The 60,948-nt window shown below is 41.9% G+C and overlaps 1 protein-coding gene across 4 annotated transcripts; it reads left to right on the top strand.

Annotated features, from left to right (window-relative positions):
* Nucleotides 1–38,662: 38,662 nt before the first annotated feature.
* On the top strand, nt 38,663–60,521 carry LOC309718029 (uncharacterized protein). Of its 4 annotated transcripts, XM_082552972.1 has the most exons (8): nt 38,663–39,932; nt 40,420–40,595; nt 40,931–41,041; nt 46,097–46,164; nt 46,324–46,428; nt 49,020–49,124; nt 56,045–56,111; nt 59,710–60,521. In XM_082552972.1, exons 1-8 carry the CDS (start codon nt 39,813–39,815, stop codon nt 59,909–59,911), a joined length of 954 nt encoding a protein of 317 aa, XP_082409098.1. In that variant the 5' UTR covers nt 38,663–39,812; the 3' UTR covers nt 59,912–60,521. The 4 variants fall into 4 exon arrangements, with proteins under 4 accessions (XP_082409098.1, XP_082409099.1, XP_082409100.1 ...); XM_082552973.1 differs by lacking the exon at nt 56,045–56,111; XM_082552974.1 differs by lacking the exons at nt 56,045–56,111; nt 59,710–60,521 and adding an exon at nt 51,976–52,279.
* The last annotated feature ends 427 nt before the right edge of the window (nt 60,522–60,948 follow it).

Consider the following 60,948-nt stretch of genomic DNA (forward strand, 5'->3'; position numbering starts at 1 on the left):
ATCGAGGCAGTGAAAGGAATAAAGAAAGAAACCAAGGACAGGGGTGAGCAGCATAAAACCAAGAGGGGGAAAGAGAGGAGGGGAAAAAAAAAATAAAATAAAAAAATAAAAAATAAACGAGAAGAAAAAAAAAACAGAAACAAAACGTGTGGACAGTGTGCCTACAAAAACCACTCTACTGTGGTTAACACACCGTGCTGCTAATGTGGATGCACACAGAAGCACACACTGGAATATAAATTTTGATCATTTTAGTGGTCGTTTCAGTGGTTATTTGGTCATTAAATGGCCTTTCTGGCCACTAACACACCATGTGTGATTTTCTTTTTGAAAATAATAGAAAATAAAATAAAGTAAAAAAAATAATTAATTGTTACTGTTACTGGTACTGATCTGCAATGATGATTAAAAAAATATTAGGTTTCATCATTCATATGCTGAAAAAATGTGATCTTTATTGCTGTTTCCCCCCAAAACGTAGTAATAATACGTAATCTGAGTGATATTCAATCAATCAATCAATCAAGGCTTTATTCGCCACGTGCAGGTTGCCCTGCAGTGAAATAGGACCTCTACTCATGCTGGGCTCCTGGGAGGACAGCATGAGAACAGGAAACAAAAAAATGGGTATAATTTCTGAATGTGAATTATATTTTGGTTTTTATGACTTGGCTAATTTAAAAAATCAAGTCAATGAAAGAAAAATGTTTTAATATATATTAATTTTATAGCACTTTGTAAACATAGACAGGAGGTGGCCATTTTGGGCCACGAACAAGCTGAGAGGGAGTTTTTTTGTTTTTCTATCACTGCACAAAAAACAATGATGCACAAAAATCATTAATACTGTTAATTATTGCTATGCATCTAACCTCCACCATGCTTAGAAAATGAATCTGTTTATTTTCTAACCATGTATTATTTAGAAAATAAATTGGGATTTTATGCTTTTATCCCTATGTAAATCATTACAATTATGTGGGCTTAGGGCGTCGGGGGGTTCCCCGGAGGCATCTTCCTTGGGGGGCTCAACCTGGGGTAGCGGTCATGTCCGGTTAGGGGCTCTGTTGGCTCTCAGGTGACTGTTTCCTCGCGGCTGCGTGCAGCGGGGCTAGGGGAGGGTCTGTGCTGACGGACGTGGGTTACTGACCTGGTAGCCTGGCTGCCCCTGGGTGGGTCCGGGATGGGCGTGAGGTTCTGGGGGCACTCCGTCTCTGGGCTGGGACCCGGACCGGGCCTCGGGGGCTTGGGTCCTGGTTGGTGTGTTGCCGGGGTTGTGGGCGGGTGGGTGCATGGGGGCCCAGCCCTGGAGCAGGGTGCCGCCGGTGCGTCGAGCCACCTGGGGGGCTCTTCAACTGGTGGGGGAGATTGTCACATCTTGCAGGAACTTTCCTCTCCTCAGGAGCTCCCTCTGCAGGAGGGGGAGATACAGGAGAGGTGGAGGAAGATCTCAGCCTGGGTGTTTATTGTCTTATGTAGTCTGGAAGATGAGTGGATGGTGGGGTGGGTGCAGTTTTCTCTGTGGTGGGGTTGGGTGGACTGTCCCGGGCTCTGTGGGGCCGGGCGGCGCTGCTGCACTGGGCCCGGTCTGGATGGGCCTGGGCCCCCTTTCCCTGGCGGGTCGCGGAGTATGGGGGTGCCTACTGGGGTCAGCGGGGGAGCTGGCCCCAGGGAGGGGTCACTTGCCCCTCCCTTCCTTCCCTCCCCATCTCCAGCTGCCTCCCTCTTCCCGCTCCACCACAACCACCCACACATGCAGGGCCTTGGAGTAGGGGTATGTCACCAGGGTGCAGAGGAGGCTACCCCCCCCTCTGTCCCCTTCTGGCTGCCTCTGCCTCAATTTTATCCCACAACTTAGACATTCACATTACTCACACTCTCATTACACATACATATAGGATCTTGGGGGTGGGCACGATACACGGAGTCCAAAGTACCATCAGGGTGTACACCCCACCCCTGGCATCGTTGCCCACCTCTCAATTTTAAATACACGTAGACATTGAGGGCTAGCAGGAGGGACCATGCGCTTACCTGCTGCTCTCTGGCAGGTAGCTCCATGCCCTCCTGGGTTTTAAATGCACCTTAGAACACACATGCATCAACATTACAATGAGCGGGTGGAGGGAGGTTTGGAGTCTTCTCTCACCCCCGTTCTCTGCGACCTGCTGGAGCAGGGGGGCTAGGAGGAGGAGTTGGCCGTCCGACTGCGGTCTGGAGTGTGGAGCCTTCCTGCTGCTGCGGAGTCGGGGCGGTCTGCCTCCCCCCACCGCAGGGAAAAGGGTAACACCACCTGGGTCTGGGTGCAGTTCCCCCCTCCAGGGGCAAGGGTACCTAGACCCGGTTTGTAGAGTACGCTTGGGGAGTGTGATCGTGTGTACAACGTCTCTTTATGTCTGTCTCCACGTTGGTTGAGTGTGGAGTAAGTGCATATGAGAGCATGAGGGTGGGAATGGATGTTTGTGTCTGTGTGTGCCTGTATGTCTGTGTCTATATGTCAGGTTGGGTGTCAGGCGCCACCTCTCTGGGGACACCTCAGGCCCTCCAAGGTTTGGAGGCCTATCTCCCCCTACCACCACTTCCCCTGCCAGTGGCGGACCCCCTCAGACATCGGTGCGTTGGTGGTTCTTTGTGTCCGGGGATGGGCGTCCAAGTACACACCGGCTCACTCCTTGGCGGCCGCTTATCGGGGCCTGGAGCCTGGGGCTCGCTCGGGCCACTTCGGAGGTGGGGTGCCCCCGGCCTCTCGGCCTGGGGCTCGGTCACTCAGGCGCAGCTGGCTGCCGGCGGAGCTCACGGGCACGTCACTGCAACTCCCCCTGGCTTCTGCTCCGCGGCTGCTGAGTGAGCCCTCATCTGGGACTCTCCTCAGCTCTTTCCGGGACAGTGGCGCAGCTGCCCCTCTGTTGGTCTTCCTTGGTCTCTTGTGTTCTGGGGGCCTCTGGATGTCTGGAGTTTTGATCTCCTCCACACCTGCTTCACGCCCTGGAGGACGGGGCTGTGGCCCCCCCACACCCTCTAGCAGATTATTACATGAAGGAACCTTTTAAAAAACAAAAAACAAGCGCGTCCATGCTCACAGGTGTACACACGGGTGATCACACCCACAAACTACACCCTTTTTGGCTCCTACCTCAAAGCACACTGTGTTCTGTTGATCTTATGTGCTGCACAATAATGTTTAACATTTAGTATTTACTGTCATATTCCCATATATCATTGTGATGTTGTTTATTCTATTACTCTTGTTCTCTTCTGCTTGCTTTCTTTTTTCTTTCTCAGCAGGTGATCCAGGTGATTGATATATGCATTTTTTTTTCTCTGCCCGTTCTGTTGGTTTTTGTTTTTTGCCCTTCTCCCCCGTCCCTCTTCTCAGCTGTTTCTCTTTCCCTCTTTCTTTCTCCCCTTCTTTCCCCCAGTCAAGTCTGTCCCGTATTCAGTAAGTGAAAATAAAATAAACAATAAAAGGTGAATCAAATGGACCATTACGGCAAGGCTGGGATGGTCAGTTTGGTAAAGTAAATCCGTTGGGCATCTTTCTTTGCCTTTAGACAACAATTCTGATGCAAAAGAGCCAAACGGGACAGGCCAAAAAAAAAAAAAAAAAAACAATTATGTGATCCAACTGGTATTTAAAGGGTTAAAATTCTGAATTTGAATTAAATTTGAATTTGATTTACATGAACAGCACTGACGCCAATTTAAAAAATCAAGTCAATGAAAGTGGAATTTTTCTTTTAATATATATAAATTTTATAGCATTTTCTAAACGTAAACAAGGTGTGGCCATTTTTGGCCAAGAACAAGCCTAGAGGGAGTTTTTATGTTTTTGCTCTCCCTGCACAAAAATAACAATGCATTATAATCAGTGTTGATGTGAAGCAATTACATCTCCCAGACTCTACTATTAATAATACAAGAAATTCCAGTAGCAATGTAAATATACAAAATTGTGAGATTTGAGGTTGTCTTCCAGCCAGTGCAGTGGACAAACAAACTGGTGTTTAAAGGGTTAGAAATGTAAAAAGTAATAACTATTTTATATTTATGAAAAGAACCAAAGTTAGTTAAAAGCTTTATGCAGAAAAAATGGCAAAAAACACAAAGATAATAAAAATTTCAGACCCAATTTGTTGGTGGACACATTTGGCCATGAGCAAGCTGAAAGGGTCGTGATTTTGGACAAACCCAGAGGGTTAAGTTTCCACAATCAAACTCAGTCCAGATACCAGCCACAAAAGGCTACAGTGAACATCTCACAAATGATAATTTGGCTAAAACCTTGACGAAAAGGTCCCTGTTGGGATTTAGCATGGAATAAATAAAATTGAATTGAATTGTAAAAAATAATATAAAGAAGAAGAAAATTAAAAGGGTGTCACATACACACCACAATGATACATAATACATTTACAGAAAGACAAATGTGTATTTGTGCATTTACTCTCTTTGTATCCATGTATGAACACTTGAGGGTATTATTCATACCAAGTTAGGTTACAGGAAGTGTTGCACTGGCTGTTTTTAGTCCTGGATATTAAATATTTAAAGGGACCTATCATAGGGTTTAATTGAATCTGAGGCCCCTCCTTACAGGGTCGACAGGCTCCAATCACAGCTTATTAGGGGAAATGAGCCTGACAGTAATGGATGCTATCTGTTACTCCCCGGAGAGACATAGAAATAGAAACAGGGACACTCACACACACACACACACACACACACACACACATGCGCGCGCGCAGAGAACTAACGGGACAATTCATGTCTGTGTGTGCATACTGTACAGATGTTAACACAAGTTTGTGTACATCTGTGTGTGTGTACAAATGCTCAGAAACAAAGAAGGGGGGCATGCAAATCTACATTAAACTAATTATTCTGTTGGTCCCCTGTGTTTTGTCATTAGAATTCATTGCCAGCGAGGACTGGAGGGAGAGCAAGAGAGAAGACAGCTGAGTTTGAGAGATGGAGATTTAATAATGGGGCTAAAATAAATTGGAAGTAGATAAAAATAAGGAGTCGGGAGATAGCTTGTTAAAACTTCCAGAGTAACACATGACATACAGAATTTCAGTCCTCAATGCCTGGATATAGCATGATGTTTACAGTTAAGCTGTGGTGACTATTTTAGATTTTTATAAACATGACCAGGATGTGTAGTTATATATCTGTACATATGAAAACTTCTGATAACACTGCACATTTGAGCCTAACAACAATATAAACAGAAAGCCACTTGATACATGAATAGAATACATGGTGGGCCATTTATATGGATACACCGTAATAAAGTCCTGTTTGTGGCACATTAGTATATGTGAGGGGCAAACTCCTCAAGATGGGCGGTGACCATGGTGGCCATTTAGAAGTCGGCCATCTTGGATACAACTTTAGTTTTTTCAATAGGAAGAGGGCCATGTGACACATCACACTTATTGTTAATGTCACAAGAACAACAATGGTGTGCTTGGTTTCGACGTAACTTTATTCTTTCATGAGTTATTTACAAGTTTCTGACCACTCATAAAATGTGTTCAATGTGCTGCCCATTGTGTTGGATTGTCAATGCAACCCTCTTCTCCCACTCTTCACACACTGATAGCAACACCGCAAGAGAAATGCCAGCACAGGCATCCAGTATCCGTAGTTTCAGGTGCTGCACATCTCGTAATTTCACACCATAGACAATTGCCTTCAGATGACCCCAAAGATAAAAGTCTAAGGGGGTCAGATCGGGAGACCTTGGGGGCCATTCAACTGGCCCACGACGACCAATCCACTTTCCAGGAAACTGTTCATCTAGGAATGCTCGGACCTGGCACCCATAATGTGGTGGTGCACCATCTTGCTGGAAAAACTCAGGGAACGTGCCAGCTTCAGTGCACAAAGAGGGAAACACATCATCATGTAGCAACTTCAAATATCCAGTGGCCTTGAGGTTTCCAGTGATGAAGAATGGACCCACTATCGTTGTCCCCCATATACCACACCAAACCATCACTTTTGTTGTTCCAACAGTCTTGGAGGGATCCATCCAGTGTGGGTTAGTGTCAGACCAATAGCGGTGGTTTTGTTTGTTAACTTCACCATTCACATAAAAGTTTGCCTCATCGCTGAACAAAATCTTCTGCGTGAACTGAGGGTCCTGTTCCATCCATCCATCCATCCATCTTCATCCGCAGGGGAGCTTTTGCTTTCTTTATGTTTTTGCTGAACCTGCCTGTTCAATAAAACAGCTGGCATCAAACTCTGCTCTTCTTGTGATTTCTGGTTCTCTGAAATTAACGCAACTCTGAGAAAGGAAATCCATAATTTTTCAACCTAGAGATTTTTAGCAAAAAATGTGAGATGCGACACCACAACCTGCTATGTCACCGATCAGTGCTAAAGGGCACTGGGGTCTGTTGTCTCTCAGATACCTTGTGTGAATCTAAGCGATCCCAGCAGGATGTTTGACTATAGGCTGAAAAAAACTTGATTAAGCTCCAAGAAGCAAGAAAAGAAAGGGTATTGTCAGTATCAGTGCTTTCCACTTGTCTTTTATTTACTGAACATGATGTATGGTTGCTCACAGGCATGACTGACTTAGATACATAGTGGAAGCATTGTTAATGATATTTGTTACACTTGTGTATTTTTCATTAATGATGAAGTCCAATCCTGCTTAGTACAGTTCTCATACACTTCTCATGTAAAATAAGTTTACTTAGATATGCTTCCCTCAATCTCACACCTTCAATTTAGCACATGTTCATGGTCGTTTTAGATGCACAGACCTGAAGTAAAAGGGAACCTCTCAAACTAGTGTCATGAAGTCAATCCAGCAGAAGACTCATTCAGCCATGCTTGTTTGTGGCATGATCCTCTATTTTGCTTCACTGATTACATGCTGCATGTAATAAGTGTTTTCCTGAGTTACAGAATCCTAAAAGCAAAATAACTGTTCCAGGCTGCTGCATCTATTTGATGCAGAATTAGCATGTCTCTGAACACTGAATTCTCACTGTGAATGTGCTTGAAGGTGTGTCCACCTTTAAAAGAACAGTCAAGTCAGGGGTATATGTATAGTAGTCATGTATACCATAGCATCACATAAAGTATGAAAGTTAGGCAATTAAAAAAAATGTATCTCACATTGCCCTTTAATCCAGCTGTTCATCCAGCATTCTGTGCCAGGGGAGGTGACAGCATCTGACATTGTTACACACAGACTTACTAATTCTCACTACTAATTCTGGTAAGCTACAATTGACACAACCAAGTGTTATTAGACTTTTTATATGTAGTTTTATGAAATCTACATTTATCGTAAACCAGAAGTTTCCGTGTTTCAGTGGTTTGTTTCAGTGTCCCCTGCTCTGGCTCCTGGAAGACAATTCACTATGTTCGCCAATGTTGTTCCTCACTACATTGGCGAACATATGCAAAGCGGGGAAAACTTTGAAATGTGAAAGGTTGGTACCAGGGTTAGGGTTACACTTCCTCCTCTCATGAGCCAGCTGGCCTTGTTTTCCAGCTGCTTAGGACAATCTGTTGGGGTTGCTAATGCTAACCTAGCAGTTGTTACCATTACATCCACTGGGGCCTGGAGAGCTACAGGATTTACAAGGGTGCATTGCAAGGCCTTTCATCTTCATTGAGTAACAAACAGTCTACATTTATTGCAAGTGCCATTATTACTAAAAGGAGGCTGAGGAATAGTTAAACAGACTTTGCAGAAGGTACAAATAAAGACGCTATACTGCAATACAAGCTAGTAATCAGAGTAACCTGAGAGCAAGCAGAAAGTAAACATTTGAGTCCAGAGCTATAAACTAATATAATACTGACCAGTTGGTTATGAAAGTGGACAGAAACATTCAGGTCTCCAGCATGAAGCACCAGAAGAGTAACGTGCATCAAGTATTCTGTGTTTGAATAATGAATTGTGCTATAAAATATACATTAGTAAATGTATTTACAAATTCATTTTTAATACTTTTATTTATTTAGATGATAATAATAAATAAACGGAAAATGAAAAGAGCAATTATGAAACCCCTTTTTAAATTTTCAAATTCCAAGGTAACAGATTTTCAAAGCTCTTTTAAACCTGACAATTTGAATTTCATAAATAGTTAAACTGATTCAAAAATCAAAGATTTTTTTGACATTCAAAATAGTCAAAGGAGCTTGCAAAGAAAAGCGTCTGGACTTCTTTAAGTTACTTGAAGACGTTTCACCTCTCATCCGAGAAGCTTCTACAGTTCTAAGGTCAAATGGTGGAGAGTCCCAGATATATATATCTGGGACTCTCCACCATTTGACTGAGACTGAGAACCTTCACAGAGACATTCAAAATACAAATTCCACTCCTCAAATCCATTTCCTCACTACATTTCCCTTTCCTGTTAGATAATTAATTAGTTCTTACAGTATATTATTGTACTATTCTTAGTTAGCGTATTGTCTGTCTTGTCTTAATGTTGGTTTAAAATGGAGCACTGTAACAAAAAATAATTTCCCCCAGGGATCAATAAAGTATTCTGATTCTGATTCTGATATTAGCACATGTATTAGCTTTGGTATTAACTACGGGATTTGCTATAGGATTAGCTAACAGATTGGCTATCCTGTTTAGCATTTCCATGAGTCTTTTGGTCTGTGGAGAGAAAAATACAAATTAGCCATGCTGTTCAATGTAAGGAGCTCTGCTGCGAAATAAAGAGTTGAACCTCTGAGTGTACTTAAACTATAAGGACCAGCATTTATATGCAGTGTATTAGAGCAATGGCTTCAACCTGCAGCCTATAAAATCATGATTAAAATGCTGTCTGTAAACAAAGTCCTGTGTTTTGATGCAAATCATATAATAATCTCAAGTAGAGTCCAAGGCAAGGTCAAATGAAATTAAATATATATGCAATCTAAAGTAAGGCATAAAAAAATGTATGTTTCCTCTGTCTTCTTGGAGGCTTTAATAGAGTTGGGATTTTATCTCCTGGATGAGGTGTGTGTCCATATTTATGACTTTTTGTTCATGTACATTTTTATTGGCTTGTGAAAAAGGTATTGCTTCTATGTAAAATTGGACAGCTGCTGTCAGCTACAAAGTTTGCTGTGATCAGGTGCTTTCATGGAGGACTCTCAAAATCAGAATACTTTAATAATCCCTAAGGAAATTACAGTTGCTCCAAGACAATAACAGTAACAGACTAAACTAATTAAATAATACAGTACATTACAAAGTTTACAAATATAAGAAATAGCACTGTTGCCTCACAGCAAGAAGGTCCTGAGTTCAATTCCACCATCAGGCCAGGGTCTTTCTGTGTGGAGTTTGCATGTTCTCCCCGTGTTTACTCCGGCTTCCTCCCACAGTCCAAAGACATACACTTTGTTGGGATAGGTTAATTAAAAAATCTAAATTGCCCATAGGTGTGAATGCGGGACTGAATGTGAGTGATAATGGTTGTCTGTCCCTGTGTGTTAGCCCTGTGACAGACTGGCGACCTGTTCAGGGTGTACCCCGCCTCTTGCCCTATGACTGCTGGGATAGGCTCCAGCGCCCCCCGTGACCCTGAAAAGGATAAGCGGAAGCGAATGGATGGATGGCTGGACTAATATATGGCACTGATCCATGATGGCGCCGGTGTGTCACTCCCAAGCTTGTTTCTCTTTCTAATGTTTCTGACTTGTGTCATTCATGAAACAAAGTCTCTGCAGAGCTTTGATAGCCAGACACTACTGGACCTCCAACCTCTGGTCCATAACTTTGTGTTGTTTGGTGCTGGAGGGCAGCAACCCTTGGCCCCAATTGCATCGGAAATCCCAGGTTACCCATAATGGGTTCTCACGCTACCTTGACATCATCGGTGCCGTGGTAAACAAAGCAGTACGCTGAGGAAGCCAAAGTTTTCAATAAGGATTTTTTTTCTGCTGTTCTCCGACCAGCACATGGATTGTTCCCAAGATTGTGTATGTCTCTGTTTCCTGGATCCTCTTGATGTCTGCTTGGTGCCCATGGTTGGCTTTGATAATGCTCTTTGGCCTCTGCCGAGGAGCATCTGCGACCCCCAACCTACTGCCCCGCATGCAACAGCATAGAGGATGGCACTGGCCACAACAGACTCGCAATAAATACTGAGCATCGTCTGACAGATGTTAAAAGATCTCAGCCATCTCAGGAAATGAGAGACGACTCTGGCCCTTCCTGTAGACATCCTCTAGTTAGCTTTTTCCCAGTAAAGGTTTTAATCATGATTACAGAATAAGGTGGCACTGTTTTGGACACTAGAAACATGCTTTTTCACATGACCTGAGCTCACGATCTCGGTAATAGCTTAGAGCTAAAGTCTGTGTGTGTCAGCAGGCTCCATGTTAAACCTTGCCAGTGTCATCGTCACTGCTGCTGTTGTGTTATCAGTCTTTTTGTTGAACACCTGGATTCTGTGTGGGCTTTAATCTCTTCAGACATTTAATTCATACACTGCTCCTAAATACTTTTTATTGTAGGGCTGCTTTTAGTCACAAATGTGGGTGAGGCACTCGTGTTTACACGGGGACAGCGGCGCGCAACAGGGCTATGCATTAAACGAAGAATCAACATATAACACATGGTTAATTTATTCGCAATGGTATTTTATTTTTATTTTAAGTGTTACTTATATGTTCAGTACTGAGTTTTCCCATGTACTGTTTGGGTTTCCACGGTGGTGGAAACCCAAACAAAATGCGCATTAAGAGTCTCTAATGTCTGTGTCTCAATCTTGCGGCCCATGTCACCTCTATTTGCTGCCCGCAAAATGAAGTGAAGAATTTTTTTTTTTAATTATTCACAAAAGTGATTTAATATGAAGGCAATAGCAGAGTGTTACAGGCATCGCCCTAAAGAATGCAGCCTGATGGGCAGTGTAGTCCGTGCTGCAGGGAGAATGGACTGCCATACCCGTGATGTGTCTGTGAGCGAGGGAGGGAGAGAAAGGAAAAGTACGAGCTGTCACCGAGCAGAAACGGGAGCTGGAAGCATGTAAATATAATAATAACCACTGCAGCCAAGAAGAGAGCCTGACGAGCCCAGCTGTAAGTAAGCTATTAAGACTCGACTGTACACCGTGTTCCTGTTTTCCTCTGAAACAATACAGGGAGTGCAGAATTATTAGGCAAATGAGTATTTTGTCCACATCATCCTCTTCATGCACGTTGTCTTACTCCAAGCTGTATAGGCTCGAAAGCCTACTACCAATTAAGCATATTAGGTGATGTGCATCTCTGTAATGAGAAGGGGTGTGGTCTAATGACATCAACACCCTATATCAGGTGTGCATAATTATTAGGCAACTTCCTTTCCGTTGGCAAAATGGGTCAAAAGAAGGACTTGACAGGCTCAGAAAAGTCAAAAATAGTGAGATATCTTGCAGAGGGATGCAGCAGTCTCAAAATTGCAAAGCTTCTGAAGCGTGATCATCGAACAATCAAGCGTTTCATTCAAAACAGTCAACAGGGTCGCAAGAAGCGTGTGGAAAAACCAAGGCGCAAAATAACTGCCCATGAACTGAGAAAAGTCAAGCGTGCAGCTGCCAAGATGCCACTTGCCACCAGTTTGGCCATATTTCAGAGCTGCAACATCACTGGAGTGCCCAAAAGCACAAGGTGTGCAATACTCAGAGACATGGCCAAGGTAAGAAAGGCTGAAAGACGACCACCACTGAACAAGACACACAAGCTGAAACGTCAAGACTGGGCCAAGAAATATCTCAAGACTGGTTTTTCTAAGGTTTTATGGACTGATGAAATGAGAGTGAGTCTTGATGGGCCAGATGGATGGGCCCGTGGCTGGATTGGTAAAGGGCAGAGAGCTCCAGTCCCACTCAGACGCCAGCAAGGTGGAGGTGGAGTACTGGTTTGGGCTGGTATCATCAAAGATGAGCTTGTGGGGCCTTTTCGGGTTGAGGATGGAGTCAAGCTCAACTCCCAGTCCTACTGCCAGTTTCTGGAAGACACCTTCTTCAAGCAGTGGTACAGGAAGAAGTCTGCATCCTTCAAGAAAAACATGATTTTCATGCAGGACAATGCTCCATCACACGCGTCCAAGTACTCCACAGCGTGGCTGCAAGAAAGGGTATAAAAGAAGAAAAACTAATGACATGGCCTCCTTGTTCACCTGATCTGAACCCCATTGAGAACCTGTGGTCCATCATCAAATGTGAGATTTACAAGGAGGGAAAACAGTACACCTCTCTGAACAGTGTCTGGGAGGCTGTGGTTGCTGCTGCACGCAATGTTGATGGTGAACAGATCAAAACACTGACAGAATCCATGGATGGCAGGCTTTTGAGTGTCCTTGCAAAGAAAGGTGGCTATATTGGTCGCTGATTTGTTTTTGTTTTGTTTTTGAATGTCAGAAATGTATATTTGTGAATGTGGAGATGTTATATTGGTTTCACTGGTAAAAATAAATCATTGAAATGGGTATATATTTGTTTTTTGTTAAGTTGCCTAATAATTATGCACAGTGTTAGATTATAATATTATTTTATGCCATGTTATACCCCTAATTAAAGATTGTGAATTATTATGTAGTTTTAGTTTGCATTATTCTCCTGAATTAGAAGAAGCTGATAACTATTGCATTAGTTAAACTGATTTGCATTACATTAAACTGCTGACTTGTTGTGAATGAATGATATTGTTTTATGATGCATTATACTGCTGAGTTATAAGAAATCTAATTTGTCTGAGTAGAAGAGAACAGAGTGTGCTGGAGTTTTCTGCCCCATTTCAGCAGGAGCAGATAAACAGGGAGCCAAGGTCGTAGCTTAGGCGCTGTGTGAGAGAAAGCATGTGAATGTTTAGGCTTTGTATGATAAGGTGGAGGCACCAGAGGCTATAAAAGTTTGAGCAATGCTCCACCATTTTGAGATTTTGAGGCTGTCTGCATCAGTGTCCATCTCCCACGCGTGTGTTCATTAAAATCATCGTTTGACTCAACCCGGCCGGACCAGTGTTGTTATTGTGGTTTTTCTCTTGTCTCCATCCCCAATATTTTGAACCTTAACAGCTTGGGGGCTCGTCCTGTGGTATTGGGGTGGAATTTAAAGGTTTGGACGGTCCGAGGTTGTCGAACGGACAGGCACAAGCCAGTGGTCTGATGTGAGTGGACATAAGCCGGCTTATCTAAAGGTAAGGCACTACCTGTTGAATTATTTCCAAAGTGTGCCAAATTGGATATGACTAAATTAAAGTCCACTCACTGAAATTACTGGTAGAGTGTCTGTTTTGATTTTGATGAGAATCACCGTGTGTTATGCAGTTAAAGTTGCTTAAGAGTATTTAATGAAGTTGAAGTAAATATGAACGTAATAATGTTGGGTTTGAGTCCCTGGATATTGAGCTGAAGGCTCAGGTAGTTTGGTAGGGAAATTAGGACAGAAACTGTTCCCAGAAGTAACAGAGACTGTTTAATTGGTCGTAAAAAAGTTATCTTTCTTCGGTGAGACCCGTTATGGTAAAATTTCTCAAAATCGGTTAGGTGAAAATTATTATAGGACGGCAGCCCAGAAGTCTGCTAAGAAGCACATAGCCCGGGGGTTACGCCCCCTCCTGGCCGTGGACGCGCGGTCTTGACCTGTCGGCGAACAGGGTTAGTTCAGTTTGGCTTATCTGTGGGGTACAGGGCATCCTGAAATAAGCTAGGAGTTACCGAGTCTCCTCATCGTTTAAAACGGTGTCATGTGCTTGTTTGGACAAAGTTAAATTGAGTTAGGGATTTAGAAGTTAGGTCAGAAACTGTTCCCAGAAGTAACAGATACTGTTTGATTGATTACAAAAAAGTGAGACTTTCTTCGGTGAGACCCGTTATTTTAAATTTGTCGAAATTTGTTAGGTGCTGAATCTGTCAGGCCTGTCAGTGATTGTAAATATAAGACGTCTCGCCTGAAACTGACAAGCCAGTTGTTGCAAGTGGAGCAACAAAATGGCCGTCGAGTTGGATAGACAAGACTGAGTGGCCCTGGCTCTGTGCAGCTTGGCCAACAGATAGTCCATCACCCTCAGGTCCTTGTTAAGACATGCAGCCCTCTCCAGGAAGGAGCCCGAGGTGCCCGAGGTGCGACCAGCGGGCAATCTGCTCCTGGCCATAATAATAATAATAAAAAACTTTATTTATAAAGCACACTTAAAAACCAAGGGTGTGCCAAGGTGCTTAACAAGTAAGATAGAGTATAGGAGGAGGATAATAGAAATAGGACCAAAGCAAGTACTAAATATGCAAGCAGATAGCTGTCACTAATACATAGGAAAGCAACAGGTACAGAGCAAACAAGAATTTAAATGAGCATAAAAGTGCATGATATAAAATCATAAAAGAAATATTAACTAGAGGGAAAGGCAAGATTGAATAAGTGGGTTTTTAATCGTGATTTGAACAGTGCAATGGAATCAGATGCGCGGAGGTCGAGAGGAAGGGTATTCCAGTACCGGGGCAGCCAGAGCAAACGCACGGTCACCCCGGGACTTCAGTCGAGATCTGGGTTGGGTCAGAAGTAGTTGAGTGGCAGATCTGAGTGTTCTAGCAGGAGTATGTGGTTTGAGAAGCCATGCATGGCAGCAAACTGTATGCAGGCAGGGGACCATCGATGCAGAGCACCATTGGCCTCAAACTCCCTGCATACAGGTCCTGAAAATCTGGAAGCAGTGGCTGCAGCAGAGTGACATCATTAAACGTTGAGGTTGCTGTGGCAGGGACCTCAGGGAGGGCCAGCTCCAGTACTCCAGGAAACACTGTGGGGAGGGCCTAGCAAATCAGCAGGCAGGGGAGGAAAGCCCGTCCACGGGCCTGCATGCTCTGCCTTCACTTCAGTGGAAAACACTGACTCTCAGGTAAGCTAACACAGTGTGTTAGGTCTTTGTTTCTTTTTTTACTGGTGTGTGGAGTGCTTAGAAAGTTAGGCAACTTAACTGCTGAGCGAATGAGTGGGGCCCCACTGGCTGTGTAAACCTGCGAACCATGGGCAATATGCCAGACAAGAACCCAGTTAAGTAGGATGGAGAACTCTCACTCACCACAGCGAGGTCCGACTGGCATGTAAGCCGGCAGACACGGGCAATACGCCAGGGGAACACAGCCTACAGGAGCCACTCGAGCACAGCAGCTTTGATTGCCTTAGTTTTTAAAGGGATAGGGGCTCGGGGATAGGCAGCGTCCAGGGAGGCTGCCGAGACAGGCTCCCACGAGCGGACACCACTGCCACACACACACGTAGGTACACAGCAAATCCAGCATGTCCAAATTAACACTGTCGGATTTGATTTCAACACTATTAAAGTGTCTATATGGGTCCACACCAGAGAGTGTTAATTTAACTCTTTTTGGAGAGTTGGTACGTTAACTCTGATTTAGTGTTAAACACCAAATCTGTCTGGAGTTGATAATTTAACACTTGGTGTTAAGAGTTTATATATTAACTCTCAAAGAGTATTTTAGTTTAACTACGTAAGAGTTATCTTCTAATTCATTCTAAAAAGCGGGAATTTTACTGTTCTGAACTTCTAGAAATTTCTTTTGGAAATAAACATTTACTAAAAAGATGCAATGGTTTTTGAAAAACATTTATTCTGAACTGTGCACCACAATTTCAAAACATTTTCTGAAAGATGTAACAGTATACATGTTCTCACTTTCATTAGAATTTTGTTTATCAAAAGGTCTGACATGGTAAATGCAAATAACAGCATCTCATCACTTATTTCTTCAATACAATATGCATGTCCTTCATTCATCCCTTTGTGGAACTTCAACGCACTTCTGCTCTCCCCCATATTCCATCTTCACAAGCATATCCTGTGCGGAGATCGAATAAAAATTAGTTGACACTAATTAATGGCACAAATAATCCAGCAATCAATTGCAGCACAGTAAAAGAAAAAGAAAAAGGAATCCTCTTTGAGCCATTACTTGTGTAAAGTATTTTCCCAAAAGACAAGGACACAGGCAACAGGTAATACTGAACTAAATGTAAAACCTCAACCTTTTTCATTTTTACCTAAACCGTGTGCACAAAACTCTGGAGGGATCTATGCTAACGTAGAATCCAGTCAGGACGCCTGCTACTGCTGTTTGCTCGTTTTTTTTGTTTTTTTTTTATGGGCGATCGTTTTCAGGCTTCAAGTAGCACCATTATACCAACATTTCACATTCTAGACATTGTTTTAGGTGTATTTGACCAAAAGTTTGACTGAAAATTCACATGCAAGCTTTTTTTCAAGGCTGTGGTATTTGCCCGCAAACAATACCTTTCAGCTAGCTAAAACAGAATATTATGCTATCAGCGAGCAACATGGCTAATGCCTTTCACACAGCTTTGTCTCAACTCCAAAGAGCCACAGAAGTAAAAGCTCATAATAATAATTGAAACAATCTTTGAAAAAATGACTTACCAAGCATGGCAAACAACTCAAATATGTAGAGCAAAATGTTCTGAAACGGCTTCACTTCAGCTTCGATTGGAGCCGTGCTGGGGGCGGAGTCTGTGAATTTACTCTGTTGGTGTCATAGCCCCTGTAGGAGTTCAGAGTTAAGAGGTCAAGAGTTAATGTTTCCATTTTAACACCTCCAGATTTGACAGAGAAACACTCATTTTTAACACTCGATTTTAACTACTATCATTTTACACCTCAGAGTTACATTAAAAGAATGTGACTCTGCTTAGAGTAAAATTAACTCTACTTTTGCAAGGAGACTATTAACACCAAAAAATTTAACACTTTTGAATTTGCTGTGTACCACCAGTCAACCACAAACACAAACCTGTGGAGATCAAACAATCACTGGTTTCACATTTGCACAGTAGTTTTATGCGTAAGCTATGGGGTGTGGCCGGGCTAGCCGAGCGTCTTAAAGAAGTATCCACACACCACTACCTGTGGGGTGGGGTCATACCCCGTAATCCGTAGATAAAAATATGTAACGGAGTGTAGAGATAGCCTCGATATGACAGAGAACCTGGTGAGTCTCGTATGTTTGCAAATCGGATTGTGATTCACAGTCTGGCTGAGTATAAAACCAGTCAGGATATGATATTTTGTTAGAAATGTGATTGTAGAAGCTGCTAATGATTTCTTAGCTGTGTTAGCCCTGTAGAAAGCATGCGCTCCCTGGGCTAATGCACCTGTATGTGAGGTTTTAGCTAATACACGATATGAGACACTTTTCATGCTTCATTTTATTTGCACTGAAATGTATTTTTGTTATTGAAATATTTTTATTGACCAATAAGAACTGTATAGATGAGTGATATGTGAAGACAAAAGATAACACTTAGAGAAATTTGATTTTGTACAAATGGGATACAGGAACAATGAGTTGGTAGAAATATGTGCTTTATTTTACAAGTGATTGCACTGAGCATTTGTGTGTGAGCTGTTTTTTTTTTTTCTAGATGGAAGAAATCTGCTGCGAAGGACTGAGCGGTGTCATCTAAGGACTGGACGCCACTCGAGATGTCTACAAAGGACGCTCCCAATCCGAAGGAACAGGATTCACGTTTTTACTGGGCTCTCAGAGCGCCTTATGTTGCTACCTTATTTTTTGGGTCAGGCTTGATACCACCTAACATAAACTGACACATCAGAGGGAAAAACTGTGAACTAACGACAATCCAAATAATGTTGAAATACTTACCAAATAGAGAACAATAAGTGCACTCCACTGATATGGACAGCGTACCTGGTACATTTGTGGACACTTAAAGGGACGGTATTGAACATTTTGAAGGGCGAATTATTGAGTCGAACTAAATGTTTGAAAGGATTTAAATGTTTTTGGTTCATGCCTACATTTTTGGGGCAATTTAAATGTTTCAAATTTTAATACACTCATTTTACTTTTTTTTCCCCTTTAAGTCGTCAGTGTCTCATTTTGAGTGGAGGTTTTTCCTGAAGCTGAGTTTCCACTGCCTGTCTCCTTATGATCCTAATTGAACCAAACAGAGTAGATTTCAGATACTTTTATTTGACCTTAGATGACAGATTACTGTGGATTTGATTATTTCTGACTACTCAATTAGAAAGGGTGACAAAAGCAAATAATTTATTTTTATAATCGAATTATTAGCCACAGTGTTGGCTCAACTATTGGTGATTATAGGACTAAACTGTTGGTACTCATTCAAAATATACTTATATATAAGTGAGAAAGCTCTTGAGTGTGACCCACAACAATGCTTGGATTCACTCACTCATTTCCCAGAATAAATAAAGTATAATATATGGTCAATCTGCGTGCACATAGTCTGTTCTGACACTGTGGCGAGAGGGGTTTTCACCCAAAAATGCTCCTGTGCAGTCCTCCAAGATCCTAACTGAGCATTACTGGAAGCAGATGTACGTATACCGAATGCTGACTGGCTGATAAGATGGTCGAATTAAGGAAGGAGAGTAAAAGCCAAATTCACTGGAAACGGGAGAACCGCCAAACAGCAAATTTTAGACAGCAAATGTCTGTGCTTTGTTACATCTTTTATGCTTTTTATACAATTCATGTTGCAGAAAGCACAGACATTTGCTCCAGTGGGAACTTTTCATTGTTTTTAATACATATTTTGAATTCCAGCTTTTTGTATATTATAATTTTGCTCTTCTCCATGGACTACCAACAGCACAGGCAAAAAGGTCCCACATATCAGTTGTACCACATTCTTTGTACACTGGCTCCATCTAGCAACAGTTCTCTGCAGGAATACAGGCAGCAGATAGCAAACGTGTTACCTCTGCTGGAATATAAATTCCACTTAAGCCACCACAAAGATACTCTTTCCACCTATGTAGTGTAGCTCTCTGACTCTTTCTCTCTGAACCCTCTGGAGGGGTCAGATGAATGTTGCCAAGCAGATGATAGTGAGATGACAGATCAGAAGTTTGAAGGAGGTTTGGAGAGTTAAGAGGTTCGGTGGGAGGACAGCACTTTGGCTAATTGGTTATATTCCCATGGGATTTGGGGGGAGGGGAGGCTGCAGGGGAGAGACATGACATCATAATGTCCAGGGAGAGGTAAAGAAAGAGGGAGAAAAAGGGAAGGGTGGAGGTCAGAGGGTTAACAAGAACACTATCTGCATGATGTCAAAAACTATTTATCATCGAGGATCCTGCTCCAGGCTCTGGCACTTCTATCTGGTTTATTCATCCCCCTTTAAATTTAATCACTCACCCTGAGATTAGGCTTTGTGGGGTTAGGGGAGGGAAAGGGGTAGGGTTGGGTTGCAGCACCTCCCACCCTGCTGTAGAGCCTTGCCAACAGATAACAATCTGTTGACGATTGTGGGGGCACCAAATCTTCTAAATCTTGTCTAACTTGGGTTTAGAATGGCCGTTTGCATCCACTGAGCTCGCCGCGACGTTTCGGGATACATTTGCCTTTTTCAGGCTTGAACTCGTGTGTTTTGGCAGTGTAGTGAGGTCTTGTCCTGCTCCACTGCTGTTTAAATATCCATGCATTTTAAATGACAAGTTTTAGCTTTTAACAAAACAACAGCAGCCCTGGCACTACAGCATCATTCATCATATGCAGGCTTTTACTGCCATCTCCTGGAGGAATGGAAGAAGACGACAGGGATGCAATGCACAGGCCATTCCTGCTCCCATCTTTTGCACCTCTATTTCCCACCTGGTGTCGGCAAGAAGTCACCTGACTTAGTCACCTGATCCCCTTTGATCTCTCCTTTTACCCTGAGGTCAGGGTTTCAGGGATTAGGGGAGGGGGAAGGGTTAGGGTTAGGTATGTTAGAAAGTGTTATTTAGTTTATTTTGAATGAATTCAGGTGCACTTTCCCAGGACTAAGGGGGAAAATTGTGTTCTATTCCTTTTTCATAAACATCTCCCACCAAACCAATCAATAAAAAAAAAAAAGATCTAAAACTTTGACAATGAAGCTGAAATTATATTAAAAAAACAAAATAAACTTGCTTAAATCTGAAATCATAATAACTATAAAATAATGCAAATTTAAGAATCATTCTCAAGGTGCATTTATTTATAACAGATGTTTTGCATTTTTAAATTAAATTCTTTCCTTTATATAAGCAAATTCAGCACACACACATTTTCATATATTAATATACAGTGGGGCAAAAAAGTATTTAGTCAGCCACCGATTGTGCAAGTTCCCCCACTTAAAATGATGACAGAGGTCAGTAATTTGCACCAGAGGTACACTTCAACTGTGAGAGACAGAATGTGAAAAAAAAATCCATGAATCCACATGGTAGGATTTGTAAAGAATTTATTCGTAAATCAGGGTGGAAAATAAGTATTTGGTCACCTCAAACAAGGAAAATCTCTGGCTCTCACAGACCTGTAACGTCTTCTGTAAGAAGCTTTTCTGTCCCCCACTCGTTACCTGTATGAATGGCACCTGTTTGAACTCATCATCTGTATAAAAGACACCTGTCCACAGCCTCAAACAGTCAGACTCCAAACTCCGCCATGGCCAAGACCAAAGAGCTTTCGAAGGACACCAGGAAAAGTATTGTAGACCTGCACCAGACTGGGAAGAGTGAATCTACAATAGGCAAGCAGCTTGGTGTGAAAAAATCAACTGTGGGAGCAATCATCAGAAAATGGAAGACATACAAGACCACTGATAATCTCCCTCGATCTGGGGCTCCACGCAAGATCTCATCCCGTGGGGTCAAAATGATCATGAGAACGGTGAGCAAAGATCCCAGAACCACACGGGGGGACCTGGTGAATGACCTGCAGAGAGCTGGGACCAAAGTAACAAAGGTCACCATCAGTAACACACTACAACGGCAGGGAATCAAATCCCGCAGTGCCAGACGTGTTCCGCTGCTGAAGCCAGTGCATGTCCAGGCCCGTCTGAAGTTTGCCAGAGAGCACATGGATGATACAGCAGAGGATTGGGAGAATGTCATGTGGTCAGATGAAACCAAAGTAGAACTTTTTGGTATAAACTCAACTCGTCGTGTTTGGAGGAAGAAGAATACTGAGTTGCATCCCAAGAACACCATACCTACTGTGAAGCATGGGGGTGGAAACATCATGCTATGGGGCTGTTTTTCTGCCAAGGGGACAGGACGACTGATCCGTGTTAAGGACAGAATGAATGGGGCCATGTATCATGAGATTTTGAGCCAAAACCTCCTTCCATCAGTGAGAACTTTGAAGATGAAATGAGGCTGGGTCTTCCAACATGACAATGATCCAAAACACGCCGCCCGGGCAACAAAGGAGTGGCTCCGTAAGAAGCATTTGAAAGTCCTGGAGTGGCCTAGCCAGTCTCCAGACCTCAACCCCATAGAAAATCTGTGGCGGGAGTTGAAAGTCCGTGTTGCTCGGCGACAGCCTCAAAACATCACTGCTCTCGAGAAGATCTGCATGGAGGAATGGGCCAAAATACCAGCTACTGTGTGTGCAAACCTGGTAAAGACCTATAGTAAACGTTTGACCTCTGTTATTGCCAACAAAGGTTATGTTACAAAGTATTGAGTTGTATTTTTGTTATTGACCAAATACTTATTTTCCACCCTGATTTACGAATAAATTCTTTACAAATCCTACCATGTGGATTCATGGATTTTTTTTTCACATTCTGTCTCTCACAGTTGAAGTGTACCTCTGGTGCAAATTACTGACCTCTGTCATCATTTTAGGTGGGGGAACTTGCACAATCGGTGGCTGACTAAATACTTTTTTGCCCCACTGTATTAATATATCATCATATTAACATTTACTTTAAATCGATAGGTATATTAAGATATACCTATCAATTTAAGAACAATCAACCGTTACACAATCTGTTCAAACCATTGTGTTCATATGTGCCAAGCTTTCCGATCCAAATTCTCCCACAACATCTGCTGCCCTGTGGACCAGCCCAGATTGGTCTCCAGGTCCACAACAATGATTACACATTTCAAAAAGTATGGGCCAAATGATAGCTCGATCCGTGCAATCAGACATCAGACTGGCTTAAACTTTTGTTAACATCATTTTGCCTTCTGATCCCTTTTCAAAAACACTGTGGTATCCAAATAAATGACCTCCAAATGTCTAGTTTCAGATTTCAGCTTAATCGAAACATCATGAGAGTTCATAAACTCTCTAAACCGATCCTCACCATTACCCCAAGCCCATGTATTTTCATCCAAAAATCTCAAAGAGCACCTGCATAAGACAGAGCATTTCTTTGTCCCATGGTCATCTCCTCCACCTGGAAACAATATCTGTTATCGCAGCAAAAAGATATTTCTGGCACAACTTCACGTGCTTCCAAGGTGCATGGAGAGGATGAAATAATTCACAAAGCAGGAACTCCAGCAACACTTGAGGGAAGATGAACAACTTTAATAATTGACCGATGTGTTTCAGCTTGTGGCCTTCATCAGGGTCATGATGGTCAGATGACCCTGATGATGGCCACAAGCCTCACTTAACAAATGTGTAAAAATTAATTTTCAATTGCATATTTTGATATTATATAAGGCACTGACTTAAATACTCAGTGACGAGAGCCATGATGTTTAATTTTACATTACTTTTAATTTTTTTCTGTATTTTAATATTATCACACACGAGTATTAACCTGTGTTGCATTTTGCCTTTGTTTATGCTGATACTGTACTATGTTTACCATTTAGAAGCTAATGTAGTTCGTAGTTGGAGCGGTATAGGATGCAACGCGTGAGTTCACCTTCATTTCATATGCTAATTTATGCTTTAGCTTATCCTGGTTTAGCTCTAGTTGACACATGTACGGTCGCTCGTATGTCATTTCTGTATTATCAGAGCCTCTCTGTATGTTGTATCTGGTGCTTGTGATTGTTTGCTTTATAATACGGAGTTTGTAGCGGACAATTTGTTATGAGGATCGTTAAATGACGATCGTAGTTCGACCGGAAGTATCGCGTTCCCGCTTGCTCTTCACAATAAGAGCATTATGGCGGAGTTATAATAGGGAAGCTTTTATTTTATGCAACTATCGGGAGTACTGTCGATAACTTAACCTCGCAGCAATGCCGTTCACTTGCACAGTTTAGGTAGAAGTTTTGCTACATTGCTCTGATCTTTGTATGGTTATACTATATTGTATTATGTCTATATCTGAATATGTCACTTATCTATTCATCTTATTTATCATTTATTTGTATTGTGTATTTCCTTTGTAGAAAAACCACACACACGCAACTGTTTTTACAGCCACAGGAACTGAGTTGTGACAATAAAGTGCCTCAAACCGAACCTCAAGCTCCTTTTTCCATACTCTGGGACATTTTGGCCTTAGGTGGTGTTCTGGCCGACACACCGGGGTAACCGTAGTGCTAAAGACTGAATCAGTGCCACAATCGTGCCTATCCCTGATCAGTGGCGTGTCCAGCGGGGTGGCCTGGGGGGGCACAGGCCACCCCCCCAACCAGACTGGCCACCCCAGGTGCCACCCCAAAGGCAAAACATGTTACTGATAGTGAACTTTATTTTATTCATAAGGTTAGTAGAGTTGCCAACGGCTCCTTAAAAAAATGGAATGGTCCCTCATTCAGAGAAAATATTACACGTTTCGTATTGAGCTGAGAAGAGACGCAGTTTGTCCCGGACTTTCGCTATAATGAAAAAAAGACACAAAGCTGGAGTTATTCTGTCGTTACGCTGCACAGCTGCCTCTTCTTCTCTCATTCTCTCCTCTCCTGTTGCTACTTCAATCATGAAACTGATCAATGATCAGCTGATCGTCTTTTCTCTCTTGTTTATTTATCGCCCACTTTGCGCCAGGAAGAGGAAACCAGCGGATGTCGCGCTAAACAACAGCAGCACGTTTAAGCTTGATCAGCTGTTGCTAGAATTTATTTAATATTAATTTCTAGTATCAGCTGATGTTTGCTGGAGCCACAGCTGTAAAGCTGATGGTCATGATATGGTTTGGATATCTGGTCAGAGGGAAACATGAGGATGAAACCAGGAGATGTCCTTACTGAATCATCAGAGCTGAACAGGTGATGGAGAAACAGGTTTACCTTTTAGGTGACATGAATGAGTTGAAGTTATGAGCTGTTTCTGAGAGACAAATAACACCAGGATCCTTTTCTACGTAGCTGACAGCTGGTAACTGTGCAGGGGTGGATCTAGGAAAGTTTTGCCAGGGGGCCAGGTAGGGCATTAACAGGGAAAGGGGGGCACAAAGAAATACTTTTCTTTCTTATTCTCATTTAAAATGTCTCGCTTTTATTAAATAATTATCTAAATCTTACAACCAAAGTTTTTATCTGACATAAAATGTATAGAAATCATACATATACCAACAAGACTGTACATCACTGTCACAACAGCATGTTTTCATTCAAAGTCTTTATGGCTTTAATACCTGGTGGGCCGGTCTCTAGTCAAAATGCCCAATTTTCTGTCCCAGTCCAGCCCTGCAGGTTAATACTGGCAGTAGGGATGGGTATCGAAACCCGGTTCTTGTTGAGAACCGGTTCCCACTGTTTCAATTCCTTGGAATCTTTTGCCATTTTTGCAAACGATTCCCTTATCGATTCCAGTCGCCCCGAATGACGTCACCACGTTGCGGAGCGTCATTTAGAATCAGAATCAGAAAGGGTTTTATTGCCAAATGTTGAGCAGGTTTACAACATTAGGAAATTGCTGCGGTGCTTCAGTGCAAACATACTGTCATAAATTGCGCTTAAATAGACATGAAAACAAAAATAAGAATAAGAATTAAAAGTGCTAAGTAGATAGATATATACATGTTACATATACATTTATATTTAAGTACCAGTAATTAATACACATTTTTATTTCACAACTACTGTAATCTTACTATTAGGCAACTCTAATTTTGTTTTCTCACTTTTACTATTGTTACAGAAAGCAGTGCATCATCACAGACAGCCAGTACAGTTGTTTTTGTGCTTTGTGCTGTCATGGGTATAAATCTCATTGTTACTGCTGTCCTCATTTACTTAACCAAAAAAACCAACAACAGTGATCACAAAGGTAATTGAAGTTACTCACAGTTCACTATAAACAAAATAAAAGATTCTTAAATTGATATTAACTTGTTGTCTTTCTGTACTATGATCAAGCTCCTGTCCTGCAGAAAAACCTTAGTGATCAGAAAAGACAACAGGTAAAGTATTAAATGCTACGATTACTCTCACAAATATGAAAATTAAAAATAAATATTAAAGGTTAATAAGCATTTTTACATTTTTGAATAGATTAAGGACACACAGATGTTTTCTGCTGTTGTCTTTGCCGTGATGGAAGCTGATATTTGCAACAAAAAGGATGCAAAGGCAGCAGAGAAGCAGCAGATCTACACCGCCATCAAAGCTTTTGGGCTGGATTAGATCTACTTACTGTTGCTTGGTATGAAACAATCTACAGTTGAGGATTTTTTTCATCTTATAGATAATATGCTTTTATGTGTTTAAATTATGCTCTAGTTCTTTACATATACACTTGCATACACATCTAAGCTGCAAGATTCCTACTGTAGTCTGGTCATGACTGTTTTATTTACAATCTTATGTGCTGTCTTTAATAAAGCCCAAGTTATCAAAGTAATTATGTTAAAAATGGACATTACTGCACCAGGGGTGTGATTACATGGGTGCCCACATAATTCCCCTACTTTCTTTCCTGTCATGCTAACAACCCATTCCTTTTTAATTAACATTTCTGTAAATTACTGCAAGGTTGTTGTAAAGTATTAATGTAAATAATATTTTCAGGGTGATATTCATGTACCAGGAAAAGGTAGCCAGTAGCCTACACAATTTCCTTAGGGATTAATAAAGTATTCTGATTCAAATTTGATTCAAGGGTCACTTAATTCCAGAGCAGCACATTTCTTGGAACCTTTTCTGCTCGACCATCTCTGATTTGCATAAAAAATGTTCATCTTTCGGCACATAACAATTGCTGTGAAATTTCTGAAATCAAACAACTGTGTAAACATAGTTAAAAGAATCAAGAGCAACCTGATTAAATATGTTAAACATGTCAGAATTTGAATATGTAGAAAAAGTATTTTGAGATTGAAACACATTTAGTCTTCCACTGTTTCCACTGAAAAAAACATTAAAATACCTGCATAGAGACTGTAATAATAAACTATTAATGGAATGGTAAAGTTTTTATCATGGTGTTTGTGTGAAAGACCGTCTTTTTGTACTGTAATCAGTGTTTATGTTGAAATAAAAAATTACTGCAAGAAAATCTGTGTTCCACTGCATATCCTTGATCAATGAGACATAAGATTTTCCTTTCTCTTTGTATGCTAAAACCTGTTAACCAAACTTGACTATTCCCTTTTTAACGTCATCCAACACTGCTATCATTTTTAACAGCTTTTCTTTTTTTCTTTTTTTTTTATTAAAAGGTTACAAAGCCCTGCTTGGCTTAACATATTGGTCCTTCATCCCGTCAGTGTTCTGGAAGGTTTTATTGTTAAAAATTGTTGCTCATTGTCTTTTGGTGTCTTTTGGCCAGTTGTGCTTCAGATGGATGTTCAGTTAGTTACCTGTTGTTGTTAAAATTGGGGCGGCAGGGGGAAGGAGGGGGATGCAACACAGTCTCCCTGTAGTGATCACCCAGCAGGGCAAGGATTCGTAGCACTGCATAGTTTGTCTAATCTATTATAAATAATAACATAACTGTCTGCTCCTGTATTTTATTGCATGTTGTAATAATTGTATATATAACATTCAAGAAGTTTTCACAGGTTATCACTTGTTCCACATGTGTCATGTTATAGCCTTATTTCAATGGATTAAATACATTTTTACCTCATATGCTATGACAAAATGAAGAAAGGCTGCTTGAAATTTTTACAAATTTATTAAAGCAATTAAACTAAAATATAACATTCAGTGTAGAAGTTAAAGGTTTTGTGGTGCTACATAGTCTGTCTAATATATTATATACAATAATAATAGACACTGGTGCAAAAGCACAATAACAATCAATACAAATATAAAGGTAACAGTAATGTCTGATAATATGTGGGGTGTAGATATACAGTGTTTTACATGAACAGGCAGACTTTTATACTTTGTGTAGACTTTACAGGTATATACCTATTTTTGTGGCACAGAATATGACATACAACAACTTAATGCATTAACAATATGACACAATGAGTATATGAAAAAAAAAATATGTATCACACAGAGAGTCATATATCTTTCTGTCAGTCTCAGAGTTAGAGCTTGTGAGCTCTGCAAAAAATGTGTCATCCAGAGCATGTGTTATGCTCAGACATGTGGATTATTGATTAATGAAACATGCCAATATTAGAATAAAAGGATATTCTGACAATGACTATTATAACTTCAGTATAACAGGCCTTGATTGAACTTTGGTGCTTTGGTGCTCTAAAGCAAAGAAAAACCTTTGGTGTCTACATGAAATAAGACAATAATAATAATAATAATAATAATAATAATAATAATAATAATAATAATAATAATAATAATAATAATAGGGCAGCAAAGTCTTTCTGTGTGGAGTTTGCATGTTCTCCCCGGGTACTCCAGCTTCCTCCCACCGTAACAAAGACATGCAGTTTGTGGGGATAGGTTAACTGATTATTCTAAATTGCCCATAGGTGTGATTGTGAGTGTGAATGGTCGTCTGTCCCTGTGTGTTAGCCCTGCGACAGACTGGCGACCTGTCCAGGGTGTACCCTGCCTCTCCCACTATGACCCCCAGCGAACCTGAAAAGGGTAAGTGGAAGCGAATGGATGGATTGATGGATAATATTAATAATAATAATAATAATAATAATAATAATAATAATAATAATAATAATAATAATAATAAAGTAAAACTCTGAATACATTTACTGAATACGTTTCACTGATTAGTAATATTTTAAGTCAGTCATAAAATTTTGCAAAAACTTCCTGAAGTAATTGTTTCAGTAATATATCCAAAATTCACTTTATACCAGTAAAATAAGCCAACATCATCCCCAGGGATATTACATGTCCACTTTAGCAGAGCTGAACTGCAGTAAAGTGTTTCATTTCAGTTAAGATTGTAATTATACTGAAAATTGTAATTCAATATATGATGTCAGGATACTGTTTACTCCACTTGGCCTCTTGGTTTTTATCTCTCTTTTGTCCTCACTCGTTTTGTTTAACTGTTTCATAAATTAAATGCATCAAAAAAATTTAAAACCAAATATGTATATTTGGGTCCTCGGAATCAGAGATCCCCTCTTTTTGTTACAGTGTGGTATTCAAACTTTTAAAACTGATCTGAATATTTTCTAAATTGATTTTGGTCAGACAAAGACAAATGTAAATGGCCTGCATTTGTATAGCGCTTTACTTAGTCCCTAAGGACCCCAAAGCGCTTTACACTACATTCAGTCACTCTTCACACACAATGTGAATGTGTGCAGCATTGTAGCCACAGCTGCCCTGGGGCACACTGACAGAGGCGAGGCTACCGGACACTGGTTCCAACGGGCCCTCTGACCACCACCAGTAGGCAACGGGTGAAGTGTCTTGCCCAAGGACACAATGGCCGAGACTGTTGGAACCGGGGCTCAAACCGGCAACCTTCCGATTACAAGACGAACTCCCAACTCTTGAGCCATGATCGCCCCGTGACGTATTCTGAGACACTTCTCTGTTTTCACAGATCATCTTCTTTTGTTGTGAGAGGGCTCATCTAGACTAACAGCAAATTCAGTACTCTTAACAAAATTACAGTTGAGCAAGAAGTGTTAGCAATCCTGTGATATGAGATTTAAAAGGCTGAAATTAGTCTGACAGACTCAAAACATGAATGACAAACAATTGACAGTTTTGGCTTGTTTTCATCTGACGTGACATTGTAGTTCGGTACATGCATTAGAAGAAGCTTTAGCTTATTGTGCAATTTCCTGACAGGTGAGAAATGATGAAAGGAAATGGTATAAGATCCTGCCACACAAGTGGCGTCCTCTTTTACGCTCATCAACTGTAACATTAAAACCACTAACGCTGAAACCAGGCCCTGGCATTTGTGTAAATATTACAGCGATACATATCAGCCAACTAAACACTTTTGTAGCCCAAGCAAACCTCTCGTGGCAAAGTCAGTCACCAATTTCATCACCCTCACCTAGAAGAACAACAGCCCTCTCATGCCACAAAACTTCTCCTGAACAACTCAAGGAATGCAACATTTTGCCCAACCTTCAGACTCAAGCATTCACAGGATGCACTATAACAAGCCACAAATAAACTATTCAATAACCCAGTGGCTGAGGAGAGGGACATCTGGTAGCCTCAATTCAATTCAATTCAATTCAATTCAATTCAATTCAATTCAATTCAATTCAGATTTGTTAATATAATGTCACAACACAACCACAGTTGCCTCAGTGCTCTTTATATTTTAAGGTAAAGACCCTACAATAATACAAAGAAAACAGAGCGCACCATACGTCACATGACCCCCTATGAGCAAGTGCTTTGGTGACAGTGGGAAGGAAAAACTTCCTTTTAACAGCAGGAAACCTCCAGCAGAACCAGATATAAAAACAAGACAAACCGATGATGTGGATGAGAGCCAGAGATTAATAATAAAAAAAAAAATATCTATAACAAATTATAATTAATTATTATAAATTATAATTTAAAAAAATAAATAGTGAATGAAAAGGGTGACTAAAAAATCCTCAAGCAGCCTAGACGCACTGCAGCTTAACTAAGGGAGAGTTCAGGGTCACCTGATTCAGCCCTAACGCTATCCTTAATTTATTTCTTTTCTCGTTTTAAGCCTAATCTTGAAAGTACAGATAGTGTCTGTCACCCGAATCAAAACTGGCAGCTGGTTTGAAGAAGGGTTTGAAAACTGAAGGCTCTGCCTCCCATTCTACGTTTAAATACTGTGATAGGGGTGATATGGTACTATAAGGTCATTGAGGCAAGAAGGGGCCTGATTATTCATGACCTTGTATGTGAGGAACAGGATTTTAAATTTTAAAATTCTGGATTTAACAAACAGCCAATAAAGAGAAGCCAATATAGGAGAAATGTGCTCTCGCTTTCTAATAATAATAATAATAATAATAATAATGGATTGGATTTATATAGCGCTTTTCAAGGCACCCAAAGCGCTTTACAATGCCACTATTCATTCACTCTCACATTCATACACTGGTGGAGGCTACGGTTGTAGCCACAGCTGCCCTGGGGCAGACTGACAGAAGCGAGGCTGCCATATCGCGCCATCGGCCCCTCTGGCCATCACCAGTAGGTAAGTAGGGTAAAGTGTCTTGCCCAAGGACACAACGACCAGGACAGAGAGCCCAGGGATCGAACCGGCGACCTTCCGGTTACAGATGCGATTCCCAACCCCCTGAGCCACGGTCGCCCTTTGTAATCCCTCTTTGTAATCTTGCTGCATCATTTTGAATCAACTGAGATTTTTCGGGATTTTTTAGGACATCCTGATAATAAGGCATTACAGTAGCCCAATAATAAATGCATGAACTGTTTTTCCAGCTGTACTTACACTGCTTCTCCTGTGATCTAAACCTCTATAAGTGGCAGAAAAGGAAAGGATGAATGGATACACTGAGGCAACCAGATAATTTTGATATATAACAGCCTTATTTACAAGCTAAACCAGTAAGTACTTTTTAGAAAGAGGCAGTAACACGTTTTCTGCAGAAACAGAGAAACTTTGACATGACTGCTGCATGTACAGGAACTGTTTACATATGAAAACAAAAATGTTGCACTTAGGAGCACATCAAAAAGCTAACAATGGCCAGTGCACACACAACTGTGCAAAGATAGTTTAACCGAATTGACTTATCCTTTTTCATTTCAAAGTGCAGCGGTATTTGTACGTTAGTGCCTGTGAAAGAACAAGCAAAGCCACATGTGGCAGCTGAACTGTGAGATACAGGCCGCGGCTAGCTACTTCTCTGCAAACCTGTTTACTCCGAACACACAAGTATTTTGTTATCTACAGGATGTGTAGCCTGTTCACAGTGTTACGACTTTGTCTTTCATGTCGACTTGCTGATTGGGTGCAGGCACTACCCACAGCTAGGTTGCGGTTACAAAAAGATCAAATACAATAGTTTAGCGCAAAAGAAGTGGACAGTCCTCTCTCACGTATGCCTTAACAAATGTGTGTCACAGCACACATGCAACATGCCACACATAGCACACAAGGACACTTTGTATGCAACTGACTGCACCAGTAGCTTTCAGAATATGATATTAAATGGCACCCTAGCCTTCCTCTCTCATAGATTCTCAAACCCATTAATTAGGGCAGGCACAATTCAGTTCTGAGTACAAAACAGGAAGCGATGCTTTATATAAATTTAGAGTTTTTGGAAATCCTGATAAGGTTTGCAAACAATAACCCCCATGCACAGACACTAAAAATCAAAGGAGAAAAAAATCCTGTGTGGATTCAAACCAGGCAGCCTCATCACTGCTGAATTTTCCATGCATCATTTGTTTCGCACAGCTTGTGAAACAAAAAGCAAGGAATCAGCCACAAATGACTTTTGTATTAGTTACTTGTTTATGATTTTACCTCATTAACATTAGTCCTGCTTCTACCACAAAAGCTGGTTCTACAATTAAAATGTAATAAAAGTAATGATGAATACTCTTATTTGTCAAATCAAATCAAATCAAATCACTTTTATTGTCACATCACATGTGCAGGTACACTGGTACAGCACACGTGAGTGAAATTCTTGTGTGCGAGCTTCACAAGCAACAGAGTTGTGCAAAATACAATAATGTAAACAAGCAAAATACAAGAATGGCTACATCTGAAACTAATAAATATATGTACAATATATAATAGTATATGCATTTCTGGATGTGTATACTAAATATTTTTCTACGTGTGTGTGTGTGTGTGTGTGTGTGTGTGTGTGTGTGTGTGTGTGTCGCTCCAGTCACTGAGGTTTCAGGAGTCTGATGGCTTGGGTGAAAAAACTGTTCCATAGTCTGGCAGTGAGGGCCCGAATGCTCCGGTACCTCCTTCCAGAAGTCAGCAGGGTGAAGAGGGTGTGTGCGGGGTGTGTGGGGTCCTCCACAATGCTGGTGGCTTTGCGGATGCAGTGGCTGCAATAAGTGTCCGTGATGGAGGGAAGAGAGGCTCCAATGATCTTCTCAGCTGCTCTCACTATCTGTTGTAGGGTATTGCAATCCAGGGCCCTGTTTCAGGAAGCCGGTTTAGAAAACTCAGAGTGAAAAACGATACTCAGGGTTGAGTAACCCCGAACTGTCCAACTCGGAATATTCGGTTTCAGAAAGGCTGATAACAATTAGTTCAATCAACGCGGAGTTGCTTTAACCCCAAGTGAAGTGCGCGGACGAGGATACATAAAGCCCTGATAAGCGGAGCACAGATTAAGCGAGTCACCATGGAGACGGAGGGAAAGAAGGCGCGGTCAATGTATTTTACAGCGCTTGAGGCCGAAATTCTGATGGCAGCATATGCCGATAACATGCAAATTCCGCGGAAAAAAGTAACACAGCCACAGCTGCAAAAGAAAGAGAGCATGCATGGCAAAACATAGCCGACAGAGTCAATGCGTGAGTGTTAATTTAAACATTGATCGAGGGATTTCCACCCATTTAACACGTTATTTTATCATATGTTATTTTATTTGTTATTTTATACATTTTATTTTGTGACGTGATGTGAGCGCAGGTGCAACCCAACAGGCCCCAAACGTTCCTGGCAGCAAGTAAAAATGAAATATAAAAATATAGTCCAAACAGGTGAGGTGTAATTGTATTATGAGCCATAGTGCTTGGTCTGTTTGTCCCATGTAAATCAATTGCAGTTAGAGGCTACATTAATTTTCTTTCTGTAAGCACTTATTGAAATTATCTGAGCACATTACAAGTACATATTTGCTTACTCTGTATGCTCAAATGTGACCCGTTATAGCCAACAGAAAAAAAGCGGAGGCCCGAAAAACAGGTGGGGGTCCTCCACCACCACCACTCACAGAGGCTGAGCAGTTGGCCCTCAGCCAAAACAGTGGGCGCCCTGTGGCCGAAGGCATCTCTGCGGGGACATCCTCTGAGTCAATAACCCCGCAAGACACAAGTGCCTACATAAGGGGTAAATTCAAAATAATACATGATGTGCATACATCCTTTCTTCACAGTCACCTTTGCAGTGCTGCTCATTCATTTGATAAACTCTTTACCATAATGGATTATTTTGTAGTGAAGTTATCTTCCGACTGATTTTGCCTTCCCTCAGTCTTGGTTGTCTTTGAGAGCATAATGACAATGAAGTGTAAGGTGATTGGTATGTTTGTTAATTGCCATTTGGTCCCTTGTAAGTTATAAGTGACCTGTATAAACCTCATATTCTATCAGTTGATGGTGATGGTGTACTGCATCTGGTGCAGCCTCCTGTTGAGCCAGACCAACATGCAGTTGTGAGTAATACTCCACAGATTATATGAGTTTACAGTAGAACAGCAATGTTGTCTATTTCTTTACTACAGGAAAATAATGAAGAAACATTGACAGCTGTTACAGAGGAGGAAGCAACAGAGACACTTTATGAGGTTTACATCTTTTAATACTTTGTGTACAGGAAATACAGGCGACCAATAAAGCCAGTTGAACAAAAAATCTGTTTATTCTTCTTTCAACATGTTGAGGTGATGGGTCAAAAGAAATGATTGTGACATATGGTGTCTCTGACTGCGCTTCCATCTTGTATGTCCGTGGGAGGGTCAGGATGTTCATGGTTTGGATCACTGCTGTTTGGTTCAGAAGGACAGTGTTCTCCTCTAATTGTGGCAATGTTGTGAAGAATCACACATGCCACAATAATGTCACATGCCCTTTCTGGGGTGACCCTGAGTCTTTGCAGGCACTGGAACCGGGCCTTAAGCATTCCGATAGTCATTTCAATTCTGGCTCTTGTCCTGCAATTAGCCAGATTATATCGCTGCTGTGGGCCCGGTTCAGGGTCAGGGTAAGGGGTAAGCAAATAGGGTAAACATGGATACCCCCTATCACCAAGCAAGTAGCCAGTGAACTCTCCTAAGACAGAAGGATACACTTCAGTTCAAATGTCCCTGAAGCAATTGGTCTTTATATATTTTAAAGTATTCTCAACTCACCATGTCCAAATTTTGTGCTCAGTGTACATTCACGGAATATTTGTGAGTCATGGACAGAGCCTGGCCACTTGGCTTCCACATTTGTGATAATGTTGGCAGCATCACATATGATCTTCACAGTGCAGAGAACACACATTAGCATCCATTACTATAATGAAATAATTTGTTAGTTTGAAATGCTACAGGGAACTATGTACCTGTAAATTAATGCTGTGGAAAGACTTCCTGTTCACATAGTCTCCTTCATTTACTGAAGGAGCAATGATTGGAATGTGAGTGCCATCTATACAGCCAATCACGCCTGGGAACCGTGAAAATAAATGTAAAATTTAAGTAGTAGTTCAAGTATCACCACATCATAAATTAAGTTTCGTTCATCCTGATACCTGCAATTTTGTGGCATCCCTCTTTGATAAATCTTGTGGGTCTGTGACCGGGGAACACCACAGACGAGTACAGGAGACGTTTCAGTGCAACTGTAACATTCCTGACTGCCCGACAGACGGTAGCCTTGGAAACGTGCTCAGCGTCACCAATATTATACAGAAAGCTCCCGTTTGCAAAAAACCAAAGTGCAATACAAATAATATGTAATGAACTGAGAGAATGTCCGCGATGTGTCACATGAGCAATATATGGCCTGAGGATGTTATTCAAATCAATTATAGATTGTGCTGAAAAACGGTAACGTTCACACAGAAAATCGTCAGGAAATGATAAAATGTCCAAACGCGCTCTGATCACTCTCTCCCGGCGGAGAGCTCTGCGGAGAATTTGGGCTTCACGATCTACCGGCTCTTCAAGGAAGTGGCACGCCATGTCTGACACTTCCTACTGTCAGGTTTCCGACAAAGGGGCGGAGACAGTCAGGGTTAGTTGTAGTAAACCTGCTAGGGGGCAGGTTAGCTTCACGGCGTGTGTCGTCATAGTGACTCACTCAGGCTTCATCTGAACTCGCTTTCTGAAACCGAAAACCCAGAGTTTTCGTTAACTCAGGGTATACTTACTCAGTTTTTCCACTAAACCGGCTTCCTGAAACAGGGCCCAGGTGCTGAGGAATGATTGTGTTGAATGCTGAACTGAAGTCTATGAACAGCAATCACATATGTGTCCTTTTTGTCCAGGTGGGTGAGGGCAAGGCGTAGGGTGGTGGCGATGGTGTCATCTGTTGATCGGTTGGGGCGATAGGCAAACTGCAGTCTTAGGTCAAACATCTGCAAATCCAAACCCACAATGGTTATGCTTAATTCTATAGTATTCATACATAAATATATTTGTCTGACACCTTTCTCACCCAAAGGAAAACATTTCTTCAGTTTGTGAATAATTTGAAAGTCTGATTCAATAAAAGGACTAGATGTTACAATCCTTGATATTGCATCACTTCTAATGGAGAACTGGAAGCTTTACCAGCAGGACACATCATCAGTTATGTGCCTCAACTTAACAGGGTGTTTTGGCCTTTTATCACATGACACCCTCTGCTGAGACAGGCCCACTAAAAGTTGATCAAGCCTGGGCATGTGTCTCACGGTTAGCTGACTGCCTTAGGCTGCCCATGTGTTGTCAGCCCTCTGCAGCTATAGCCAATGACTGGTCCTCTCAGCAGTGTTAGCTAACTCTCCTATAGCATGCCGTTGCAGCTGTCTCCTGACTCCAATTTCTCTAAGTAGTTTTGCTGTTGTACTGGCAACAAAGCCCCTGCACCCCACTTCCACCAGGCACACCCTGATCTTCCAGCCTCTGTCCTCTGCCTCAGCTCCCAAGTTTGCATACTGCAGCTTCCTATACTCAAATGCTTCCTCAATTGCTTCCTCCCATGGTACTGTCAGGTCAATGACATAAGCACGTTTCTGGGAGTTAAACCAAAGGATGAGGTCTGGTCGCAGAGTAGTTGTTAAGATCTCTGTGGGGAAAATGAGTCTCTGATCCAAGTCGAGTTGTATCTGCCAATCCCTGGCGACCTTCAGTGGTCCCACATCCGGGGTTGAAGGGCTAGTCCTCAGCTTGTCCCCGTCCCAGACAAATGCTAATGGATGCTGATGCTCCTCTTGGTTTGTGAAAGGCTGAGCATTGATGGATTCCCTCTTGTACTCAACCTTTTCAGCAAGACACCTGAGGAACTGGTTGTATTTCCGTGTATCTGCCCTTAGTAAGGCTAGTCCTACAACCAACCAACATGTTCTTGAGTGTTGCTGGGACTGTACACAGGAGCCAGGATGGCTCCTTTCCAAACCACAGCTGCAGATTTATGGGGGAAGGCAGCACATCGTATGTGGCTCATGTGATGAGACATCGCCTATTAGACTCCATTCTGAAACTGTTTTTGCACTGAAAACACTACATCCGGATGAACAGAATCAAGCTTTTTGGGAAGATGAAAAGTATTTTTTTCAGTCATAAAACAAAAAACATCAAACACTATTGTTTATGCACATGTTGATCATTCACTTTGTGGATCACAAAACTAACTAAATGATTGCTGATTGCCACTAAAGCAATTTGGACTCAAATGCAGGACTCTTAATTTAAAAGATCAAAAGGTTTATTTACAGCATAAGCAAAGATGAAGACTTCAAACACAATGTCAGTGTTAATAAAAGCCTCAGTTCCAGAAAGGCAGGCTATTCCACAGATGCATTTACTCCACAGAGTCTTTCTCATCAGACTCAAGTTTTCAGCTCCTACCTTAAGTACTGGTAGTGGAGTCAAGGGTGGGAACTGAGAATAAGTCATGTAAAATAAATATTTGACCACCTAAAACCAGCCAAAATTCTGGTTCCCACAGACCAGGCACACAGATTGGAGTCAATCAGCCTCCAATGCACTCTTTTCTGACTTCTGGTTTCTCACTAGTGGTTTGCATTGGATCAGAGTCAGTGTAACTACTGACTGCATGGAGCTGTTCTGTTGCAATGTGGACACTCAAAAACACAGACTTTCTAAAACGATGACGCACTTTAGGCATGTGATGCAGCCATGTGACCAATTAAACAAAGATAGCGGAGGGCATTATACAGCAGTTGTTTTGATTGCTCTCAATTTTGACAGCCCTAAAAAAGATTAATATCAGTTTGTACTCACTCGCTTTTGCGCATGTGCAGGACTGGAACGTAAGCGTTTTGGGCTGTTTCAATGTGGACGCACAACTCTGTGAAAACGACTGAAAACGCTAATGTGGACGCAGAGCGTTTTCACACAAAAACGCAGTTTTCAAATCTACGTCAAATCATGTCAGGTTTGTTCACACTTTGTCTCCCAGCAAGATCATGGAGGAGATTGCAGGAGACCTGTAGTCACCCTAGAACAGCTGGACAGGACTATAGAAGGTCTTTAACCCATCAATATGACCAGTATCTACTGGAGCTCTACAAAATGACCTCCAGCACAGTTTTGTGAATGTCTCTGACCAAACAATCAGAAACAGATTTCACGAGTGTCCCGAGGTCTCAACATGCTCTAGTGGGTCCTATGCCTGTTACAGTTGAGCCCGACTGGCATGTTCCATTAAATACCAAAATTGGCATATGGCGCCAGGTGTTTTTCACAGATGAAATCAAGTTCACCCTGAGGACATGTGACAGACGTGAAAGAGTCTGCAGAAGCTGGGGAGAACATCCATCCATCCAATTCATCTATGGATGTTTGTTTATTTGTTGTTGTCTACAACAACAACAAATTCAAAAAAGGGTAAACTTGGGTAAACCAACAGAGTCATAGCAGTTGGAGAAGTAGGTGGTCAAAATATATTTGAGATTATAAAAGTTCTTATGAGTTGAAACTTCATATTTAAACAGGTTCACCTAATGTAGCTGTGATTCTAAATTCAATCTAAAATAGCTGAGAAGTGGGTGGTTAAACTCCTCACTGCTCACCTAGAAAACACCCAACCCTCATTACATCCATTGCAGTTTGGCTTTCGGGCACATCACTCCACAGATACTGCCCTGTGTATGTTAGTGGAGAACTTGAAGAGCTTGCTGGACAAGAGTCCCTGTGTTGGAGCTGTATTTTTAGATCTGAGGAAGGCTTTCGACTCTGTAAACCATCAGATATTGTTATCCAGATTGACTCTGTTTAATATCTCCAGTCAGGCTCTTCAGTGGTTTGCCTCATATCTCTCACACAGGAAACAGTGTGTGGTGTTGGATGGGGTTAAATCTCCATATTTAGACTGTGATACAGGGGTTCCTCAAGGATCTGTTCTTGGGCCCTTATTGTTCTCTCTTTTTATCAATAATTTACCTGAAGTCTGTCCAAATATATTTACTCAAATGTATGCAGACGATGCAGATATATATACGCAAGCAAATAGTGTCCAGCAGGTGGCAAAAGATCTTACAGCTGCTTTAGAATTAATGCATAGCTGGCTGGAGGACTCATGCCTAATGTTGAACACCTCAAAAACTGTCAGTATGTATTTTTCAAAACGCCCCTTAAACTTGAAGCAGTCAAACATATTCCTGGATGGAGCAGAGCTTGAATTAGCTCCAGAATTTAAATATCTTGGGGTCATTCTAGACCCAACATTATCCTTCAAGAGTCACATAAATAAAGTGTCCCAGGTACTTAAATTTAATAATCGAAATTTTAATCATATACGTAATAATTTAAATATGAATGTAGCAAAAACGTATTTTTACTCAATGATCATCTCTCATATGAACTTCAATAACTTAGTGAAACTTAAAAGAGTGAGTTTAATATATAAAGTCTTACACTCCCTTGCTCCACCACCACTAAAGCAGTTCATTAGGCATAAAGAAAGCTCAGACAGGACCACTCGAGCTACAATCCGAGGAGATTTGTTTATACCCCACAGACGGACAGCATTTGGGCAGAACGTCCTCTCTGTCCAGGAGGCCATCTGTGGAACAGTCTTCCTCAACCCATTAGAGAATGCTCGACATTCAATTTGTTTAAGGCAAAGGTTAAAAACTGGTTATGGACAAATCAAGTGTGTGATCATGTATGAGTTGCATAGTTTTAATGTTTTATTTGGGAACAGAATGGTGTGTATGTGTAAGTTTGGTGACGGAGTTTTTATTATGAATGAATGATGAATTTTTATGAATTATTATGTCTATTTTTATGCTTAAGGACAACAGATGAAAATTAGCCCTTGGCTATAATCTGGTATGTTTACATTCATGTAATTCTTTTTTTACATTTATGTTCATTAACATGCACTGTCCTAAATAAATGAATAAATAAAATTCAAATGCCAAAATAATTCTATAGACCTATAAACTTTGTACACACCAAAGCTGTTTTCTGCCTTCCGTTCACTATGAACAGGCATGTATTTTCGGTTTATGCATGCCCAACTTTGTGCTGAAATGTTTAAAAGAATGTGAAGTATGAGCACAAGCTCACTATGTGAAAACAGCTGTAGCAGGGAAACCCGGGAGGACTTAGTTATGCTCGGCAGTTTGTTGCAGGCCAATACATGTTGGCAAAACAACATGCAGACATTACTCAAACAGCTGATAAGTGACATGTTTGCTTATGTGCCTCCACCATGTTTGCACAATTCAGCTTTCCAGAATTCTTCAATCCAGTGGAGTTTTTAGCTGCTATACAGAGCAAAGTACAGCACAACATAGTAGGTTTTGTAATAGCCTCTAAATGCCAGGTATTTCAGATGTGAGGGAAAACAGCAGCTGACAGCTATCCACCATGCCTGCAACACACCGGGCTTTTGCTCTCATCTCTCTGCTGTCCTTCAGCGCAGCAGCACCAACAGTAGACGACTGCAATCAGCTGACCCAGCCTCTGCAAGCTAACGAGCTTCACCAGGTACAGGTCCCTTGACCTCTAACCTCAGCTGTCTTTCTCCCTCACAATATGACAATTAGGCCCAGAGTTGTTTTGTCAGTTTTCCCAGCTTTGGCTCTTCACACCTTGCCATGTAGTGGGCTGATTGGGGTGGCGGTAGCTCAGTTGGCAGAGCAGGTCAGCCACTAACCAGAAGGTTGGTGGTTTGATCCCAGGCTGCTCCAGTCTGCAAGATACTGACAGGCAGCATTTTATTCATGATGATATTGTAATGTTATATACATTTGAGACCCGAAAAGTGAGACAATGTAGAAAAGTGGCTGTTATTTCACAACAGCTAATGCAATATCTTTTCCTCTTTTTTAATTTTTGAAGTTCATTAAAAGCAGCTATTGTTTGCAGTTTCATAAGAAAGCAGTTGCAGTGACATACAGAGGTAAAATACCAAAAATTGTATCCATATTCAAACCTTTCTGAACCTAACTGTATGTTCTTTCACTCTGAATAGATCCTGGGTAGGTGGATCTTTATTCAGGGGCTTGCCGGTAACGGTAGCTTGGGCGACACTTTGAGGTTTCTGGAAAGTACATGGATGGTGCTGAATACAACATCAGACAGTCGGACCCTGCAGGCAGAGATAGCTGGCCGAGTGGTTCAACAGCTGGACCAGTCTGTTCAGCCACAGTAAGTATTTTTAAGTATTTTTCCCTGTTCTCTAATCTGGAGGGGGAGGGGGGGGCAGTAAATATTCAGATAGCAGTGGTGATCCTGGCAAAAGCAAATGGCCATAAGTCAAAAACTGCTTGAGGCAGACAACTAGATGATGACACTGTTTCAACGGAAACACGAGACACTGGAGAAGAAAATCCAAACCTACATGGGCTTCTGTTAAAAAAGTGATATATCTCTTATATCAGTGCCAATACCAATACATTTAACTTACCTATATTTGTAATTTACAGAGACTAAAATTACATGTTTTTTGCATATTGAGCTAATTCTTTACATTTTGACGTTAGAGTTCCAAAGATGGAGGATGCCTCCATCCCAACCAATTCCCAGGGACCTGAGCTTTCTTCAAACCCTAGCTCCCACCCTGTCAGCAGTTCCACACCCCATCTGGTCATGAAGTAAGCCATGCTTCTAATATTATTAAGAGAGAATTAAACCCTACCTTCATCACTTACTAGTCAAAGTAAACAACAACCACTTTTTATTTGTGTACTCTGGTGTGGGATCTAAGGCCAAAGTCTGCTGCACACAGGCAACCACGCTCCAAGCAACTCTCTGCAATGTTGGCTCTGGCCTTTGTCTTTCATTTACATACATCTGTTCCTTTGTAAATCGCTAACCTCTGTTCAGAACTGAATTCCCAGAGTTTTTCATCAATGTCACATTTCTGGAGGGATTTTTTAAGGGTGTTATGAGGCAGGTAGGTGATATGTGTTATACACAGGTGAGTTGTTGTTGTTTGTGCATAGCTTCATCATAGCTACCATAGCCACCACAAGTCAGGAGAAAATTGAGGTAAGACAGCTGTTCTCATAGTAGACGCAGGTAGCTGAACAGTAGATTGTTTAATTAAAAACCCACTGTGTGCACAGAGGCAAAACTAAGAAAACTGTGTCTTTGTCCAACCAATCAGAATCAGAATCAGAAAGGGTTTTATTGCCAAATGTTGAGCAGGTTTACAACATTAGGAAATTGCTGCGGTGCTTCAGTGCAAACATACTAGAGATGGACCGATCCGATATTACGTATCGGTATCGGTCCGATACTGACCTAAATTACTGGATCGGATATCGGAGAAAAATAAAAAATGTAATCCGATCCATTAAATATCACGAAAGCACCTCACAAAACTTGCAACACGCCGTAACTCACCTCAGAACGTTAGCAGTCGGAGCAGTATGCATCACGTGATAGAGCGGCTGTGGCATGCGGGACCTGTCGGTGGTCTGGATAGCATGTGGAGCTTCGCTAGCAACCCGGCATTTCATCTCCGACAAAGTTATCCCCGAGAGAAGTAAAGCAAGTGTGTAAGTCCATCTCTGAATGTTTGTAAAGCATTCCTGCGTTAAGCTTAACAAGCGACTGCCTCTTCTTGCTGCTACTTCAATCATGAAACTGCTTAACGATCAGCTGATCGGCTTTTCTGTCGTGAGTCCGTGTCTCTAGTTTGCTTTTGGCCCACTTTGCACCAGAAAGAGGAAACCAGCGGCTGAACAACAGCAGCACGTTTAAGCTTGATCAGCTGTTGTTAGAATTTATTTAATATTACTTTCTACTCCAGGATCTTTTTCTACGTAGCTGACGCTGGTAACTGTGCAGGGGCGGATCTAGCAAAGTTTAGCCAGGGGGGCCGATAGGGCATGAACAGGGAAAAGGGGGCACAAAGACATACTTTTCTTTCTTATTCTCATTTAAAATGTCTAGCTTTTAATAAATAATTATCTGACACCCAAAGTTTTAATTTGATGTAAAATGAATAGAAGTCAATTACTGTATATAGTGACTATTAAGTCTAATATATATACCCTAGTAAGCTATAGTACTTTTTCCTTTGGGAAGGTACCATCTGTGCAGTCTGCAATTCTGTTGAAGAAAGATGTTGAATCTATTTAATATTTCTTGAAAAATAATTGATTTCTGTGCATTTTTTTTCACACTGCATCAAATTAAGGTTGATTACGGCGATTAAGCATCATGAGGTGGAGCGTGAGGGGTGGTTCCCTATTTTTTATTTATTTATTTTTGTTGTTGCTGGGAGTTGGAACCCTATTAGTTAGGTTGCTTAATATTTATGCTAAGTACTCTTTAAAATACCAGAATAGGGAGGATGGTGTAGGTTTAAGTTTATTAGATTGATCAGTATTGCTGAAATATGAAATATTTTTTTTTGCATACAGGTATAACAGAATAGCTTTAGTGTAGTTGTTGTTTTAAACTTGAGTATGAACTTATACAAAATGCAGCAAGATATTTAAAAAACAGTTTTGTTGATTAAAAAAAACTATATCGGATTCATATCGGTATCGGCAGATATCCAAATTTATGATATCGGTATCGGTATCGGACATAAAAAAGTGGTATCGTGCCATCTCTAAAACATACTGTTATAAATACTGTCATAAATTACGCTTAAATAGACATAAAAATAAAAATAAGAATTAAAAGTGCTACGTAGAAAGATATATGCATGATATATACATGAGATATATACATGAGAATAAGAATTAAGAGTGCTACGTAGAAAGATATATACATGAGTGCAGGTGGTGATCAGTGCCAAACATGGAATGATGCAGTGAACACAGCGTAGGGTCATGTGTTAGTGGCGGGGACAGTCATACGGTTATTGTTCATGTGTCCAACAGCAGAGGGGAAGAAACTGTTCTTATGGCGAGAGGTTCTGGTGCGAATGGACCGGAGCCTCCTGCCTGAGGGGAGCGGGTCAAACAGACTGTGTCCAGGGTGAGAAGGGTCAGCTGAGATCCGAGCTGCACGCCCCAGTGTCCTGGAGGTGTACAGGTCCTGCAGAGATGGGAGTCTGCAGCCAATCACCTTCTCAGCAGAGCGCACAACACGCTGCAGTCTCTCTTTGTCCCTGATAGTGGCTCCAGCGTACCACACGGTGATGGAGGAGGTGAGGATGGACTCGATGATTGCAGTGTAGAACTGCATCATCGTCCGTGTTGGCAGGTTGAATTTCTTCAGCTGCCTCAGGAAGTACATCCTCTGCTGGGCTTTCTTGATGACGGAGGTGATGGTGGGCTCCCACTTCAAGTCCTGGGTGATGGTGGTACCCAGGAAGCGGAATGAGTCCAGGAAGGAGTGGGGCTGTGTGCTTCCTGATGTCGTCCACAATAATCTCCACTGTCTTCTGGGCATTCAGCACCAGGTTGTTGTGGCTGCACCAGGACACCAGACGTTCAACCTCCCTCCTGTAGGCAGACTCATCCCCGTCCGAGATACAGACCTGTTGGCTCTGTATGCAAACTGCAGGGGGTCCAGGAGGGGGGCCGTGAGGGTCTTGAGATAGGAGAGAACCAGGCGCTCAAATGACCTCATGACCACAGATGTCAGAGCCATGGGTCTGTAGTCATTTAGTCCAGTGATCCTAGGTTTCTTGGGGACAGGGATTATGATAGAGGACTTGAAGCAGGCAGGCACATGACATGCCTGCAGTGAGGAGTTGAAAATGCCAGAAAACACCGGGGCCAGCTCGTTTGCACAGTGTCTGAGGGTGGCAGGAGACACACCGTCTGGGCCGGGAGCTTTCCGAGCATTCAGACTCTTAAACTGCTTCCTCACATCTGCTTCATGAATATGAGGAGTTGTGGTGGGAGGAGGTGGTGTGAAATCCTCCTTGGTGTGGGGTTTGGAGGGAGGTGTTGTAGGTGAAGTGTTTGATGGGGGTGATGGCTCTATGGAGGGGGGAGAGGTGGGGGAATGAGTGTCCAAAGTGTCTCTATTGTTGGGGCCGTTGGAGGTGTGAAGGCTGCCTGATGGCTCGTCAAAACGGCAGTAAAAGTCGTTGAGGGTGTTGGCCAAGAGCAAGTCATCAGTGGAGTGGGGGGTTTTAGGCTTGTAGTTGGTGATATTCCTAAAACCTTTCCACACAGAGGCCGAGTCATTCTCTGAGATCTGCTGCTGCATCTTCTCAGAGTGCTGATGTTTAGCAACGTCCACTTCTTTAGTGAACCTGTACTTGGCCTCTCTGTAGCAGTCCCTGTCTCCGCTTCTGAACGCCTTACTCTTTTCCAGCCACAGCTTTTTGAGTTTAGGAGTAAACCAGGGTTTGTCATTGTTATAACTCACCCTGGTGCGTGATGGCACAATGCTGTCCTCACAGAAGTGGATATAGGAGGTGACAGTGTCCGTAGACTCGTCCAAGCTGTTAGAAGCAGCCTTCAATCATGGACCTAACTGTAGGGTGAGGAGCTCATTCATCTGAGAGGTGATCAGATTAACTGAGATGTATTGTGCTGTTCTACAAATCATAATGGCGGAGATAATGGTGGAATAGTTTTTGATAGCAAAGCTGTTCTCTGGATATATCCTATTCTCCACCTGTTTCTCAACTCTCACTCAGAGATCTGCATTTACACTGTTTTATTCTGGCTAGCATGTTACTCCCTACCTCGCGCTGCGTCAACAGGTCTGCTGGTTTTTTAACCTCAAATTTCACATCCTCATTTAACGTTTGATAGTGTTTCAGTAGATAAAGGTGAATGGCTTGGACATTAATTGAGCTGTGGTTTGGGGGAGGCCTCGAAGGGGACTGGTGACGGCTCCCGATGTACAAAATAGAAGAGAAGAAGTTGAAAAGGCGAGGGAGGGTGTGAACTGGGGGAACATATCCGGTCGTTCAGTCTGCTGTAGTTACATCCTAAGGTTTTAAAAACTGAGCTTAAATAAATGATTAGAGGTAATAAAAGCCGAGGGAGGTCAACGGTGATCACTGACTGTTTTAGGAGCTTTTTGAGATTAAATAGAAGAAAATACAAAACATTAAACATGTTAACAACACAAAAGCCATATTAAACGCAGACTACTTTAGGCCCGGAAGTAGGATTCGTCACGTCATCGCTTAACGACCGGACATTGATCAGAACCGGAAGGAGCATGTTTGGAGGTGTGGTCCCACTCCTGAAATTCCAATACTTCCAATTTGCTATACTGTTGGCAGAAAGCTGGTTGATACTGAAATGAACTGATTGCAACTTTATATAAAAACTAGTGTGGTTGCATCATGCAATTTTTATATTCTGCAAAATATTAGTTTAATCAGAAAGTGAAACTCTTCAGATTAAGAGTATCTATAGTAAGAGCAGTGGCAGAAGAAACCAGAACTCCCAGTGAACACCCACGTAAGCAAACTCTACACAAAGAGGTCCACTCTGGGGTAACCCAGGAACAGCAACAGCAACGGTGGTCATTACTGAGCCACCATGCCGCCCTCATTTGTGTTGATTAAAAAATGCCACAGATTACTCTGTTTAGAACTCAGTCTTCTATTATTAAAGTCAAATCAGGTTTGAAAGTGTCGGTCAAGGATGCATTCAGATGAGAAAAACGTCATGGTGTGCAAGTCAATATTTCTTTTGGTGTCTCATTATCTATCCAGATGAAATTTTAATGTTGCCATTTTCCACTTCCATTCTGCTTGATCATTGTTTTAGGGAGGATCGCTGCCTCAGGAATGTTCAGAACATGTCCCTAGTTGATGGCAAAGACTTAGAGTTCTACAGTAAGTTGCTTCAGTGAACAACATACAGCATGTACACATGTAATCACATCAGTTACATCTGTCACTCAGGTGTGTGATGTTTGTCACAGTACAATTTGCATGCTCAGTTGATCAGAATTGTTATCCTCCCATCATGAATGCTTGTGTTTTGTTGCACAGTGAAAATTGCCAGTTCCTATCACAGGTTCCTGCAGACCTGCCCTGACTGTCTGCTCATGCACACCTACGATAAAGTAGCCAATCACCAATTGTTCTACTTGTTTGGTAAGTATGAGCAGTGATGGAGCATTTACTAAAAGAACTGACAAGTAAAACAGTAAAATATTTACTTGATGGACTATTCATTGTATATTTTAACTGTAATTAATGAGTTGTAGTCAACTGACAATTCTTTGGCTATTTCAAATAAGGGTGGAAGGGTGGACCACTTTGGCATTCAACTCATCATTTCTTTTAGTATCTCACTTTCCTATTTGTGAAGAAGTAAGAAAAGAATATAAAAATCCCCAAACCAATGAGAAACTAGTTGTAGAGCCCAGTATGGATTTTCGCAAATGGATTTTTCTTCAACAAGTTAACTGATCAAGTGATTAATCATTTTAATATTCATCAACTAGACTATAATTGTCTTCCATCTAAATTGTAGCCATGTCTGAATACAAAGTAGCTTGAATTCAATCAGGGCTGGACTGGGACAAAAAATCGTCCTGGGCATTTTGACTAGAGAACCACAAAGACATAAAACCTTTGAATGAAAACAAATGCTGTTGTGACAGTGATGTACACTGTCTTGTTGGTATATATGTATGATTTCTATACATTTTGCATCAGATGACCACTTTGGTTGTTTTGAGAATAATAGATTGCTGAATATACATTAGAGCTAAAGAGACTGTATTTTAGGGTGGCTTGCAAAATTATAATATGGAGTTTGCTAGTGTGTAAGAATACAAACAGAAAAGGCCTGGAATGTGAACAATGAACTGGGGTGCAGGGCAGGAGAAGAATTAACCCCCACCCCCAGGACAGAAGCAAGAGTTACTGCAAGAGTTACTGAGGGTGAGGGGCAGACAAATAACAAAAGGACACTACCTTAAAAGGAGATGGGGGTCAGGGTGTCAGCACCCCTGGCTACTGTACCAGTGTTTTTCCATTGTGGGGGTGTTTACTATAGGGGGAGGATACCAGAGACTAAAACTGTAGCTGTTGTGTTGAATTCTTGAGATCAGCCTTTAGAATAGGACTGCAAAGGACTGCAGTGTGCTGATCTCCAGATGTATCTGTAAGGAAAAATGGGTAACAAAAGGATTGTGTGAAACTTGGAAACATCTCTGCATGATCTCTACCAACACGAAAGGATCGGAGAGAGCGGCGTTGTCTCCCACAGTTGTAAGATTCAGACATTTTAAATGAGAATAAGAAAGAAAAGTATTTCTTTGTGCCCCCCTCCTCTCCCTGTTAATGCTCTACTTGGCCCCCTGGCAAAACTTTGCTAGACCCGCCCCTGCACAGTTACCAGCTGTCAGCTACATAAAAAAAAAAGGATGCTGGTGTTATTGGTCTCTCAGAAACAGTTCATAACTTCCCTTCACTCATGTCACCTATCATGTTTCTCCATCACCTGTTCAGCTCTGATGATCCAGTAAGGACATCTCCTGGTTTCATCTTCATGTTTCCCTCTCACCAGATAACCAACCTGACATCATGACCAGCAGCTTTACGGCTGTGGCTCCAACAAACATCAGCAGATCCTAGAAAGTAATATTAAATCAATTAAATAAATGATTTAATAAATAAATTAAATAAACAACTTATCAGGCTTTAACATGCTGCATGTATGTTTAGCGCAACATCCGCTGGTTTCCTCTTTCTGGCGCAAAGTGGGCGATAAACAAACAAGAGAGACGGGACCTGAGACAGAAAAGCCGATCATTGATCATTGATCAGTTTCATAACTGAAGTAGCAACAGGAGAGGGAGGGGGAGAGAGTGAGAGAAGAAGAAGCTGTGCAGCGGAGGACACAGATTAACTCCAGTTTTGTGTCTGTTTTTTTATTCTAGCTGAAGCACGGGACAAACTGCGTTCCTTTTCGCCTCAATACCATTTTCTTCTGTTTGAATGTGATGAGACTGCTTTCAGAGCCGTTGCCCAAACAAGGAGGAGAGTGTATCCGACCTCCTCGGCTGTAATTGTTCCAGCCCAGAGTCGATCATGACCAATTGGCCAATCGACCACCTGTCATTGTTTATACCGTTACAAAAAAACATAAAAACTAAAAGTCACCATCGCCCTTTGTGCCCGATACTCAGTCACAGTACTTCAAAAACACAATTACATTCCATTTCTGGGTTTAAAAAGTTCCCTGTCATTTTTTTTTATTTAGCAAAATTCAATTCACTTTTATTTATATAGTGCCAAATTGCAACAATAGTTGTCTCAACGCACTTAAAAAAGAGTGAGAAAAGGACAAACAAAAGGTTGTTTTTACACCTGGCTGTGCAGACTGCCCTCCATGTGCTATACAGACTGAGTACTGGCCAATACATTTAGCTAACATGTCTGACTTCTGTTTGTTGTTATTTCATAAAATTGTTAAACAACACATCTGTGTTAATTGTAGCAGGTTTATATTGTAACAGAGATTGTAACATTTAAGTAACCAGCAGGCTAACTGAAGCTGTCAAATAAGTGCAACATAGAGTAAACTCTTTTAAGTAGTGGAGGTAGTTCTTTAAGGAGGCAGCTGCCCGATCACACGAAACAAACAAAATACGCTTTAGGATTCAAACATCCTCGAACACTAGTGTGAGTACAATACATTCTAATGGTGCTTTTCCTGCTGTTGTTCTCTGCAGCGAGGAACAAGACTGTGACAGCTTCTGATTTAGAGACCTTCAGAAAACAAGGTGAATGCCTCAGGTTTCCCACGACACCCAAGTTTAACTACAACCCTAACAATGGTAAGCACCACATATCGTCTACATTGAAATAGAATATGAAATCAATCTGCTACATAACTTAAATGCAGTAGATTGCCCAGTGAGCAAGTTACTGATAGGTTCGTAGCATAAACCTATTGGCTGGAACGTTCAAGACAATTCTACTACACAGCAAAAGCAAGACACAAGTAGTCAAAGTTCTTTGTGTTACTCATGCATGAGGGAGAGGACTGGACGAGCGCCGTTCCTTCGCTTGACCATAGGTTGCTCTCGTCTGCCCCCTCGTAACACTGCTCTTTTATTGAGGTTACATGAATGAACATATGAGTCTTACATAGGTATACATGTTTACATGTAGACAAAGAGTACCGTGTGTGTGTGTGTGTGTGTGTGTGTGTGTGGTCAAGATGTGACCCCATAAATGAATTCCCAGGATGTGAGTGTGTTTGCCAGAACACTCTGGAAGGCACACAGTCTTTACAGACTGCTAAGGATCAAACCTCTATCAATATGCAATTGATTATAAAACTCTAAGCATATATGAGTAAATATTTCTAAGCATAAATGACAACCTAATAATATAAACCTGACAGTTACCACACACTGAAAATGGTGTTGTAGAACAGGTTATCCCTGAACTTGTTTTAGCATTTCGGTTCATGAGTACAATAAAGCTTCAGAGGTGCTGGAAGATGGGGGTCTAATCATTTTTTGGCTGAAAGAAATCATCTCATACATCATGGACAATTTCTCAGTTGAGTGTGAGGAAGTAAAACTTAACATAAGGAGGTCTATAAAGAAAAGGCACAATACAATGTAAGCTTTGTTAGATTATTTGGTAGCTGTAACTCAGGAAGTACAGCATGTCATCTAATAGTTGGGAGGGTTTTTTTTTTTTTTTTTTGCTCTAATCAGTAGCCTATGCAATGTATCCTTGGTGAAGAAACTAAATGCTCTCCAATACATGAGGGATGCATCCAGTGAGGGATATTGTATATAGTGCTTGAGTAGAGATTATATATAAGAATCTGTCCATGCATTAGGATAATAAATAAAATAATTCTAAAGATTTATTGTTGATTTATTGTGATGGGCAGCAAATTCCAGATTCCTCTAACAGTCCAAAGACATGCTGTCATTGGGGTTAGGTTAATTGGTGATTCTAAATCGCCCATAGGTCTAAATGGTTGTCTTTCTCTAAGCGTTAGCCCTGCTTCAGGCTAGTGATCTGTCCAGGGTCTACCCCACCTCTGTGACAGCTGGAATAGGCTCCCTGTGACCCTCATAAGGATAAGCGGAAGTGAATTGATGGATGATTTATTGTTTTGCAGATGAAAATAACATGCTAGCCAGTTAGCACATAGGCTTAAGGTTCAATGGGTTGGTTTAGCTCAGGCAGTAGAGCAGGTTATCTACTTATCACAAGAATGGTGGCTTGAGCCATGCCTGCTCCAGTCTGCATCCTTGGACAAGGTGATAACTCTCTGATGGATCCGTTGGTGTTATAAAGTAATTATACAGAAAAAACAGAAAGAAAGCAAATGAGACAAGTTCTATAAAGTGCTTTGAGCGCTCAGGTATAGTAGAAAAGCGCTATATACAAAAACATGTACTTGCCAAGCAGTTGTGGTGGTTTCAAGGGAGCAACCAGACAGAGGGACCAACTCCACCACCTTTAATTGTAGCTAATGACAATAGTCTGCACTCCAACAACTCCAACCAGAGTTAGAGTTCACGGCCAGCGAGAATTGGAGATTATGTATCAGAATTTCAGGAGGAGGACCACACCTCCAAACACGCTCCTTCCGGCTGCCATCTATATAGGTTCCCCTAGTTCTGCAATCTGATCATTCTCGTTTACGTGTCCCACCCTCACTCTCTCCTTCTACTCCATTCTTCAACTTCTTCACTCCTATTTAGTACATGGGGATCTGCCAGGCCCGGGAGCCATTGCCAGTCCCCTTCGAGGCCTTCCCCAAACCGCAGCTCAATTCATGTCAAAGCATTCACTACTAAAACGCTGTCCAACTTATAATGAGGACGTGGGCCCAGCTAGTGAAAGACTTACCAAATAAATTGCTTGCACATGAAAAACATAACATCCCAATTATTTGATCTTTCACTTGAAATGTGCACACAAATGCATGTTGATCCTTATACCGACCTCCACTGCAAACACAATGCAAATCTGATAGTTACAGTGAGTCACTGTAACATCCAGTCGGCCCTCTGGTCAGTCACACATCTTGGGAATCATGTTGAAGGACAGGCAGTGAAAAACACAGTGAATGGAGATGGAGCTCTTTGGGTAGCAGAATTAATGGCCGACTAGCTAAGATTTGTTTTACTCCCACATTTCTTAATGCACTTCAGCTTTCTCAAATACCACTCTGGACCCTGCTTGTCCCCAATCCAAGCTAAGATTGCAAAGCTTCTCAAGAAGATTGTCATGCAGTTGCTGGTTGCTGTTGGTTGCAGTTTAGTTGCTGGATGATTTCCATGTTATAGCAGTATCTGGTAATACAAGATGAAAGTTAAAGAAAAAACATATATAAACATGAAGTAAGAAAGACTACAGCAAACTTATCTTTGCATGTTTCACAATGTTAATGACTCCAAAGTTCATCTCATCACAAGAATCTGTGCCATTGTAGTTAAAGTAAGACAGGATGAGAAACAATAGAATTTACAGCCACTGCCATCTATTGTGTAAGAACATGACCCCTTGGAGAGAAAGGTAATCTGTATATTTAGCATTTAATGGAGGGTAAAGGACACTTGGAGGTGGGGAGGACCTAAGGATTTGCATTTGATGTCACTTCTCCAGAACGATCTATTCCTGTTTGTCTGTGAATCTTTATTCCCTTTACAGAACTGTGTCCTGTGGAGGAAAAGAAGTCAGAATCCACACCTCAACAAAACCTCCACTAACAGAGTTCTTAATAACACTGCCACTGCTATTGTCAAACTTACGCTGTTGATTGGTTTTTACTCATGATTTAGTTGAAAGAAATTTGACAAGTTTGAATGTCCAAACTGTTAAGTAATTTTTACTAGTAGTAATCAGCTAAGGCATTTGATCTTTCTGAATGTAGACCTGCACTGAGGACAGACTGTCTGGCTGCTGAGTTTGGTTCTGTTTCTGTTCTGTGGATTTGTTTGCAGTGTTTTGTTTGTCTGTTGAACTGAAATTAAAAGTTTGATTAAAATACTAAACAAAAGTAAGAATGCCTGCTTTTGTAACAGAACAAATAAACAAAATTAGGCAATTATAAGACTTCTCATAAAAAACACTAAATGCAAAAGGGTTTATCAAAAGACAAAGCATTCATATTAACCTAGTAAAGCTAAAATATGAGGCTACGGATGATAATAAATTAGGAGCCATTTTGGAGCCAAAAGAGCTGACTCTCTGAAAAGACCTGAACTTCCCATCACTAGTCAGTAAGCCACAAAAACCACATGTCACGTTCGCCACTGACAGAAAATGGCAGTAAACATGTTTTTAAAACTTTAAGCACTTATTTCTTAAATCCAGCTCCACACACGGTGTTACGTCTATGTCAGTTATGTGTAGCATTGCATGTCCCCTTTAACCCAAAGGAGATCCTTAAATATCCTGAATTGTTCCTAATGACAAAAACTGGCAGCTTCCCAAAAAATGCAGTAATACTGTTATATATTAATATTGTTTTGCACTTTAAATGAGTCAGTCTTTTAAAACTACTTCTGCCTAAGATATTCGTATCAAGTATAATTATATTTTGGGGGTTTAACCCTTTGAAGGCCAGTATGTTTACATAGCTGCACTGTTTTTTAACTGGAAAAAAACCCAATAAACTAAAATATTTTCCATAAAATACATTTCAAGAAAGATTTCACTGCTATTATAATTAGGCCTTTAGATTGGCACCAAGGTAGATTTTGATTCATCATTGTTTTTTTGCAGGGGCACAGTAAATGTAATAATCATAACCTATAATGGTATATGATGTTTTTCACTTTTTCCACACTAAATGTTTATTACCTTGCTAACGTAAATAAAATTACAAGCTCAGTTTGAACTAGAAAAACATTTATTTTAGAAAGATAAACATGAACATTTATGTTGTTGGGGATGGGGAGAGAGACAGACAGGGAGAGAAGTAGTAAAGTAAATTGTGCGTGTTAGTCCCCATAGGGAAATAGTTCCTTTGCATTTAACCCATGCAGCGCCCGGGGAGCAGTGTGTAGGGACGGTACCTTGCTCAGGGGTACCTCAGGGTAGCCGTTCAGTGGAGTCGAACCCTCGACCTTCCAATCATGGGGCCACCACTCTACCTACTGAGCTATCCCTGCCCTAGTATGTGTCTGGGTGTGAGAGTCCTGCTCAGACGGCGCAGTCGTTACAAATGGACACACTGTGGTCCTTGCATGTATGCTTCTCACATTTGCAGCAGGTGTTGAAAACTCTTCTCCTTTTGTCTTTGCAAAGTTCGCACTGCCTCCTGCTCTTAAATTGAATGATGGGAGCGGTCCATGAAGCCGCTGCAGTCAGATTTGTGACTACTGCTGCAGCGGCTGATGAGCGAGGAAGGCGCTCTCTCTTTGCTATGTGTGGGTTCACCAGCATTTCTCCCACTTCTTCAATGAAGAGCCTCCGTCTGTGTCCTTTCTGCTTCTGCCAGGATGACTCGATTGATGTCCACAGGACGTAGGCATTGTAAAGTGAAACATCAAGGACGTTGTGGAAGAGGGCCAGTGGCCAGTAATTTGTTTTCCTCCTGCAGGAGTAGGTGCCAACAACCTAACAAAAAAAGAAGCATAAAACATACATATATATTAGACATGAATATGAGCAAGAATGAATAAATATATGCATAACTGGTTCAGGGCTAGCAAAATTTCAAAATCCCCGGTTGCCCTTCGGGCAGGGACTCTTCAGTTTTTGGTAGCCCAAAATAAATTTAAGTAGCCCGAATAAAGAAGAGAGCAATTTTTTTGATTGATGTTTTGTTTCCTGTTTAGTTTCCTTTACAATATTATACATTAAAGTATAATATTGTAACGGAAACAAAACATTAAACAAAAAATTGTTGAAACACAAATTACAACATTGTATAAAAATTACAATCATCAACTCAAATACTTGGTTCTAATTGAACAGAAATTTCTATGAACTTGTAAGAACTGTGTAGGACATGAATCAGTCTGTGTCAGATCAGAATTTGAAATTTCCACTGAAGTCACGGGTAAGAGACAAGTGGAACCAAGATCGAGGCCATTTGCTTTTTGAAGCTTGCAAAGACTGCTAAATTGTGCCAGTGGTCGTTCACTCTTTGCAACATAGTACGCTGTTCTATTTGCAATTGGTGTTTGTTCTGGGAAAGATATTGCAGACTGAGCAATAATGCATTTCTTGCATTTCTCATGGGTTCTAATGGGGGCCTTTCTTAAAATGACTGGTTCCAGTAACAAAGGCGCTTGTTGACTCAGAAATCCAGGGAAAACCAACAACACAGCCGGCAGAACATTATGTTATTTACACGGGTGCACATAAGTGGTCTGCAGGTGCCGCATTCGCTGTCAAAATAAAAGACGCACCAGATAAGAAGTTGCAACGCGCGTTTGCGTCCATATAAAAAGCAGTTTTTGTCCTAGAGTGGGATTTTCACGGCACATTCTGCACCACATCTCTGTGCGTTCATCATTTGTTTGAAGCCAGCTCACCTCCTGCAACCACTTTTCCGAGAATACGTGCTTCTTTTGTGGTTCGGACTCCTTCTGACATTTCTTTGGAGGTGGAGGAACGCCAAAGCAATTGCTTAAAGGAGCTTCTTCGACATCTTGAAAAGTTCTAAACAAATGTCTGTCCTCCTCCAGAAAATCTTATGTACGCAAACACGCGTTGCAACTTCTTATCTTGTGCGCGTTTTTTATTTTGACAGCGAATGCGGCACCTGCGGACCACTTATGTGCAGCCCTGGTTATTTAGCTCGTCATGTTGCAGCCACAGAAATTCTTTTGTCCATGAAACCATAAAGCTGCACTTTCTTTTTGCCTTATAGTCTGATTTGTCATAACTTTTCCGTTTTGTGGTAAGCTTTTCTTTGGCTGTCACTTCTTCACCCTGACCTGTCTTATTTGGCTCAGCAGAACTAAAATACATATCCTGCTGCATTTACACACGGACTCACATAACGGTCAGCGATTCTCTGCGCCATCAACCTCTTACATGTTTAACCCTTGGAGATCCTTAAAAAAGACATCCACCTTTGCTTTTAATGGACATAAATGTCCATTCCCCAAAAAGTGCTATAAAAACTTTATATATTAATATTTTTTTCCACTTTAAATTGGTCAGTCTTTTAAAACTACTTCTCCCTGAAATATTCATATAAAGTTTTAATTATATTTTCGTTGTTTTAAATCCTAGTTTTATTACATGAGCGTCCTGTTTTTTTAGCCCCAAAAAACAAAAAACTAAATATTTTCCAAAAAAAACATTTGAAGTAATATTTGTTTGTTATTATAATTAGGCCTTTAGATGGACCAAAGATTGGCACCAACATTCATTTCGATCCACTTTTATTTTTTTTACAGGAGCAGATTTAAAAAAAATGCATCCACCTTTATGCCTAAGGACAATTCCCCAAAAAGTGCTATAAAAACTTTATATATTCATATTTTTTTCCACTTTAAATTGGTCAGTCTTTTAAAACTACTTCTCCCTGAAATATTCATATAAAGTTTTAATTACATTTCGCGGATTTTAACCCTTTATATCCCGGTTTCGTCACATGAGCGCACTGCTTTTTTTGCCCCAAAAAACAAAAAACTTGAATATTTTCCAAAAAAAACATTTGAGGTAATATTCAATTGTTATTATAATTAGGCCTTTAGATGGACTAAAGATTGGCACCAACATTCATTTCGATCGCCTTTTTTTTTTTTTTTTTCAGGACCAGAAAATGGTCCCCAGGCGGCCAATGCTGCTGCTCTAGGCCGAAAGAAGTGCATCTTCCCGGGGTAAGTCGCGACGATCACCAGGGCACGATCACTGGGGACTCCTTTCTACAGCACACACCACGTGACAACAAATACGTCATTTCCTGTTGATTAAAAAAAAATGCACCCTCTCACGGCCCTAGGGACCGAAAATGGTCCCGCCCGATCAGCGGGCGAAGCCGCTGCTGCACGCCGGGAATCGGGCTTCCTTTCCCGCAGGTCTGTCTAAGCAGCCCGCTGTTTTCCAGCAGGGGTCAAATGTGAAGCAAGGGCGCCACCCGGTGGACAAATAAGAAAATTACAATTCTAAGGCCCCTAGTTCAAACTAAAACTAAATTTACACCACAATTATAAAATATAATTAAAAAGAAAATTCTTTGACAAATTTGGCTATATTCCACTCAACACAGTGAAAATGGTTTAAAATTAAAAATGCAAAATACCATAAATGTCCCTAAGGACCTCTGAGGGTTTTAAGCTGGGGGAGATTTCACTTGTCATGTTTGCATAGTAAGCTAACGATTAATAAGACGATGTCAGAGGAATTGGTGCGCAAATTATCGTCACTCACAGATCAGTGCTGTCGCTCTCTATACACAGTTCGCACGATTGCAAAGTGAAAGCAAAAAACAAGCGCAAATTCAAATGCGATTTCAATATGTCACATATTGACAGTGGCTCACCGATGCTAATGACATAATTACCCAGCTACATTTCCGAAAGAATGCAAAAGCACTGACATATATTTTTCCTTCCTCTGACAGCCCGACGGGCAGGGCAGAGATAGATTTTGGTACCCTGACTGGAAAAATCGCTAGCCCCGGGACATCGGGCTAGCGATATCGCAAGCCCTGTGGTTCGTAATGACACCTACCTTATCAAGGTTGTCGACACCTCCTTTGCATTTGTTGTAATCTTCGATTATTACAGGCTTTCTCTTCCCTTCTTTGCTCACGTCTGGGCGGCGGTGTTTTGTGCTTAGTAGCAGCACATTCTTGCCCCGTCGGGGGATGTAAGACACAAGTGTGTGGGTGTTTGTAAAAGCGAAGATGGAGGAGAAGATCTCTCTCTTTTTTGCCTGGAGCAAATGAGGTGGAAGCTCAGGCTTGTTTTGGCGAATTGTGCCAACCAGGGCCATTTTCCTCTTGAGTAGCTCATCTGCCAGTGCACAGGAAGTGAAAAAATTATCACAGGTGACGACGTGTCCCTGGAGCCCCTCTGTCATGTCCAGGACCACCCTCATCCCCTGGTTGACTTCAACACGATCTGGAGCTGCTTTGCCCGTGTACACCTGCAGTCTCCATGCGTAGGATGTTTTGACATCACAGGCTGCCCAAATCTTGATACCATATTTGGCCGGCTTCTTTGGCATGTACTGCCTGAAGCTACACCTGCCTTTGAACGCGACGAGTTGTTCATCCACACAGAGATCTCTGTCTGGGCTGAACAGCATCTCCAGGCGGTGTGTCCACATATTCCAGACTTTGCGGAAGGGAGCCATCTTGTCAACACGGCGTGGGGGGCGGGATAGCTTATCATCGAACCGCAGTGCTCTGCTGATGTGGTGAAACCTCTTCTCGGACATCGTAGCCCGGAAAATGCTCCGTCCCCATTTTTCACTCCAGAGGCTCAACGTGGATTCGTGTTTTGACCTGTAAACACCGGACAAAACGAGCAGCCCCACATAAGCCCGAAACTCCTCTGCGTCTATATCTCGCCAGCCGGGAATTTTGCGATTCCCATGCAGGTTTGTCATGGACACAATATGCTTCACGATCTCATCCGTTAGAAACAGCGCGAAGCTGGATATGGGGTCAACGATTCGGAGAGTGGCATAGCGTGTAGGTCCCGGGGTCAGACCAGTGGCTGCTGGGATGTAGCGGAACGTCTCAGCGTTTGTGGGAGACCAAGATATTTTTCCATTTTTTGACGTCCATGCTGCTTCATCAATTTTCTCTCCGTTTTCATCTCCGGCCGCTGCTGCTTCATCAATTTTCTCTTCGCTTTCATCTTCATCCGAGTCGGAACTGGACCCCAGCTGCTCTGTTTCTGCCTCCGATACCTCCTCCTCTTCCTCCTCGTCCCCGCGGAGCTATCCTCGTACTCAGAGTTCATGATGACTGACTGTTGTGATATTTTGATACCATGGTAGCATTTACAGGATATTGTTTTATTGTGATATTATACAGGAAAACTGTTACTCAATAAGGCCCATTTACTAGTTGTTTTTCTCTTTCTCTCTGACCCAAGAATTGATGTGTAAGAATCACAGGCTGGTACCCCAAGGTCGAAAATACCACAGAGACGAGACCACTTCCTTACTCCCATCCTCCCTTCCTTATCTTTTAGAAAAGAGCTTGTTAAAGGCCAGGTGGTTTGTTTCAGAATTCACTAATGAAAGAACTCTGTATTCTATGTCTAGGAGTGTATTTTGCTGGGATGACCATAAATTGTAACTGAAGCTGAACTATACAAAGGATACTTCTCTGCTCACAAGGCAGGAAGACGTTTCCTTATTTGGTCTGTACCGGTTTGAACTGAGAACCTGCTGACACACGAACCTTTTTTTCCTCTATATAAGCTGTTTTGTACTGAATAAACCTTTGAGTTGGTTTGGGAAGGCAACCTGAAGCAGTCTGTGTTTCCTTGTTCTCCCAAGCTACTCCCGGCGCTGTAACTAACCCAGCTGAACAGCATACTTGAGCGTTACTTTGAATAATTAGGAATCTTATAAGGAAAGGACAAAACTCTGCTTATCGGTGCTCACGCCTTGGAGGGAAACCGGGACGGAGATTTTCTCTTCACTGGATATCACGGATATTTAAATAGATTTCCTTATGCGGCCAGGAGATCGTTTCTCTTGCCTTCCCTTTTGGCAGCACATGCAGGACTAAACCGATTCAAAACTCTATCCGGTTAGTCGTCACGCATGGACCCTGCTTCCGGTCAGTCCAGCTAACGTAAAGCTACAAACATCTCTACTGTTTAGGCTACGTCCACACGTACACGGGTATTTTTAAAAACTGAGATTTTCCGTTTTCGTTTTAAAAAATAATCCCGTCCACACGTGAAGGCAGAAATGAAGGAAAACGCTGCTAGGAACATGCCAAACCAACAGGTGGCGATGTAGTCCTAACCGTGTAGAAATGTTGGCCAATCAGAAGTCTAGAAGCCTCGGCGGGAAAAAGTAAACAAAGCTGGGGCATAGAAGCAGAACCCAGTCATATGTGTTAAGGCAGCGTCCCCAACCCCCGGGCCTCGGACCGGTACCGGTCCGTGAGTCGTTTGGTACCGGGCCGCGAGAGTCGAGGCTCAGGTGTGAAATGTATAGTTTTCAGGGTTTTTAATTGGTCTTCAGCGTTATTTTGTTATCATTCTTATCGTTTACTCGGTTTTCCTGGGTCTTTTCACGTGTGTTATGAATAAATCTTCTTTTTTTTGGTACCGGTACTAGTTTTATTTTGTTGTGTTTATCCGCGACACCTTAAAGGCCGGTCCGTGAAAATATTGTCGGGCATAAACCGGTCCGTGGCACAAAAAAGGTTGGGGACCGCTGTGTTAAGGGACAGTAACTGTGTGTGTATATGTGTCTTCAACCTTTCCCTCTCTCTGTCTGTAGTCCCAGCCTGCTTCAAAATGGCCACCATCGTCTCTGTACCCAAATCCTCCACCATCTCCTCATTGAACGACTGGCAACCTGTAGCCCTGACCCCCATCGTAAGCAAATGCTTCGAGAAGCTGGTCAGGGACTTCATCTGCTCTGCACTACCCGACTGACTGGACCCTCTACAGTTTGCATACCGCCACAACAGGACCACTGATGATGCCATAGCCCTGACACTACACACTGCCCTGTCACACCTGGAGAAGAGAGACACGTATGTGAGAATGCTGTTTGTAGATTACAGCTCAGCATTCAATACCATCGTTCCCTCGAAGCTGGACAGGAAACTGCAGGATCTAGGACTGAGCAGCTCCCTCTGCAGCTGGATCCTTAGCTTCCTGTCTGACAGACGCCAAGTGGTCAGACTGGGCAGCATCACCTCATCCCCCATCACACTGAACACTGGTGCTCCACAGGGGTGTGTACTGAGCCCTCTCCTGTACTCACTCTACACCTACGACTGCACAGCCACTAACAGCTCCAACATCATTGTGAAGTTTGCGGACGACACTACAGTGGTGGGTCTTATCACCAACGGTGATGAGACGGCTTACAGGGAGGAGGTCAGCGCCCTGACCCACTGGTGTCAAGACAACCATCTCACCCTCAACGTCGCAAAGACAAAGGAGTTGATAGTGGACTTCCGGAGGTGCAGAGAAGTACACACCCCCATCACCATCAACGGCGCTGCTGTGGAGAGAGTGAGCAGCTTCCGGTTCCTTGGTGTACATCTGTCTGAGGATCTTACGTGGTCAGTACACATAAACAAAACAGTGAAGAAGGCGCAGCAGCGCCTCTTCTTTCTCAGGAGACTGAAAAGATTCCTCAGGACCTTCTATCACTGTGCCATTGAGAGCATCCTCACTGGATGCATCACCACCTGGTATGGCAACAGCACCGCCTACAACTGCAAAGCTCTCCAGCGAGTAGTGCGGTGCTCTGAACGGATAATTGGAGGTGAGCTTCCCTCCCTCCAAGACATCTACAGGAAGCGGTGCCTGAGGAAAGCGGGGAGGATCATCAAGGACTCCAGTCACCCCAGCCATAAACTGTTCAGACTGCTTCCATCAGGAAGGAGGTTCTGCAGCATCCGGTCCCGTACCAGCAGACTGAGAGACAGCTTTTTCCACCAGGCCATCAGACTGCTGAACACGTTATAGACACCTCAGCTTCACTACTGGAACTTTAACATTA

The sequence above is a fragment of the Aulonocara stuartgranti genome (assembly GCF_965226115.1).
Source record: "Aulonocara stuartgranti genome assembly, chromosome: 2".
Classification (NCBI taxonomy): domain Eukaryota; kingdom Metazoa; phylum Chordata; class Actinopteri; order Cichliformes; family Cichlidae; genus Aulonocara; species Aulonocara stuartgranti.

Coding starts and splice junctions, on each gene's coding strand:
- LOC309718029 (XM_082552972.1), top strand. CDS start 39,813: ATGCCTGCAACACACCGGGCTTTTGCTCTCATCTCTCTGCTGTCCTTC. Junction 39,933..40,419: donor AAGCTAACGAGCTTCACCAG/GTACAGGTCCCT, acceptor CACTCTGAATAG/ATCCTGGGTAGGTGGATCTT. Junction 46,429..49,019: donor CCAATTGTTCTACTTGTTTG/GTAAGTATGAGC, acceptor TGTTCTCTGCAG/CGAGGAACAAGACTGTGACA.